We start from the raw sequence: 72089 nt of genomic DNA, 5'->3' as shown, positions 1-72089 counted from the left end.
ATTGATAGGATTAAAGGATCAGAAACTATTAAACATTTTAGATCAGTAGATGGTTATGGTCGTCAGCAGCTGTTTGGGTCTTTTTGGGTTAATTAGTTGAGTTCTCCTCCAGTGAAAGTACCACCCACTTCTATTGGGAGATTGATCTCCTGCATCAAAACCCCAGGTGTTGATTCCTTCACTGTTCCTTTTATAAACACATCAACCATCTCGCTAGATCTCTCGTTAAGTCCATTTCTCAACCCGAAGTTGATTAATCATATCTGGAGTTACACGTCTCGGTTACTAAATGAGACACTGTGCCCTGTCCCGTCTCTGACTTTGCAGCTTAAAATATAACTTTTAGATTGAGATTGTCACCTTCTATACCCCGTGGATCAGTGTAGCTGTAGACATTCAGGAGGTTTCCGGTCATGTTGACACATTAACTGTACAAATACAACTGTTACTGTCATTCATAAAGGTGGTTTAAGAGACACAGTAGAAGTAAGAATGCAATGCATGTAAGAAATGCTGGGTTGAATATAATAGGAATCACCATCTTGTTCATTCAATACTGTATCATGTGTGCTAAAGCTAAGAATGAATCCTCTTAGCCTCTGAATCCTCTTAAGGACAACCCGTGAGTTTCCATTCTCCCTGAATACATTCCAGGAGTCAGTGTGCAGCACTAAGCCACCAGAACAACTACACAAAAAATATTTACATATTCGTACGTCAGCATATTTACACAGAAAAAATTCATGTTAGGTGAAATATAATAAGGATTTCTATTAAAGGGATGCCTGTTTTATCATATACCCCCCCCCCCCCCTTCACACCATCTGCATGTTCAACCACAATGTAAATAATAGATTTTTTTAAATTAATCTTTTTATTACATTTTTCATACATGCATAGCAATATCTGACATTTACAATGTTTCCAGGTGTTGTAGTTGAAAAGTAATAGGAATTTGTTTCATACAATTTGTCTTGAGAACAACAGTTTTTATCTATCTATCTATCTATCTATCTATCTATCTATCTATCTATCTATCTATCTATCTATCTATCTATCTATCTATCTATCTATCTATCTATCTATCTATCTATCTATCTATCTATCTACATACATACATGGGGGGTATCTAGTCACTCTGTGTGACTAGTAAATAATGTGTAAATGATATTTAACTTTAATTTTATATTTATTTAAATATTTATATAAATACCAGATTTCTTATTTTTCTCTTTAGATTTCATTTTTCAGTCATTTGTGGTTTTTCTACCTGTCTTTTTCTCTGCACTTGCTTGTTGTATTTTGCTGCTCTTAACTGTGAAATGTCCTTATCGCATCTCATCCATTTTGGGTGTCACCAAGAAAACAATGATTCCATCCAGTATGCATATTTAATATATATACAGTGAATTTCCATGTGTTTATGCACATATGAAATGAAAACATATGTAAATAGTATGTATAAAAAAAAAAACTAGTGAAAATGTGCCAGTTCCATGTATTGATATATATGTGTAGCCAATAAAAATACATTTATGTTTTCTGTGATTATGTCATGTACTGTATGTTATTCATTAAATCTCTGTGTATCCAGCTAAAGTACAGTCTGCATGTGATGATAATAATAAATCAGATGTGGATTAAATAAATATAAATCTAAAGATCAATAATAAGACGGCGTTTCATGTCTCTGTTATGGAAAGTAAAGCCAAAATAATAGTTACAGGAGGTATCATGCTACTTCTGAGTCACAGATTAAAGAATCTGACAGAAACGTGATAGGCTTCTTTATTAAAGCTGTCAGTCACACATTTAACCCTGACCCACGCTGTAAAAACACCTGTAGTGTTTTAGTCACACCCTCGTTGAAAGTTTCCATCGTGGGGACAGTTTTCTACAACCTGAAAAGAGTCGAGGAGATGTAGAAGTCTAGTTTCATGTCAGATCACTTGAATAATGTGCTGATTTTTTCTCCAGTGATGCAAAAAAGTATAATGTGCACTGACAGGTTTAAACGATAAACACACATATAGTAAAGTCACTGTTGATATGGGTGCTTCTATGAAACTGGGTACATTTTGGTATCTGACTATTTTCCAGCTTTTTAGAACCAAAAATAAAAGAGAAATTTAGACATATTTCCCCCCAGGATGTACATAATAATGACCTCAGATAAATCCCCCAAAAATGATGCTCTTGCTCTGAGCCATCACAAAATTAATGAATTTTTAATAAAATATTGGGGCCAAAAATAGGACCTAAATTGGTACATGAAAAGCTACCTTAGTGTCAGTGCATTAAGTCTGAAAACATATCTGTAATTGGTCTTGTATCAGCCATAAATAAAGACACTGTGTTAAATTTGATGATCCTAGTGTTTTTTCTAATGCAGACATGTGGGTTTTTCACTAATCTCAGTCTCATTCCAGGTTTCGTGTGTAACCCATCTTGTCCACACATGTAACATACAGAACCTGCCCAGTTAAACACAAATAAATCACAAATGATTTTGCAACAGCAGTCATTTTTGTGAAACACTGTCTTGCATAATTACTTCAATTCCCAAAATGTACCTGTGAGAGAATAGAGAGCTATTCAAAAAAATAGTAGTGCATAATTTTTGTGTCCTTTTTACTACATGTGGATTTTTGCATAAAAATAGTGTCAAATATAAAAATGTGTTTTATCTGAAAAATAGTTTTTCTTTTAATTCAATTTCAATTCAACTTTATTTGTATAGCCCAATATCACAACATCTTAAATATTTATTTGTAGAATAGACCCAAACTGCTTCCAAAGTTGCATCATAACATTAGTCTACATCTGGTCGGAATTTTTAGCCCCTCTGTCCTGTTTTTAGGAACCAGTTTCATAGATTCACCCATATGAAAAATATATTTAATGATTGTGTTTCTGATTCTTTTATGATATCTCACAGTGAGGTTGTTTCTTCAGATTTGGCACAAACGTTAACTTGGAGTTAAAGATGAACTGAATTGGTTGGCCAAAGGTCAAGGGTCATTGTGACAAAACAAAACACTTTTTTTTTTTTTTTTTTACCATACCACAAGAAGTCATTGCAGTTATTATGAAAAAATGAAACACACATCTGTAATAGGATAAAATAAATAAGGGATTACATTTTACATTCAAAAGGTCAAAGGTCACATTTCTGATAATGTTGTAATATGTATATGAAAAACGCTTTCAACATCCTTTTTAAAAACAGTGGGCAAATGAAGACATGTTCCTCAAAGGAAATGATTCACTTGAACTTCCATTTCACCAAGATCAGGATTACTTTATTTGTCCTGAAGGAAATTTGTGTTAGACACAGACTGCCACATATACAGACACCCACCATCCCACACACAAATTATGAAATGTATTGTTTTAAACATAAAAAAATTAAAATAAAAATCATCATCATCTTCAGGGTTGCATTTCCTTCCAGAGGTTGGATGCCATAGTCTTCTACTTTTGTTGATCCATTGCCAAAACACAAAATAAACATTAAATAATTGTCAGAATATATTAATTTATTCCTTCAAAGTCTTCAGGTCATATATTACATGAGTCTGGACTGGAGTCTGATTGGTTGATGATGCTAATTTCTATATTTCTCTCCCATAACATGTGTACATTTATCTGATCTATCCAACATAGTCCCCTCAGTTCCATAACTCACTTACTTTTTATTAATTATATTTACTCTTTAGTCCTTTGTTTGTATATAATCCTGTGTTTTATGTTTATGTTGTATTCTTTTACTGATAGTGTTCAGATTTTTTCTACAGTGACCCAGATTGTTTTGAAAGGCACTTGTAACCTGTTAAACTCTGGGCCATATGTTTCCAGTGGGAATCATTTCAACGTAACACAAAACTATGAATTGGCCAAAAGCAGAGGCCTCATTTGTATTAAAACAGTTATCCTCAGAAAACAGCAAAGGTAGGATGATATTCGTACACATGGCTTCATAATGTGACCTTTATTTTTGCTCTTCTTTGTCTCCTTCAGTGAGTTTTATTGGTAAAGAAGTAGCTAATCCTTGAACTGTTGGAGCTGATTAGCATTAGCTTAGCGCTGCCAAGTTTGTCTCATTGGTTTGTAGTTTAATTAAAATATTCATGACTTACGCTGATCCCAGATGGTTAGACTGGTTTAGAAATTTGCCCATTTAAGTTTAAATTGTGTGTTTGTTGAGCATTTAGGTGTTTATGTGGTTATGTGGATGTATAGCATGTGCATATTACTATAAGCGACACAGACAGAATTGTGGTTACTTCCGGTGTTGTGTCAAGGTTGTTATTCCCGCTCGACTTTTTTTTCTCATAATTCTGACTTTTTGTTATAATTATTACTCATTAGCTCATAATTTTGACTTTTTATGTCATAACTATGATATTTTTTCTCATAACTATGACGTTTTATCTCATAATTGTGACTTTTTATCTCATAATTATGACTTATCTCATAATTTTGACTTTTTTATGACATACTTATGACGTTTTATCTCGTAATTTTGACTTTTTGTATCATAATTATGAGGTTTTATTTCATAATTATGCCTTTTTATCTCATAATTATTACTTTCTTATCTCATAATTAGGACTCTTTATCTCATAAATTCAACTTTCTTTGCTCATAATTATGACTTTCTTATCTTATGATTGTGATGTTTTATCTCATCATTATGACTTTTTTCTTACAATTATGACTTTTTGTCTCATAATTATGACTTTTTATTTCATAATTTCGATTTTTTAATCTCGTAATTATAACTTTTTATCTCATAATTATGATTTTTATCTCAGAATTATGATGTTTTATCTCATAATTATGACGTTTTATCTCATTATGACTTTTTTAATCTAATAATTATGACTTTTTGTCAAACAATCATGACTTTTTATCTCACATTTTTTACTTTTTCCTCATAATTATGACTTTTATCTCATAATTTCAACTTTTAAATCTCATAATTATGACTTTTTAGCTCACATTTATGACTTTTTAGCTCATAATTATGACTTAGAAGTCTGTTTCTGTCACTGAAAAAATATCCCCATAATTGTGATATAAAAAGTCATAATTATGACATAAGAAAGTCCTAATTATGATATAAAAATCATAATTATGAGAGAAGAAAGTCATAATTATGAGATAAGAAAGTTATAATTATGAGATAAAAATCATAATAATGAGATTAAAATTCCTAATTATGAGATTAATCGTCATACTTATGAGATAAGAAAGTCATAATAATGAGATAAAAAGTTGAAATTATGCTCCCGTGTCCAGGGGAACCAATTCTGAGTGGGGATACGTATTTTGGCACAATACTTGTTTGTTCCGAGGCTTAATTAAGAGGTTACAATTACTATTTTAGTTAAATTGTTGTTTAACTGGTTGTCATATCTCTTCTAAAATCACCTCAAATATGAAACCAGTCAACATAACAACAGATAATCATCACAACAACAGTCATGTGTGCACTTCTGGTGACTCTTGCATGATTTGCATTCTTCTATTACAACAGTCCTGTTCTTGCCGGACCTGCTGTGTGTGTTTTTCTTGGTGTTCAGCTATTGTTATGCAGGTATGGTGGGCGGGGCTTATGGGCGCCCTTGGGCACACCTCACAGATCCCCATGAGTCCATTACAGACCCTGACTCCCTCTGAGCCCAGTGCTTTGTCAGGTTTAGTTTTGCCTTGTTAGAGCAGTTTTTGCTGATATTTGTGTTAAAATGCAGGGAACAAAAGTAAGAAGTCATCAGAAATATAATCCTGAAACTCAGTACAGAGTAGACACCTGGAAAATCTATTTAAGCATCGAACTTCGTACTTCCACCTCTGTGATCCAGATTCAGGCTTTGACACTTGGCCCATTGTTCGCCTGCTATAAGAAACTTAAATGTATTTCAATATAACTCATTACATATTACCCTCATGTCTAACCGGTTACATAACCTGAATACAACCATCAGCTTATATAATCGTCTGTAACCACTGTAAACAAGTAACTGCTCAGACACCTTTAGGGACAGGCACATGTTTAGTAATGGATACATGCAGACATTGTACTGCAGGTACATTTCAGATAAAGCAGAGTTTATTGTCATAAAACCTACACAATGAGCTTAAAGACGTTAAAAGGAGCGCTCAATGGAGCTGTGGAAACCTGATAACTTATGAGTTTCTACAAGTGACCTGTTTTTGTTGCACATTTTAATATGATCCATGTGGTTCAACTGTAATAATAATAACAATAATAATAATAATAATAATAATAATAATAATAATAATAATAATAATAATAATAATAATAATAGGGGTGAGGTCAAGGGTGTCACAGATGGACCGTCCACTACTTTTTGATTCACAATTTTTAAACCACACAAGTTTATATACAAGTTTACTATTATTTACATAATAGTAAAGGTCTAAATGCCATCTTAAACATACTCAAAGGGCAAAATTTTGTTTCAAATATTTTTAAATGAAAAATATCAAAAACTACTGCGTCACGGGTGGACAAATAATTAATGTCTATTTTTTGCAAGAATTATAAAGTTCTCAAAAGTGAAGTTCCTCTGACATTTTCATCCTCAAATTCATTCAGTGTAAACCTTAAACCCTCTATTTTACAACCTAATAACTGGTTAGAGGAAAAAATATTTGATCAGACCTAAATAGCAAGAGTTTGGACAAATGGCAGCGTCACAGATGGACAACAGAAGTAAATATCAAATTAAATATTTTTTATTTCAATTATCAATATCATATACTTTTTTTTTTTTTTTTTTTTATACAATATTTACATTCATTCATTATCTGAACCCACTTTATCCTCACTAGGGTCACGGGGGTCGCTTGGAGCCTATCCCTGCTCCTTATAGGCGAAGGTGGGGTACACCCTGGACATTTCGCCAGTTCATCTCAGGGCTGAACATGTAGAGACAATCACTCTCACATTCACACCTATGGGCAATTTAGATTAACCACTTAACCTATCAGTGCATGTCTTTGGATTGTGGGAGGAAGCCGGAGTACCCGGAGAGAACCCATGCACACAGGGAGAACTCCACACAGAAGGCCCCACCCCCCATTGACTGGTGTTGGAATCGAACCCAGGACCTTCTTGCTGTGAGGCACGAGTGCTATCCACTGCACCACCGTGTTGCACAATATTTACAACATACAAATAAAAAAATAAAATTAATAAATGCATATATCTATGCAAAATGCATTTGAATGCAATGTTAATATTATTTGTATATTCAATATTTACAACATACAAATAATATTAACATTGTATTCAAATGTATTTTGCATAGATATATGCATTTATTAATTTTAAACTGTGTGTTTAGAAGATGACATTTACAATATAATAGTCAAATATCAATGTATTTGGAATAAATGTAGTTTATTTATTAGAGTTTATAAAATGAACCTAGAATGATGGCACAAAATTTTGTCACTTTACAAACATTCACACTCAGAAAAATCCTCAAATTTTTTTCTCAATTCAAAATACATTTTCCTGAAAATATACCCAAAATATAACTTTGGTGTTGATTATTGTAATTTTTTTTTTTTTTTTTTTTTTTTACCAGATGTTAACCTTCCTTTGACTTCATCCATAGGTAATTATATGACAATGTAAAGAACACCAGCTCATGTGTTCACTTCACTTTTCCTGTAGTCTTACATATATCTGCTAGTTATATATTATTCTGTTGCGTGCTCTTCTTTTTCCAGAAATGAGAAAACTACTGTTATACTCCGAATGCATGCTGGAACATATTTGATAAAACAATAAATTTTGGTGTAAGACATCCTGTTCAGTCAATGAATGTTAGACTTAGTACAAATGTAGCTGTGACTTTACATTTAGATTTGTTTAATGAGGTAGTGTGCCCTGAACTTTTACCAAAAAGGAGTCAGTGAGTGGAAGATAGACTAATCTTTCACAAACCACTGACTTTATTAATCATGGGGCAAAAATGATAAAACTTGTAGAAATGACCATTTTTAACTGAAAAGTCAAGGGTTATGAGTCGAATTCTAACGCCCATGAAATAAATTCCAAGATGCAGCCTAATCAGCATTTGCATTTGTGAGTTAGAAACTCTTATATTTGGTGTTATAGTACAATTTTTTATTTATATTTTAAGTAATATCCACTGAAATTCATTAAAATCTTTAATTATCGACTATTCCTAGTTGATTCACAAATGATTTAACAGTACATATTTCCAAACAAATGCTGTAAAAATATTGCAGTTTACAGCATTTTTTTTTTCTACATGCACACACAAAAAAAAAAATATCAGACCACCCCTTGTTTTCTTCAATTTCTTGTTCATTTTAATGCCTGGTCCAACTAAAGGTACATTTGTTTCGACAAATATAATGATACCAACAAAAATAGCTCATAGTAGTTTAATTTCAGAGCTGATGTCTATCCATTTTCCATGGTTTTCTTGATAATAACCAAAATCACTTCAATATCCAATCACCATCAATATCTATGACATACTGACAAAAACAGTGCTTTTATTCATTCCATGTTTTCTTTTCTGTCTGTTTTAGTCACATGATACATACAGGAGTTAGGAATGGATTGCAGAACCATTGTTTTTAATGACTTTTGATGGTCTAATAATTTTTTGTGCAACTGTAAGTAAAGGTCAAATGTGTGTGTTGTCACTGCCTGAATATCACAGCGGTTGTCTATCTATCTATCTATCTATCTATCTATCTATCTATCTATCTATCTATCTATCTATCTATCTATCTATCTATCTATCTATCTATCTATCTATCTATCTATCTATCTATCTATCTATCTATCTATCTATCGTCCATTTTCTTGCCTATTTTGTTCATTTTTAAATTAATTTTGTCTCATTTTGTTGATGTTTCACTAATTTTGCTGCTTATTTGTTGTCTTTACCCATTTTGATGATTACGTTTGTTTATTTTGGTCACATTTTTTTCTTATTTTTTTCACTTTTATTAATTAATCAAGCATTTTTCACCCATTATCTATCTATCTATAGCAACAAAATGTTAATATTATCAATTTGTTCATTGTGCTACTGATTTGTGTTCATTTTTCTCCATTTTCTTGCCTATTTTATTCATTTTTCCACTATCTATCTATCTATCTATCTATCTATCTATCTATCTATCTATCTATCTATCGATCTATCGATCTATCGATCTATCTGTTAATGCATAGAGTTATTGAATGAACTATTTTTATTTTAAATGCATCTGCAAAGACAGTAACAAACTAAGACAAACTTGCACTTTATATTTTTATATAGCATTGATTTATCGACGTCACTTCATAAGGTTGCGGCCTCTTTAGCAAAGTAAAGTCGCTACAATCAGAATGTTCTCGAACAGGTTACATGACATGAGTTCATTTTAATTCACAGTCAGACTGCTGACTTACATCTGGAAAAGCAAACAACAGTAAAGATTTACTTATGTAAGCGAATGGAACAGAAAATAAATGAATAACAAGCTGAAGTCGAGTTCCACGTCTGCAAAAGGCTGATGATTTATCAAACATTTCACTCACATGTCCTGGGAATGGTAGATTTATTGGCTCAGTGTCTTATCAATGAAAAGCTACGAGACTAGATTTTAGATAAACTGTTTCGTTCCGAGTGCATCCTCTGACTGAGCTTTTACTCATAATAATCTTATGGAACACATGTGGTGTATGTGAGTCAGAGGAAAATGCAGACGTCAATAACTGTAAAGCAGAGGTGTCAAACCCTCTTAAGAGTTACTACTAATAATAATTATTAGCCCAGTATAATATGCCGGATGTGCCGGATCAGTAAATAATAACAGTGAAATTAGTGTCATGAAGTAAAATTATATAATTAAAATGTTTACATCTACAAACTATCCTCTAAAAAAAATGTGAATTACATGAACAACACTTAACAACCTGAAATTTCTTAAGAAAAATAGGTGCAATTTTATTTATTTTATGTCTTACTTTTTCATTTACACATGAGATCACAGTGGATCTTAGACAGACTTAGAGAAAACTTTATTGATCCACAAGGGAAATTACTTGGTCACAGTAGCTTGGCTGCATATAAAAACAAAACAAAACAAGACAAAAACACTAGTAAAAAGAAAGTAAGTGTGAAGAGATTAAAAGCAATAAATGATAGAAATAGAATACATTATTAAAGCAGAAAAAATGCAAGATCTGCTTATGTATAGGAAAATTTACACAAAATAAATACAGGGTGTCCCATAAGTCTCCATACATAGGAAAAATAAACGTTTCTTGACATAAACCATTTTTATTTATATAATATGCTCTATATGACTGCCATTTTGTCGGGAACACATTTCAATGCATGTCCTCCACTGCTGAAGAACTATAAAGAAGAAATATAAAGAAATACATGTTAGAACCATGGAATGTATTATGTCTCCTATGTATGGAGACTTATGGGACACCCTGTACATGAAACATTCAGTAACAGGCAGAATGTTGTTAAAATTTCTCTTGACATTTCAGGTTTTTCATATTTGTTCAGGTTATTTACTTTATTTGTGAAAGGTAATAAACAGAGAGTCACTTTAGCTCTTTGAGAGTTTAATTTAACTCTGTTTCAGATAACATTTAGTCTCACTCAAAATTAGAGTACAATTTACTCTATGGCCTGTGTCAGTTTCAGAGTTAATTCTACTCAATTCAGTGTCAAAATTAACACTGTGGTTTTTTCATACTGTTGAGAGTAATATGATTACACTTTATAGAGCTATTGTTACTCCAAATGTAGTTATTAATATTAATTAATTAATATTGAAACAATGTAGAATTGCAGGAGTTCCCAAAGCAGTGGTTGTGAGATGACCTTCAGAATTTTGTTGGAGTTATTCTTTGGATAATATTGATAGATTGTGTATTTTATTGTAACACTCATAAGGGAGAATATTTGGTTTACGGGTTGCTAACACTCCAGGAAGTGCTTTTACTTTGAATTAGCAAAGTACTCCCTGCTTGTGATACAAGGTCAACTTTCTAGTGACAATCAGGTTCGTCATTGTTCTGCCTACAGGTTTGACTAATGGTGTCACATTAATAAAAAATAAACATAAAAAGGCCAATAAACGTTCTAAAACAGGCACATTAACCTAAATAAACATTAACACAGAACCCCTCTTAAACCCCTGCACATAAAATAGAACACAATGAGCAAAAAATCCAGTACCCACAATGCAATGTGGCAGACTGGCGCTAATCATCACTCTGTAGAGTTGAATTTTACACTGCATCTGTGCAGAACTTTACACTGACTTTTAACTCTACTGTTAGAGCTGGTTTACTCTCCACAGAGCTAAAAATACTCTATCTAGGTTAAAATAGTTTGACTCTGAAATACTGACACTGCATTTTTTACTGGGTAGTTTGTAAATGTACACATTTTCATGTAATTACATTTTTTACACTAAAACTAAGAGAAAAATGTGGAGTTGTCATTATTTGTAGGTTATTATGGTAGTATTTTACTGGTCTGACCCACCTGAGACCAAAGTAGGGCTTTATATTTGCCCAAAACTAAAAAAACATTGATTGTTCGCCTAATATCCTCAGTGTAATTTTTGCATTTTACAAATTCATCAGATGGGTTGGATTGAACCCTTTTGGCGTGCCAGTTTTGGTCCCCGGGCTGTATTGTTTGACACCCCCGCTCTACAGTGAGTAACGTAACCCAAGTTTGCGGGACTTTATTTTCACACAGGAAATGCCTGACAAACACATCCACCCACAGACCACAGAGCGCCACAGTGTGACTGGTTCTGATTCTGATCCTTCTGTCGTTACTAGAAGTTCATTCTCCGCTCGCTCCTCCTGCTCTGGACCATGTGGATGGGTTACAGTCGACGCTCCCTGGGCGATGGAGCTGATGCTGCTGCTGAGCCAGGACGCTGTATAGCAACAGGAATGACAACAAAGCAGCTCCTCTGGGGAAGGAGTAAGTGTCGCTGAACTCTCAGGAGCAGCACTATTTACACTGCTGAGCAGAAGTCTGTCCACCTTGAGCTTTGTTTTTTTCAGGGTTGAAATGATCATACATATTTATTTCCCATTCTCTATTCTTTAGATACACGGAGAAAATACAGGAAATATGTGCACAGCCTTAAAAGACAAACAAAAAACTGCATTAACCCTTTAACCCCTGATGTGTCAGTGGTGAACGTTCTGAATGTATTACTTATTTTAAATATTCATAAAAATTCAACTGTTTGCTCAATAAGAAAAATTTCCAAATGTGTTGATAGAATAGATCTTGTTCTTTCCATGGACATCTGAGCATGCTCAGTGCACCCCCCGCTGCCTGTGGAATGGGGAGCAAAACAAAGAGCAGTGAGTGAGAGTGATTCACTGTAAAAATAGATGGTTTGGGCTTTTGTTTTTTTTTTTTTTTACACTTTTTTCCTTGTGGTATTTTGTTTTCACTGTTTGCAGTGTTTTGCTGATTACAGAAGACAATTAGGGCCACTGGGAAAAAAAAGGTCTAATATATATATATATATATATATATATATATATATATATATATATATATATTATTATTATTATTATCCTGAGAAAAAAGTCTGACTTTTGTCTTTAATCTGAGAATTCTGACTTTAAACTTAGAATTCTGTCTTTTTTTCCTCGGAATTCTGACTTAAAACTCAGAATTCTGCCTTTTTTTCCCTCAGAATTTTGACTTTAAACTGAGAATTCTGACTTTTTCCTCAGAATTCTGACTTTAATCTCATAATAATAATAAAAAAATATGTACTGGACCTTTTTTTTTTTTCCTCCTGATTTCCTGATTCCTGATTTACTTTATTTAGAATAAATAAATTAATAAATAAAATTTTAAAAACTACAAAATAAAAAAAAGCAGCCCAAAACAAAAACTACTTAGCCCAAATTCAAATCCTTGTTGTTCAGTGTGTTCCAGTTCACAGTTCATGTTCAACATCTTAAATCTCTTATTGATTATTTTATTTTGTAAAAACCTGTCATACTTCTATTCCTCTCTTTGTCTTTTTTCTGTTATTCCACCTGTTTTGACCCTAAAACACACAGTAAAACAAAACCACTGAAGAAAAGGAACACAAGCACATACTCACTGCAGCTTTTTTACGATACTTAAACAGATGACAGTTCACAGCAGCGCCTTAACCTGGAAAAATGTCTCAGGGGTTAAAGGGTTAAATGGGTTGCAAAGGTCAAAGTCACTATTATTGTGACCTCTGACCCCATGGCAAGACACAGCACAAACAGAAGCATCTGACGTGTTGAATGAACCCTGGTATAAAATTTCAGAAAAATTAATGCAATAAATCTCATATTGTCTGAACTAAAGGGTTAAAGACATGCTAATTGCAAAGGAGGTCAGTAATTACAACCACTTTTTTTTAAAATAAAACTTTAGTTTTTATTGCTGTACATACTTCACATATATCCAGATTGGACCTAAATACAGAGACTGACAACTGTATATATGTGGTCGTTAGAACTTCACTAATCCAACAAACCTAATGTTGGACCAGGACATTTGGATAGAACTGTATCCACTGGTGCAGTCCAGGGTATGCGGCGGTACACGGTGTATACCTACTTATTTTTCAGTCATTGGGTATACCCACTTCTATATCCCCCCTGATACACACCATTCAGTAGTCTGAGCCAAATTGCCCATTTTTTCCTGTAGGATGGTGAAGCTATGACCCGCCCTACTCTGCCTCTAATTGGCTAGTACTCGGTGCCTTCACTGATTACATTGGTTAACTTTAGGCATGAGGACTGATGGGCCAATCAGAGGCAGAGTTGGGCAGGTCATGCCAGGAAAATATTGCTAACTAGCGCTGGCCATCTCTGGAACCTGATTGGACACCTCAGGTGCTAGTGCCACCCCAGTTGATTGACAGGCATGTCTCTTTGAAAGATGCACGATTATGGGAAATGCAAATGAGAAAGGCAGAATTAATGTCTTTCAAGTGAGTGACACATATTGAGAGAACCTACTTTCATGGAAGACAGAATTGTGAGGTCAGTTTTAAGGTGGTTTCAGAGTGAGTCACTGTTTTAAACTACTGTCTGTATGACTGCACATGTAGAGAAGAGATGTTGTTGCCAATAGGTAAACTGTGTGAGTAGGCTAACGTTATGACAGGCCAACGTTATAAAAGGCTGACATTATCCTATGTTTGCCTCATGTTGAATCCATTTCCATTCATGCAGCTGCTTGTGTGACCAGTAAAACCTACAAACTGCTCCTGATCAAGTCATGATAATTTTGTAATTGTGAGCAAATACTACTGATGGATTTTTGGGTAAACTAAATACAGTAGTCTTACATGTCACTATTTCTAAAACAGGGTATTTTTCTGGACTGCTTATAAAAAAAAAAATAAAAAAAAATAAGGCAAAAATTGAGGGACCACTACACTGACTGTATCTGTCAGATAAACCTGATCATCTCCTACCTTCTTGTGATTAAAAGTGGCTTAGTATCTCCCAAACCTTTCCCAAACTTTACAAGAATGGGTTTCAGACCTATTTTTATTTGGTCCTCAATGGACAAGATGCTGGTCATAAACACTGTTAACCCATAAAAACCCAAACATCCACTGCTGACCAAAAGCATCTACCGATTTAAACTGTTTAATTGCTTCTATTTGTATAAGTTTGGACATATTTTCAGTTTTTACTACAACCGCTGCCGCTGACAAACAATTATGTCGTACTCGGAGCAATGTTCGGCAGAGGTCTTTACCTTATATGTGCAAATGTCATGATGAAACTAGTTATAGGTGTAACAAATTAAGAAGGAATTAAAGCAGGTTGTAGAAATCCACTGGATTTTTGCCAAAATGAAGATAAAGATAGCTTCGCAGCACCTGGAGGGTTCAAATTCAAATTTTTTTAACTATTAAGGTTCAAATACACAAATAAATGAACCAAAGACTAATAAAAGTGGGTTTAGAGAAATATGACCCTTTTAAAACTGAACAAAATGGACAAACTCTCTGTATCATAAGTCATAAACATCATTCAAGTGCAGACACCTTTCTGAAACGGGAAAAGTAAATGAGTCGACTTTGTACACGTTGACATTAGGTTTTGTGTTGGTATCGTTACTTGTCAGTTTTAACTGTGACTGTAATTCTACATTTACTACCCATCTCATTTCAAATGTGGTTTAATTTGGAAAAATATAGGAAAAATATGCATGTTCAGGTAATTCATACATATATATATATATATATATATATATATATATATATATATATATATATATATATATATATAAGAGGACCTTGGAGATTTCCTGTGTACAGAATAGAATAGAATAGAATAGAATAGAATAGAATAGAATAGAATAGAATAGAATAGACCTTTCATGTCAACATAGTGGATATTTTCTTTTTCTTCTTTCTTTTTCTTTCTTTTCTTTAGCTCACCAGATACAGGGAGCAACAACACTAACTCCCTGTTAGTAAAACAAGGCCGTAATCGATATTACATTGTGCATTAAGAGCAGTTCATGTCATTGTTTGTGGCTTAAAATCTCATCAATATTGATGGCACTAGTGATGTATCTAAAAGGTCAGAAAATTCCCAGGGTTATTCTAAAAATAAAATATTTACATAACAGTTTGATGACAAAATAAGTGGAAAGTCAAAGTGGGTGGTTCTGATAAAGTGCAGAGATGTAAATTTTTCCAATGTAGTTCTGATATTACATGTTTATATGACTCAAATCAGTTCCTATTTTAACCCATAAAGACTCAAACAGCCACCAACGACCAAAACCATCCACTGATCTAAAATGTGCAGTAACTTTTGAACCACTGATCCTATCATTACATGTAAACAACTGGTGTAAAATGCAGTTTGTCATCTTTTCATGGTCATCAGATATGACCCATTTGGACATTCAGAGGCTCCGTAGTTACCATGGAAACACTGTCATCTTCTACAACATTGATTCACCAGTAAAAGCCATGGAGTTGGATCAATGACAGTGGATGGAAACAGTTGTTTTTTGTTCAGTTATTGATATATTTTGCAAAAAAGTCACTTTTTCTTCAGTTTTCTCTGTTTTTGATAAAATAATTCTCAACTTTAATCTGAGCTTCTACGAACATCTACATGATCAGTGAATTAAATAGATGAAAATACCTGATGTTCACTGAAAAAATGCAAAATACAGAGGATAACGTCATAATAAATTGGGATAAATCCCTTAGGAAAACTTCAGTATAAAGGAAAAAAAATATTGCCACAAAAGTAATACTGGCTCTTTATGGGTTAAGTATATGATGTGAATACCACAAGACCACTTTTATTTTGTCTTGTTACACTGGAGTAATTTCATGACTTTAATCCAGTGTTTTTCAACCTTGGGGTCAGGACCCCACGTGGGGTCGCCTGGAATTTAAATGGGGTCGCCTGAAATTTCTAGTAATTGATAAAAACAAAACTTACTAATAAAAAATATATGGTGAGATGACAGACAATCACAATACATAACAGACATGACAAACTGTGAGTCTGAAACTGCAGCACTGTGGTTCTGTTTATCTGTCAAATGTTCATTGTGGTCAGTTTCAGATGCTGCAGCTCCTTCAGAATTCATAGTTTCAGTTCTTGTTTGTTCAGTATTAATTGTCCTCCTTGTAAATCACAGCTGGACTGACTGGACAGATCCTGACCAAGGAAAATAAAATTCTCCCTTTGTGCAGTCATCTACACCTGGATTTACTGCCTCTGTCCACAATAATATATATTATATTAGGGATGCACCGATACCGATACTCATATCGGTATCGGCTCAGTGTGTGTACTCGTACTCATAAAAGACATCCGATACAAATGCACCAATACCACTTATGCCCGTATGACATTCCCAGTTCAGTGCAGTAGGTACGTGGTGGTGGAATAATGTGTGTGGAGTGTGAAGAGTGTGGAGATTTTTCAAAATAAATGATGGTGATAAAAGTAACGCTGACTGCAAGTAACGTTAGACACAGACAGATATGGACGCAGTGTTCTGTCCGTCCTCCGCGTACATTCCGTCCGTTTACCAGCTGCTCGCGGATGCGTAAACAGAATGAGAATACCAGGAAGCTTACGAAGCAGTGCGGACCGCCACCAACAGAAGTGAAAACGAAAGTAAGCACTCATTTGTCTTTTCTCTTCCTGCTGAAGCTAAACTTTTAAACCTTACCAGTGAAAACGCTGCAACATTAGTATCACATTAGTGTTACCTCTGTCGTCTCCATGTTTGTTATTACTGACTTTCTTCTTCTTCTTCTCAAAAAACTTTCCTCTTCTTCGTGGTATTTGTCCAGTATGATTAATTCAGAGTGGCGCCCCCTGGTGGATTAATTGCCAAACGCTCATTCCAACACATTAAATGTCAGTAGCAGCACTTTGTTCCAGTCAGACTAATGACAACGGCAATAAAGCACATTTACAAAAGGAACTAAGAACTGGAATAGGATTATTAAGTACTGGTATCGGTACTCGGTATCGGCAAGTACTCAAATGTAAGTACTCGTACTCGGTCTGGAAAAAAGTGGTATCGGTGCATCCCTACATTATATAGACTAAATGTCCTCTAAAATTTACATTTATTTGCAACATAGTATAGCAAACTATTACATGATCAAAAACAAATTAATTAAATAAAAAAAAAGTCTCTGTTTTGAATGTCTGGGGTGTCCAGAAATTTGGAATGTTAAAATGGGGTCACGAGCCAAAAAAGGTTGGGAACCACTGCTTTAACCCTCTGGTATCTGGGTGCGCCTTTTAGGCACACTTTGCACTTCGTGTTAAAAAACTTTATACTATTTTTCACAATTTAAATCAGGTTAGAATTCAAAAGTTGTTCATTTTTGCATGATCTTTAAAATTCTGGCCACCAACTAAAATTTGCACATTGTAAAAAAAAAAAAGAAAATGACCAGACTAGCATCTGTCTCCCCAAGGAGGAGATGGGGTGGGGGGTGTACGACGTGCCTGTACGCACTATTTCTTCCATTTGATCTGTATGATTAGGGCTGACCTGGATTTACAAAAATAAAATCAAATTAGAGCAGAAAAATAAATCAATATATAATATTTAATAGTTTGATATATAGGTGTGCCTTTTTGGCACACTTGGTGACAGATGCTGGTATTTTTGAACATTTGACCTAGCACCAAAAATAATAATGCAAATAAACCACTGTTGCTGTTAATCATTGACATATGCCAGGATGAAAAAATCAAATAATATGTGGTCCACTTTTTATGTAGTATATTGAAAAAAAAATATTTTGTGTGTTTTTTTCATCCAAAAAAATGGTTTGTTTACAATACAAACATGGCATTTAAAGGCTTAAAAAATGTGACAATTATTGAGTATTTGGTATTTTTATTTATGGCTCAAGTTGATGAAATAGAAAATAGTGTAAAAGAATTAAAAATAAACTGTATGAAAATTTTTTGACATTATTCCACAAGTGTGCCAAAAAGGCATACTTGGTGCTTAGTAAGGGCCTTACTGGACGGGATACCGGAGGGTTAATCCATATTATTTATTTGTGCGTATTTTTTCCGGTGGTGGATCAGTGACCAAACCTCCACCCGGACCCGGTTATACTGTACGGATATGCGTGTGTGCTCATTCATTCAGGAATCTAGGCCTATTGTTAAAATCAAACTTGTATCTCTGCGCCCTTGGTAGTAAATTAGTAGGCTTGTGGAGGAGACTGGCACCGCACGGGTACAAACTTCCACACACACGGGACGGAGGAGGAGGAGATGGGGCGGGGGGAGGTTACGACGTGCCTGTGCGCAATGGAGACGGAGGAGGTGGGAGGGAGGAGGGTGGATGTGTGTGGTGCCAGTGGGAGGGGGGAGGGCCGTATCGTCAGCTCAGAGCGTGGAGGGAGGGCCCGCCTTGTGGCTTCCTGGCCCCCTGCACCGGACGGGTGTATTATAGATGCGCATCCAAGCAGCCGGGCGGCGGGGGCCACTGGACGGGTGCAATGTGACGGGGGTCGGGGAGAGACTGGGACGCAGCCTTTAACCACGCGGGAGGGTTGGGTTAACCATTAACAACCATTAACTATTGGGGGGCAGCTGTGCGGAGCCGGTACCGTACATAAGGCGTGCGCACCGGCGTCCACGCCTCAGCCTGAGCGCGTTACCAGGAGGCGGTGGATACACGGAGTTCCTCTGCTGGACTCTGGAACGATCATCACTCCTCTCCGGAAAGCTGACACTGAAAAGGTAACCACCGCCGAGGAGCGTTTTACTCTGACAACCTGTGGGACATTTTTAATTTCATTTAAGAGAAATTAAAAAAGAGCGCATGTAAGAGTCGCGCGTCTGACGGAATGTGGCACTTTGACGATTCACGCAGACAAAAAAAAAAAAAAACAAAAAAAAACGGCTAGATTTGTGTGCGCATGATGGAGATAAGATAAAGAGCGGGATATTACAGTGCGTTTGCGATCATTTTCATGTGTTTCTACTCGTGGAGATAGCGGCAGTGACACGGGCTCCAGCCGGGCAGTTGGAACACTGAGCCCTCTGCCCTGGTTTAAATGAGCAGTAGAATAGAAAAGGAGGGCTCGTCTATTCAGTCCTGACCAGGGGAGCACTAATTTACGCCTTTGCTATGTTGAGTTCGGGTGGTATTGGTCCTGACTACTAAGCAGAGGATTGTTTCAGCGGGGAAAGCCAAAGTCTGTGTGCGGATGTCGCAACATGCGGGCGGAGGAAAGATGCGTCAAGGCAGACAGGGTAAAGAATGAGACCCTGAGGATGGATTTCAAAGTAAAAGCTCGGAGGGATTTGGAACTTTAGAGAAGGTTTTTGTGCACAGTTAGGTTTCCACATAAGTTTTTTTATATTTGATCTTGTAGCAATGAACAGAATATCTGATTTAGATTATCTGACTTTAATCAAGTTTACATTGTAGTGTGTAAATGGAATGAATGAATTGATGTGTATAGAAAAATACTGTATAAATCCATTATTATTATTTACTATTATGTTGCTAGTCTTTGCTTCCTGAATCAGTCCACTTATGACCAACCTCCTAATTTCAGAATGACACAATGAAATAAGGGCAATTTCACCATTACTGGCATTTATGGTCCTATTCAAAGAGTGACGATTCCATATTTGATGCATAAAATCATTTATTATCACATAAATAGTCGCAGAAAAAATTATTAGGCTATCAAAAGTAATCAAAAGCAATGGTTATGCAATCAAGTACTAACTCCTGTGTGTATCATGTGACTAAAACAGACAGAAAAGAAAACATGGAATGTCTAAAAGCACTGTTTGACATTACATTGCCATAGATATTAAAGTGATTTTGGTTATTATTAAGAAAAACATGGAAAATGGATCGATATCAGCTCTTAAATTAAACTCTTATGAGCTATTTTTGTTGTTATCATTATATTTGTCTAAACAGATATACCTTTAGTTGGACCAGACATTAAAATGAACAAGAAATTGAAGAAAACAAGGGGTGGTCTAATAATTTTTTCCACAACTGTATTTTACCACACATACATATACCTACATATTTTGTGTATCTGTAAATATGTGATTTTGTTCCATTTTTTAATAGTTTGCTCAGATATGTTTTCACTTCTGAATATGTTCTGTATATGCTCTACATATTTTCTTTTGTATTTGTTTTATCGAGATGTCAGTCTATTTCTGGTCATGCAAATCGAGGCCAGAGTCTTAAAAACCAGTTTGTCTACTGTAAAAGAGAAAAGGAAAAACATATCTCAAGTTATGATCAGTATTTGCTGTTGCTGTTCTACTTCTGTAAGCTGAGAAGACTAAAGTTAACGTCTACACTGGAACAGAACTGGTGAATATCCCAGTAACAGGCTTCAGTATTTATATTTTGAAGGGGTCTAACAGGACTTGTTGGGATCATGTTGCGCTGGTCTTGACAGTGGTGTGACTCTGCTTCTAGAGGATGTGCAGCACCTCTGTTAATAGTAGAAATAGGACTATTTTTAGCTGCAGGGAGGAAATCTGGCGCTTGATCAAACTGTTTTTATCTCACAGTTGATTCCTCCTTCTTCCCCTCTGCCATAATGTGAGTGGGGAAAAAACTTGTTGCATGGCTTGAGTTGTTTCAGAAGTTTATCCAGAACATTTTAGGACCTTAATGTGCTTTTATAAAACCTGAAGCAAAGCATATAAGTGTGTAGAAGTGAGTGGAAGTTGGAATAATACTTTTATCATTATAATGATAATAATGATGCCATATTAATAGTTTTAAATCACAATATAATCGTTATTTGTCCTTGTCACAGTGACACATGACCTTTTTTTCCTTCAGATATTTTTTTCCTATCTATCCTGGCTGTTGTATATTATATTATCATATCTCTAAAAATACTTTTAAAGCGATAGGTGCCTTCATTGTAAAATTTTAGCAACTGAGATTTAAAGCAGTAGGACCCAAATCTTGTCAAAAGTTATATAATTCCAGGTTATGTAATGCTGTTTATGTATAGGTCATTATCTCAGATTTATACGCTTAGAAAAGGCCTCGGTTTGTTCGGCGTTGCTGTTTGGAAATCTACTTTATGTTACATTATGACTGATAATTAATGATTTTGTTCTTTTCCTAGGTGACGGCCCCATCTGATTGAAGAGGTACTTTTCCGCAGCTTCGTAATTCAATCCTCATACTGCAGGCCTTTAAATATCACTTCTGAAAACCTCCCAGCCACGTGCTGTAAGGTGAGACATTCCCGGGCCGGTACACCGACCAGTCAGTCATGACCGGTGGACTGAGAGCATGACCAGTCTCAGCAGCAATCTGGCCCCTTCAGACCTGATGTCTTTTTCCTTTAAGTGAACTTTAAAGGGCTGTTAACAAGTGACTGGAGCAGCAGGAGGAGGGGGTTTCTGTGGTGAGTCCCCCCCAGCTGATTGTTTTCACTTCTTTGTTTTGTACGAGTATGCTTTCTTCTTTTTTTTGCCGGCCTAACCTGAGCACCTTGCAGTGAATGGAGAACATACTGGTTCTGCTCCCGAAGCACCGACAGGAACACGGGCTCTGCAGACCCACGGCTGCATGTGCCTCACTGCAGGTTTTTTCCTACAGAGCTGTTTTCTCCTTCTTTAATAGTGACCACCACTCCTTGTAAGCCTTTTTAATGGGATAAATCAATTGGACTGATCAGGTTCAAAACCAGATCAGGTGGCCAGTTCTGTTCTAACGTCCCCAAAACTGTCCAAACAGGCCAAGGCAATCTGACCTTTTCTTGTTAAACCAACTGTGTTCCAAAAGGCTTCCGCATGGTACTTTGGTCGAAAGAACAAGACAAACTCCCCGACATCGACATGTCCTCTGGGGCCATTGAGATGAAGAAGGAGGGAGGCCCTCTGACACCGGCCTTCCTCAACTCCAACTGCTCCGTCCACCCGGTGATCCTCACCAACGGCCCCGAAGAGATGGGACCAGAGACCGGGGGTGAGTTCGAGCTGAAAGAAGTCACATCCTTCTCAGAGAGGGCCAGTGAGACCGGGGAGGATGAAGACAGGTCAGAGATCGTGGTGGCCATGGACTGCCGGGCCAATGCCAAAGGTCAGAGGGAGGAGGACGCTCTCCTGGAGAACGCCAGCCAGAGCAACGAGAGTGATGACACCAGCACTGACCAGAGCCCAGAACCACCAGCGCCCCTCAAGGAGACGTCCTTCTCCATCGGCCTGCAGGTGGTCTTCCCTTTCCTGCTGGCCGGGTTCGGGACAGTGGCAGCCGGAATGGTGTTGGACATTGTCCAGGTGAGCGACTCTGAAACTTAATAAGCAGTTTTTGCTCTTTTTTTGCAAACTAAGAGATGATACAAATCTGGAACAGAGCCCAATGCACTTTGAAAGTATTATTAAAAGAGCATGAACCTAAAAACAGAGGAACATGAGAAAGAAGTTATGAGAAGTAGACTGTTTGTACATACTTTGTCTCATATCTATTGAAACCTTCATCCCTTTTAAGGAACACTTACATTAAGTGAAAGTTCCCTGATGTTTTGCTTAGGATTAGAAGAGAATTATAATGTAATAGACTTTATTTGCATGTAATAAACTTTGCATTTTAATGGAATTCATTTGAAAGGCAACCTCTTCTAGTTTCTGTGTTTGCTAAAACACACCTAAATGTAACCCTCCCCTATCCCAAACAGTCAATGGGTCACTGGTGACTTAATGGATATTAAAGGTTTTTAATCAACCCTTGTTGCAGGTTAAAATATTCGAGTTTTATAATTGTGCAAACCATAGACACATATAATCTTAATGTCTTAATAATCTGAACCAAAAATACATTTCATATTAGCACATAAGAACAAGTAATTAACATCGTCATGCAAAGTTATTGCTTCTTTAATGTCACATTACATAAAGAGTGTAGAGTTCTTTGCAGAAACATACAATGGGATTTTATTCTGGAATCTGGCAGATAGAAGTTAAATTTTTATTTTCTCATGATGTAGACAATTTGAACACGAGCAGTTGTATTTCTCAGCAGAGCAGCAGAGCTTCAGGCATCTCATTATCCCTGAGTCACTCTCAGATAGTCAGGCCCTTGAAGCATTTTAATGAACTGGTTTCCTGAACCCTGTTCATCTCAGCATGTGTCTGTCATTGTTTCTGATGGCATGTTTTTGGGGTTGGGCAGAAGGTGTAGCTGTCAGACACAAAAGTGGGATTTACGTACCTTTTGTCTAGTGCCTACCTGTCCACAGGACTGGCACATACCTGTACACAGTTTCATCTGAAATGTGACATACCCTGATGTAACAGGGGGAATTAAATTGTTTAATCTGGTGAAGGCTGTCTCCAGGGAAACGGTCAACTTGGCTTAAAAAAAGAGACTATAACTCATCTAGTAACTGCTCTCTCCACCTCTTCTTACTGTCTGAAGTGTGTATGGCCTTGTGTGGTTTATACTGTGTTTGCGCGGTGTAGAAATGCAGGCTGAGGCCAAGCTGACAGGTCATATATTTCTTTAAAGTCAGCTTGTGATGGAGATAAAGCTGGAGGTGTCAGGCTGCCAGGAGACCAGTCCGGGCACATTGTGTACACTCATACTGATGCCAACATGGTGGACCCTAGTAACTCAGCACAGAGAGACTTAGAAAAGAGGCAGATGAATAAGGGAAAGTGTACTTTCTTTGAGCACCTGGAATTGACGCACAGTATGCTTCAGTAAAGTCAAAGTGAAAACAAAATAAAATGTGGTGTCAGAGCCTCCATTACCGTGTGGTTAGGTATCCTCACTAATCCAGGAATGCAGAGGTTTGAGGTCAAAAAGTTTTCATGCTGCCTCAACTTAGGCACCATGCTGCTCGGGTCTCTCCAATTTCCAAAACACTCAGTACACCATTCCTTTAGAGGTGATGCTGAGAACAATGAGACCTCGAAGGTACAGTGTCTCGTCTTTCCTTTCCACAACACCGAAGGCAAACCTCAAAGAAAAGCTGGCAGTGATTTGTCAAATGAGGCTTGATGGTCAGTCTAAAACGGCCGTTCTAGCAAGTTTGGCTTAGCATCTAGCAGGTTCTCTCACTGCTTAATTCCCCCTTCATGACACAGTGAAACGCTAACTCAGCTAATCCCCCCCGTCCTTGCAGGAAGGTAATTGTCTAACTGTCTCACACTCTCTCACCCTCTCCCTTTCGTTTGGTTAGACTGCACCAGTTCATTTGCTAAAAGTAAGCTAGAAAACTTTAATATGCTCTGGAGCCTTTAGTTAATGTGTCTGCCTGGCCAGAGTTTAGACGTTGTGGCTTGGATGGCTGCATGACTTGGCTTTTTGCATCACTCTCTAAAAGACATTTTTTTTTGTTTTTTTTTCTGAAATGTGACCTCTTTAACATTGGTCACTTGACTATCTACAGCACACACACACACACACACTCACTGAGTGTCTGGCCTTATTCCCACACGAGGTTGGCCCAGAAAGGACGGTCCAGGCTGGTATGGAGGAGTGAATCGTCTGCATAGTTCTGCTCAGCGACTTGGCAGCAGAATGACCTAAAACCGTCAGTCTTCAGCTAACAGGCCAGAAACTTAGGACTCTGAGGGTGATCAGCTTACTTGAACTAAAGGTTAGACATAGTTTGTAAAGGTCATGCAGTGCTTTCACGGGAATATCCGCCATTAACGACTGCGCTTCAGTTACAAGACACAAGGCAGTTTTTCTCCTGATGCTAAAAGTTGGTCATAAGTCTAGCCGTCTGTCCTGTGCTGTGGTGTCTGCAGACGTAAAACCCCAAAATATGGCAAACAAGTGGGTCAGAGATTCAGCCTCAAAAACAAACACTCTAAAAATACAGACACCGGTAAACAGGAAATCGTAGTCAACACAAAGGTTTCACACCAGCCAAGCCCACGCTGCCCACTAGACACCATTTATGTCTGACCACATCCACTTGCTCGGCTTCAACTCAAGCGCCACTGTGAAACCAAAGCGTGGGCTTATTCCCTCAAACTCAGTCATCATTTCAACTGCCGGCTTTCAGTTGTTTTCCCCAGTGCCAAAATGTATTTTCAACACCAGCTTCTACTTTTGATATTTTCTCATCGTTTGTCGTGGTTGAGGAATAGCGTGAAATCTCTTTCTCATGTTTTAAGATCTGCATCGGAGATACAATGACAGAAAAATGGTTTAACAACTCTTTTTTTCTTACACCTCCACAAATACCTGCTGATATATTGCATAATATTTGCTTATGCACACTATGTCCTTGTGAAAATTAGCCTAAGGCACAAATCCTTGCTTTGCTGTGGAACAATATTGGGTCTAAAATTGGAAGATGTGATGTTTTGTCTTTCAAATCTTATTACAGAATATTAACTGGTTGGTTGTTTGGTTTATTGGATGCAGTGTCAGAGTCAGAATGAATCAGACAAAGACTTTCTGATCTGGAACCCTGATGAAATTAGGGAATGACTTTCTTACTTTATCTTTGAAATATGCATAAATGGCAGCCGAGATCAGAGGACATTCTCTTGTCTGTTATACCGTCTAAAATTTGATGTCCCCATTGATCTTTTTTCTGATTCCTCTGATCGTCTTCTCTTTTCCAGACCTTTCCTGAAAGCTAGCCTGCCATTTCTGTAGGCCTCATATGTTATTCCCCAGCCAATCATTAACAACATGTCAGCTCAATTAACATCAATCACCACCTGGCTGAACATCCTATCAACATGGTTAGGATGTGAGTGATAGAGATTGAAAGCTGACAGGTTGAAGGCGTTTGGGTTCCTCTAAACCCTGGCTAATCTTTTACTATGTCTGGAGTCTTGAGGAATTTTTGCAGGGTTGCTGGTTGTTCAAATAATTTACCATCATTCCACTTTTATTTAGAACTGAAATGCCAACAGCGTATTGGGTTTCTTTTAGACACAGCTTTACGCTTGTATGTGAGTGTCAGTAAATGTCACATGTTTGAATCATGTTTGTCTTTTAGTTTTGACTCATTTCACACATGACGAATTACAAATTACAGCCTCCAAGGCGCAGTAGCACATAACATCGCACCAAAACTGTCCCTGTTCCAGCGTCAATGAAATGAACTTACGCCACCTTATGTCATTTGCGTGATGCTGCCAAAAGTTGCATTGACATTGCATGCCATAAGCACTCAGCCTCCCACTCAGTACAGCAAGTACAGTGATCGCAAATAAAATGGGGCCATGTTACTCAACTGGGCAACCTGACCCTTGTGGGGCTTGCATACCAGAACTCCTATAGGTCTGTACACAGAGGTACTGGGGTTGACCAGTAGAGTTCCTAGAACTGAGGAGGTGGCCATGGGAAGGGAGGGCTTATTTGGCTCCGAGCCAGTCCTCCATGGAGACAACAACATATATCACCACAGGGGAGGCAAAGAGGCAGATAGGGGAGTGAGACAGAAGTAGAGAGCGAGGGAGTAAGCTTGAAAACATGCGGCAGTGAAAGAAGAGAGGAGTGCTCACAGAGGTGCTCACAAGGCTGCTTGGTTGGCAGAAGGCAGCGAGCCAAGCCGAGGGGCTGACCGATTCAAAGGAGCTCTACATGGCCTGATGACAGCGAGGGGACAGACAGAAGGGCTTTAACCCATAGCGCCGTCTGAGAGCCACACCTACCGACAGAAAACACGCCGTCCTGCCCTTATCAGTCTTGTACATCTGGATGCACAGTGGGAGCATCACAGTCAAACAGAAACGAGAGCCTGCTAGTTTGAGAAATGCAGGCCAGCAGTGTGTGTAGCCTCAGCGTCCGTCAGCTACTCCTCTGTTGTCCTCCCCTCTCTATTTTCTCCTCTCCTTCTCTTTTCTTTTCTGTGTCAGCCTCTGTGAATATTGATTCAGCTCTGGGCAGACTGGACTGTAAGTGCTGTGGGCCTGTGGGACCGGCTCCAAAGATAAGCACTTTTACTGGAGAAAGATCGATGGCCTCAGTCTCAGCAATAGCCTTGTTTCTGGCCACAGTAGACCGCAAACCTGCTATCACTGCATGAACTCTAATGGAGGCACAGCAGGGAGAGGCTCTTCAACTCCACGACAAACCCAGGGACGTACATAGATCAGCAGTCAGGGAGAAGGTTATCAAGGGTCAACCCTAGTACCACCAAAAAATACATTTCATTTAACTTCAGTGACTATATTCTCAGATTGTGACACGCTGTTTCCTAAGAAAGCAGATCGCAGATACAAGTTGTCCAAGGTTCAAGGTGACTTTATTAATGCCCGTAGGTAGAGTTGTTCTGCAGTCTGGAGAGGGCATCTCAAACACAAAAAACATTAAAACCACAGGACATTGCGCCCCAGCATTCCTGTTCTAGGGAGTTTAGTTCTTAATTTTGTATTGTAAAAATTACATCTTTGATATTGCTGAGAAGACCAACCATCCGTATTTGTATTGTCAGTGGAGTCACGGAAGTATCACTGCGAAATTCAATTGTAATTTTCAGATGAATGGTGAAGTGTTATGTGAATATGTGAACCATGGAAACTACCAATAAAAATAGCATTGAATAATATAAAATAAAACCACATGACATGCACAGGAGACAGATGTAAAACAGCACAGACAAAAGACATGGACAGGTACTCCCAGTAGCTCCCTGATCATGATTAAAACAGACTACAAATAAATATGTAAAAAAAAACAGACTAAAATAAATAAAAGTCATCAGATATCACTAAAAATGCCAATATAAAACCTGTAAAAAGCATGATAAAAACATCATGATTATAATGATATAATACCATTGAATTTATCCCATCAACTCTTGACGACTTTGTAACCGATTACTGTATGTCAGTCCTTTTAGACGTAACACAAACCACGTGAGAGGGTTTAATGTTTGACTTAAAAGGGGTATGTACTGTCATAAAATTGTAATGACTGTAATTATTTTGTTTATTTAACAACAGAAATGTGTGTCTTAGTCGTCAGAGCTAATATTTGTACAGCGATTCAACAAAAGTAACTGGATACACAGACGACCACTGATGCTTAACATGCTACCTGCCTTGCTAGCTGCGGAAAAAAAAAAAAAAATCCATATAAACATGTGACATGCACTCATAAGATGGATAAAGATGTAGGCTGTGTAAACTGACATGAATATCTCTAAGCTAAGTGCTCTGAACAAAAGCTATTTCACCTAAAATGTCACCTGAGACCAAGTGAACAGAAAAGAAACATGAACGACTCTTTGACTTTTTGACTGTGATGCCGGTTGTTAAGGGTTCCCATGTCAAATTACAAAAGCTACATCTACGCCCAGCTCATGCACTCGTCACATTGTCTTTTGATTTTTTTCCCACAGGTGTAGCAGCATAGCTAGCTTGTAGGCAAATACAGGGGGGTGCATCAGCATTTAGCACTGGGCATGGAGCCATACCTTATTTAATATGTGTTGGTCTAATTTAGAGACGTTGACAAGTAGGTCGAATTACACAACAAAAATTTACAGTTTGGAGTCATGTTATGTCATGTTGTGCACTGTACATTCATGTTACATAATGTTTGATGTCTGACCCATTTTTACATCTGACAGCAGTGAAATGCCATAAATTACAGTTACATTTAGCCAACTTTTGCACAGGTTAAATGCAAATTCTCATACGCTGAAGCAGGATTGAATCTGACTGAATGTTTAAGGGTTTTTAGGTTTCAGCTTAAACATCTATTTAAGTCATTGTGTTAATTTATATGTCTGAGGTAAAAAATGGACATTATATTGATTGCTATTGGCTGTTTTTCTCCAAAGACAAACTATCTGAAGCATTATGTTGGAATTGATTGACCACTCATTTGTTAACATCAGAGAGCATAGTCATGCATTTTAATATTTGATTTTGAGGGGAATTTTTAGTTTCTTGAACCAGGTCAAATGTGAGCTGGACAAGACTCTGGAGGTCAGAACAGTATGTCAGGGTTAATACAATAATATAACGAAGGGCATATTAAAGAAATGTGCTTTAGTAATATTATTGTTATCATAGATAATATGTGCATTACACGCTTTTCAATACATAACTACAGGAAGCTTAGGTTTCATTTTAGCAAGAGGTTGATTTTTTTAAGACCAACATAATTATATATACCCTCAACAAAAATATAAACACACCACTTTTGTTTTTGCTCCCATTTGTCATGAGCTGAACTCAAAGATCTAAAACTTTTTCTGTGTACACACAAGGTTTATTTCTCTCAAATATTGTTCACAAATCTGTCTAAATTTGTGTTAGTGAACACTTCTTCTTTGCTGAGATAATCCACCTCACAGGTGTGGCATATCAAGATGCTGATTAGACAGCAGGATTATTGCACAGGTGTGCCTTAGGCTGGCCACAATAAAAGGCCACTCCAAAATGGGCAGTTTTGTCACACAGCACAATACCACAGATGTCACAAGTTTTGAGGGAATATGCAATTGGCATGCTGACTTCAGGAATCTCCACCAGAGCTTCTGCCTGTGAATTGAATGTTCATTTCTCTACCATAAGCCATCTCCAAAGCTGTTTCAGAGAATTCATGAAGAAGACTGTGTGAGGAAAATGGTGGTCACACCAAATACTGACTGGTTTTCTGACCCCCCTGGACCACCCAATACAGTAAAAGTGCACATTTTAGAGTGGCCTTTTATTGTGGCCAGCCTAAGTCACACCTGTGCAATAATCCTGCTGTCTAATCAGCATCTTGATATGCCACACCTGTGAGGTGGATGGATTATCTCAGCAAAGGACAAAGGAGAAGTGCTCACTAACACAGATTTAGACAAATTTATGAACAATATTTGAGAGAAATATGCCTTTTGTGTACATAGAAAAAGTTTTAGATCTTTGAGTTCAGCTCATGAAAAATGGGAGCAAAAACAAAAGTGGTGCGTTTATATTTTTGTTCAGTGTATATTCTAACATACTGTTGGGTTATGATTATTGTTTTATATATATTAAAACATAATTACATAGAATTATGATAGTAAACATTTTGGAGCAGGGAAAACCTGATCACTGGTTAATCATCCAATATCATCCCAAAAGAAAGTCTGGAACTGACTATTTCAGTTTATTAAAAACAAATTGACTCTTGAAATGAATGATAAGTCAAAATAATGAATAGGTAAATGAATCTGAATCATTTAAACCAATCAAATTCAATCAGTTAATAAATTAATGTGAGAATTACTATCAAAATAACTAAAAAGGAGTGATTTTTATTTGTTTAGTTTAGTAATATTTACTCTTGAAATCAGTATTTCCAATAAAAAACCTAATATTAACCATAGATTAAAGACCCTAAAGGCCTAGATTTGTTTTTGTGGCGACTTACAAATGAATTTTCCTCAGTGTTTAACCTTTCCTAAAGATTTATCACCATGCATTTTTCAATGAAATAATGTATTCTCCTATGTTTCATTTAATAAATGTGTAGATTACTATAGAAGCTCAGAGTAAATTCAAAGGTTATTATATCAGAAGAACACAGAAGACTGTAGAAAAGGGGACTTTTTCAGCAAAATGTGTCATTAACTGAAAATAAAAACATGTCTACAACACATCTGATGCTGCTGAAAAACTGAGAAACTACATTTTGCCTGAATGATTTCAATGTAATGACAGAAGAAGTTCTTCGAAAGGGATTAAACATTTTAGATCAGTAGATGCTTTTGGTTTAAAGGGCTCACATTTCTCTAAACCCACTTTATTAGTCTGTGGTTCATTTATTTGTGTATTTGGACCCAAATAGTTCATACAGTTTGAATTTGAACCCTCCAGCTGCTGCAAAACTATCTTTAGATTCATATTGGTTAAAATCGAGTGGATTTCTACAACCTGTTTTAATTCCTCCTTAATTTGTTACATTTTATAACTAGTTATGTCACGACATTTGCACATATAAGGTCCAGACTTTACAAACATTTCTTTGAGTACGACATAATTGTTTGTCAGCAGCAGCGGTTGTAGTCCAGACTGAAAATATGTCCAAACTTTGAGTCGATTTCCTAAAATGTTCAGTTGTTGGTTGAACAGGACAGAGCAGCACAGCCACCAACCTGGAGGGGGCGGGGCCTGAAGTATCTCATGTACATTTAAAGGGCCAGCGCTCCAAACCACCTTTCTGGTGTCATTACTCAGAAATAGGGTTGAAGATGGACCTGTGGAGTTGAATGAATGAAGAATTCAGACCCAAGTAGAGTTTACAGAGACCACAGGGAAATGTTTTAAAATGCATAATTCCATTTATTAAAAAAAACGCAAAATATCACTCCTTTAAGATAAAAATGTATCTGGATTCAACCTGAGAACACCTGGTAATTTTCTTTTTTGACATAAAGTTTTGTTTTTAAAAAAAATATCATCTGTCTGTAAGTAGCTTTGGCTGGACCTCTAATCTGGCAGAGTTAATATGAAAAATAAATAAATCAATCACATCACAGGGAAATGTTTTAAAATGCATAATTCCATTTAAAAAACCAAAATGTCACTCCTTTAAGGATTAACATAGTAGAGCAAACCGGTCAGTCAGTCTTTCTCTAGTTTTATCTGCAATGGATGAGAGTTGTTGGGTAAAGGTGGAACAGTGGAATCACAAGGGGAAATAAAACAATAGAGGACACAAACAGAATGATAAATCATTGCAGTCCCAGTGACCGTGTTCCCCTTAAAGAAGAGCTGATATGATACATTGTGTAAAGGTCTGTAGAGACACACCAGCCGCTCCATCATACAGGTCTGGTTTCACTACTGGATCAATATTAACATACAAGGTCACAGAAACCTGGACCGACTCGGATCCCCTCTAAGAATAAATTCCATGTATGTCGGCAGCACTGCACCATGTTACTGTGAATCTGATCTGAATCTTATGTCTCTCGTTTCAGCATGGAGGCGTGTTCATTACAAATACGTTATTTATATTTCACATGTGTCGTTTCAGCACTGGACGGTGTTTACTGAGGTGACGGAGGTTTTATCCTGGTTCCAGCGCTACTGGGGCTCAAGGGCAACCTGGAGATGACGCTGGCCTCCAGACTCTCCACAGCGGTAAGAAATCTGTGTATGTTTGAGATGTTTTCACCTCAGCAGTTGTGCAATCAAGCAAACCTCATTTGGCAACATCTAAGAGTCTCAGAACAATTAAAACCTGTTCCTGGGGTCAGAGGTCAGATTGACAATGGTGACACAGGTTTAACAAAACTGATAACAACATTCCTTTGTTAACATTTGGGTCTTTCCATTAAACTGGGTTTATTTTGGCTTTTTAGACCCAATAATAAAAGAGAAATTTAGACGCATTCCCCCCCAGGATGTACCTAATGACGACCTCAGATATTTTTCTTTTTTTTTTTAATCTTTTTTATTGGATTTTTTGTACACACATAGCAATATCTGACATGTACAATGTTTCCAGGTGTTCTAGTTGAAAGGTAATAGGCATTTGTCTTATATAATGTATATTGAGAACAGCAGTTTCAATCAAAACCTGAACGGCTTCTATGAACAAACCATAATTAACCATTATCCCTTCCCACCCACCATTAAGAGAAAAAACAAAATAAAACAAAACACAAAAAAACAAACAAAAAAAAAAACACATGACCACTGCTGGATTTACAATAAAATAAATGAAATTAAAATAGGTGACCTCAGATAAATTAAAAAAAAATTTTACTCTTGTTCTGAGCCATCCCCTAATTAATAAGTTTGTAATCAAATATTGGGGCCAAAAATAGGACCCAAATTGGGACGTGAAAAGCTACCTAGGTGTCAGTGCATTTGATCGGAAAACATTGCTTGAAATGGTCTTGTATAGTGCTATTAATAAAGACACTGTGTTAAATGTGTCGATCCTAGTGGTTTTTCTAAACCAGACATGCGGGTTTTTCATGAATTTCAGTCTCATTCAAGGTTGTTGGTATGTAATAACTCCAACAATCATTCATGGGCATGCAGCATGAACGTCAGTTGCAGAGATATTAGTCACAGACAAATAAAAATGCAACGCTAGGGGATTGAAACATGGTTCAGACTGGCTCAACACAATACCTATGAGGCCTGTTGGACATTATTTATGTGAATGTAAGGTTTAAAATTTGAGTAGACACCTTTAAAATGTCTTAGAAAGTCATAAATTCAGCCTCATCAAACCTGCAGATTTGCTGTTTTTGTATTTAGCATGTTTTTTGTGTATTTTAGTGTCATTTTAGTGTGTTTTTGCATATTTTCTTATATATTTTCACATATTTCTGTTTATTTTAGCATATTTTGTACAAATGTTACAATACTTTTTGTACATTTTAGTGCATTTTTTTGTTTTTTAATGTATTTTTTGTGCATGTTGGTATGTAATAAGTCCAACATTCATTAATGGGCTTGCAACGTGAACATCAGTTGCATAGATATTAGTCATAAACAAATAGAAATGTAACGTTAGTGGATTGAAACATGGCTGAGACTGGCTCAACCCTATAACTACTTCACCACTCACTTATCCTCAACCGCCTCCATGTGTCTCCCCCTACTCCCCCCTTCTCCCCCTCTCCCCCAGTCCCTATCTCTATCGCTCTCTCTTTTTCCCCTTCTCTACTCTCTCTCTTTAACCCCAACTGGTCAAGGCAGACGGCCATCCTCCAGGAGTCTGGGTCTGCTCGAGGTTTCTGCCTGTTAAAGGGAAGTTTTTCCTCGCCACTGTCACCAGTCACAAGTGTTTGCTCCTGGAGGATTCTGTTGGGTTTCTGTAGAATTGACTTAGAGTCTGGTTTTGACCAACTCTATATATAAAATGTCAAGAGATAACTTTCTTGTGATCTGGCGCTATATAAATAAAATTTGATTGATTGAGTGATTTAATTGGTTTTCCCCTGTAAGTCGCTTTGGAAAAAAGCGTCTGCCAAATGCGTAAACATAAACATAAACATAAACTATGAGGCCTGTTGGACATTATTTATGTAATGTTACGTCTAAAATTTGACTGGACACCCTGGAAAATGTCTTAAAAATTCATAAATTCAGCCTCCTCAAACTTCCAGAAATGCTGTTTTTGTATTGAGCATATTTTTTGTGTATTTTTGTGTCATTTTAGTGTATTTTTGCATATTTTCTTATATATTTTCACATATTTATGTGCATTTTAGCATATTTTGTATGTATTTTTCCATACTTTTTGTACATTTTAGTGCATTTTTTTTTAATGTACTTTTTGTGCATGTTGGTATATAATAGGTCAAACAATCATTCATGGGCAGCTTGTCTTTAAAGTTAAAATTCAGCCTCATCAAACCTGCAGATATGCTTTTTTTGTATTTAGCATATTTTTGTGTATTTTAGTGTCATTTTTAAAATATATTTTAGCATATTTTCATCTATTTTAGCATATTTTGTACGTATTTACCATACTTTTTGTACATTTTAGTGCTTTTTTTAAAAACATTTTTTAACGTATTTCTTGTGCATGTTGGTATATAATAACTCCCACAATCATTCATGGGCATGCAGCGTGAATGTCAGTTGCAGAAATAGTAGTCATAGACAAATAGAAATGTAACGTTATTATTGCATTAAACACCGCTTTAGTCTGTTAACATTACTATGTTAAATCTTATAGGTCCTTTCATGTAGTGCTAAATTCCCAGCTTAGTGCATTAACTGTACCATGGTTGCTCGTAGCCTGAAGGTCAATGACCTAACGGCGCGGTTAGCCTGAGGTTAGCATCACTTACAGGTATGAAAGCATTAGAGCATTAGTCCAGTATTCATCTTAAGCGCACCAATCCTCAAATTCTTTCCACTGGCCTGAGGGAAACAGGTGACAAAGCTGATTAGCATTGCTTGTAGCGGCCCACCCAGCGTGAAAATTCGAGTTTTAAGTCATTCACACTTGGAAAAAAAATGCCTTTTGGACTTAAAGTGACATTTTCCAAGGATTTTCCAGGCATTAATGTTGGACGTAGGCCATTTATGACATAGTTGTATTACATATCTGTAGGAATTCAATCCATACATGTAATTTTCTAGCACGTTATCGTGTACAAAAGTCAGAAACTATTATTATGTGTTAAATTATTTGGTTAATTCACATTTGCACATGCACAACTGGTAATGTCAGACAGTCTTTAAGTAAGTTTTAACCTGTAAAGACCCAGGGTTACTTTTCCGGCAGTTCCCAAATGAATTTTTCTCTCTATTTAACCTTTCTTAATTGATTTATCACTATTTATTCTAATTTTGTCCTCTGTATTTTGTGTTTATTCAGTAAAAATCAGGTATTTTCCCGTATTTAATTCACTGATCATTTAGATGTTCATAAAAGCTCAGATTAAAAGTTAATTGTCATAATATCAGAAACAGAGAAAAATTAAGAAAACGTGACTTTTTCAGCAAAATATATCTTTAATTGAACATGAACCCAGTGTGTCCATCCACTGTCATTGATCCAGCTCCATGGGTTTTAGTGGTGAATCAATGTTGTAGAAGATGATGTTGTTACCACAACGGTAACTACGGAGTCTCTGAATGTCCAAATGGGTCATATCTGATGACCATGAAAAGATGACAAACTGTATTTTACACCAATTATTTACATGGATTGGTAGAATTAATGGATCAGAAGTTATTAAACGTTTTATATTGGTAGATGATTTTGGTTGCCAGTGGTTGTTTGGGTCTTTATGGGTTAAATTATTATGCTGATCATAGTTTTCGTATATAATCATACTCTTTATATAACTTTAGATATGCTGTTTAAGTCAAACAAGAGCAGAAATGTTGACGGTAACTAATTGTGGGTAAAGATTAAACTTCTCTCACTATTAATTCAGTGAGCAGTTGGAAAGTGAATTCAACAATGTTTGTGTTTCCCTCTTGGTTTCATTCTTTGGTCAATAATTGTTGCTGTTTGGTTACCGTATCAACCGTTGTATTGAAGTCGGGCTTTTTCTAAATCTCTGTTCACAGTTTATTTAGCATCAGTTAAACAGAAATCATGGAGACGCTCAGTTCACATGGAAAATTTGACGTCACATTCACTTAACTGTCTTTTGAATTGAATTATTTTCCATCGCGACTAAAATTCACATGGTCCCAGAAGAGCTCCGGTCAGTCCGCACACTTTTTCATTTCACTGTAGCATCAAACAATTCTCACATCCATCATGTCAAACTAGGCCAGAGTCTGATTCTTGTCCTGAGACATGACTGTTAGCGCTCTGTTGGCTGACCCCAGCAGGACCACGTTTCTTTCCACGCCGCTACTAATTATGAGCAGATTAAGACCACTGTAAGTTTCCTAATGCGCTTATTACTGAAAAAATAATGTAATCCCTAGTACTGGCTGGCTGTGAGAGTTCTCACTTCACATGACCATTTTTCCTTTTTGATTTTTTTTTTTTTTTTTCACATTTTTTGTCTGTTTAGATCAGTGGCTTCAAACCTTTTTTGGCTCGTGACCCCATTTTAACATCACACACTTGTGGCAACCCCAGACGCTTTTTTATTTTGCTAAAATTAATTTGTTTTTGATCATGTAATAGTTTGCTATACTATGTTGCAAATAAACATTAATTTTAGACCACATTTAGGCTATATAATGTATATTATTATTAGGGGTGTAAGAAAATATCGGTTCTGCAATATATCGTGATATTTCATTTCACAATACTGTATCGATATTTAAAAGTACTGTATTGATATTTTTAGGTATTTATTCAAATGCAGATATTGTGGAGGTTCATTTTTGTTTTTTGTTTTTCTTTTTTGTTTAGATTTTATTTATTATTATTTAACACTCTTTTATTAAATAATGTTAGTTCCTTTGTTGGGATTGAACTCAAATACTGTTCTGATGTTAGTTGTGAACTAATAGAATATGAACATTTGAACAGGATCTTAAACTGTAATGTCTGTAAAACAGAATATCAGTTTGAACAGAGGAACACTTTGTGATATAACATTGGATCCTTCTGGGATCAAATAAAAATGTGTTTAGTATTTGTGCAGATTTCTGGTGTAATTAAATTCTTCAAGGAAATAATCATTAAAAAAATAATAATAATAATAAAGAAAAAATTGCCTTTTCCACAGTATCATGATATATCGTGATATATTGTATCGTGATCCTAGTATTGTGATTTGTATCGTATCGCCAGATTCTTGCCAATACACAGCCCTAGTTATTATGGACAGAGGCAGTAAATCTAGGTGTAGATTACTGCACAAAGTTAGAATTGGATTTTCCTTGGTCAGGGTATGTACAGTCAGTCCAGCTGTGATTTACAAGGAGAACAATTAATACTGAACAAACAAGAACTGAAACTATGAATTATGAAAGAGCTGCAGCATCTGAAACTGACCACAATGAATATTTTTTTTGTTTATTTATTTATTTCGAACATTATTTCGAGCATTAAAACCAAACAACAAAAGGATTTTATAAGCGATAGTCAAACATTCAAAAAGGAGCGGGATGAAGTTTAATTTGTAACCTCCCGCCCCCTTACCCCATCCTTTCACCTACCCTAAATTCCTGTCAGATCCTATAATTAACTCAAAAATCCTACACATCTCAGACTAAATTCTGACTAAGCACAAAACACAAAATTGCTATACTTATCAAGAATAGACTCTGTCCATTTTGCAGCAGCATTTCACATTAAAGTAAACTCTGTCCTTTTTGTAGCAGTAATAGTGCACGCATCAAAAACAAAAATAAACTCTGTCCATTTCATAACAATAATACACACATTAAAAAATAATGAACAGTGAAATCAACGAACATTTGACAGATAAACAGTTCCACAGTGCTTCAGTTTCAGCTTCACAGTTTGTCATGTCTTTATGTATTGGGATTGTCTCTGTCAACTCACCGTATATTTTTTTAGTAGTAAGTTTTTTTTAATTTATTCATTTATTTTTTGTCAATTACTAGAAATTTCAGGTAACCCCATTTGAATTCCAGGCGACCCCACATCACTTATGGGTTAAGTGCTTGCAATTATAACTCTTTGATGTGATTTATTTTTAATATTAACTCTGCCAGGTTAGATGTCAAGCTAACCCTAAAAAGTGCTTGAAAAGTACTTGAATTTGACCTTGAAAAATGTGTGTGAACCCTGAAAAAGCAACTTTACCCTCATTTTATGTGTGTTAGACCTTTCACGTTTTGCACATAAGTATCTTCAGGTTTCAGTCTTTTTTTTTTTTTTTTTTTAAATAAAACTCTACAATAAATAGATGCATGTGGTTCTCAGTGTGTTTCAGCTTCTCGTCTGTCTTATATCACCCATGATTCTTTTACAACATCCATCCTGGTTCATCTCCGTAATGATCCAAACGCCACTAATCCTACCGCCCACATGCCAACACACACACACACACACACACACACACATGCACACACACTCACACACACAGACACCCAAATCTGGGGACTTGGCATCGTCATCGCACATCATCACATAACACCAGGCGATGTTTCTGTGAATTTCTGCGCGTCATCTCTAAACTGACTGAGCAGGTTTGTCCGCGATGTGTTATTTTTTCAAAGCCGCTCAGACATTACGGTATAAAATCATCCTTTTGTGAACTGTTTGGTGATTCTCTGGGTCCATTATCAGTCTTACAAAGCCCTCATTTCTTTGCACAGATGTTTGACTTCACCTTATCTGTCTGTTATTAAGCGTCTTATCAGTATTCGTGGCAGTCTGGCCCTTAACCGTTGTCACTGTGTCCTGGTTGTGACTGTCACAGCAGGAGGAAGTGTAGGCGCTCGATTGTGAAGGTTAAGGAGGTGCTTTTATTTGAGCTACAATGACGTACAGCCCTGCACACATGATCATCATATCAGGTCGATTTGGGAGTTTTGGGCCGACTCGATGCCAGGTTTATCCGTCCAGAGGGCACGGAGCCAGATTATGACATGTTTGAGCAGAATACACACACACACAATCACACATACTGAAAAAACAGCGGACTATTAAGACGGTAATGCTTCAAATCTGAAATGTTCTTCACCAGTAGACGTGTACCTTTAGAGGATAATTATAATTACATAACAAGTGGTGCCAGGCACAACAAACCCTGCCCTTCGCACATATTTCGCCCATTATAAGTAAATGGGTAGATTTTAAAAATTCATAATAAAATTTGAACTTTGACCTACTTTTCCCCAAAATGTAATGAGATCCATTCTAGGTCACTGGCAATATATGAAGTTAATTTGGTATGAATTCCACCAATAGTTTTGCTGCTACAGACATGTGAAATTTCACCCATTATAAGTACATGGGAGAAAAAAAAAAATCATAAAAAATTGTAACTTTGACCTACTTTTCCCAAAATGTAATCACATCTTTTCTGGGTCACTGGCAATCTATAAACCAAATTTGGTTTGAATTTAACCTATAGTTTTGCTGCTACAGACATTTGAAATTTCACCCATTATAAGTAAATGGGGGAAAAAATGATTTAAAAAATTCATAGAAAATTTGAACTTTGACCTACTTTTCCCAAAATGTAATCAGATCTATTCTAGGTCACTGGCAATCTATAAAGTCAATTTGGTGTGAATTCAGTCAATAGTGTTGCTGCTACAGATATTTGACATTTTGCCCATTGTAAGTAAATGGGAGAAAAAAAAAAAAAAATCATAAAAAATTGTAACTTTGACCTACTTGTCCCAAAATGTAATGACATCTATTCTGCATCACTGGCAATCTAGAACCCAAATTCAGTATGAATTCAACCAATGGTTTTGCTGCTAGAGACGTTTGAAATTTCACCCATTATAAGTAAATGGGGAAAAAAAAAAGATTTTAAAAATTCATAAAAAGAATTGTAACTTTAACCTACTTTTCCCAAAATGTAATCAGAAGTATTCTGGGTCACTGGCAATATATAAACCAAATTTGGTATGAATTCAACCAATAGTTTTGCTGCTACAGACATTTGACATTTTGCCCATTGTAAGTAAATGGGAGGGGAAAAAAAATCATAAAAAATTGTAACTTTGACCTACTTTTCCCAAAATGTAATGACATCTATTCTGCATCACTGGCAATCTATAACCCAAATTTAGTATGAATTCAACCAACAGTTTTGCTGCTACAGACATTTGAAATTTCACCCATTAGAAGTAAATGGGGAAAAAAAAAGATTTTTGAAATTCATAAAAAAAAATTGTAACTTTGACCTACTTTTCCCAAAATGTAATCAGATGTATTCTGGGTCACTGGTAATATATAAACCAAATTTGGGATGAATTCAACCAATAGTTTTGCTGCTAAAGTGTTAACAAACAAACCAAATCAAAAACAATAGCCCTTGCCTCCTCTTCAGGGGGCGGGGTAATAATAAACTTATACTATACAGACTATTATGTCCTCCTGAGACCCAGGAAAGTAAAAGTTTTGGTGTTTTTACAATAAGTATTTGCCTTGATTTGAAACCCCATAGGGCATACTGTTTTTTTTTTATCAAGGCCTTTTTATTTTTAATTTTCAAATGTACAAGAGACATCCAACTTGAACATGAAACTGTTGTATCCAGTTCCTATCCACCTAATTTTGTGGTCCATCTTTAATTTTTTCCTCCATGAATTTAATCTCAGGACAAATATGACACTTTGACATCTACCGTGTCTGATTTTGATTGACATGTCTGTTGTAGTTATTAGGATCCACTAACAAGACTGTAACATGATTTGTTATGTAACCCTGTAGGGAGTTTACTGTTGTACCACATCAGTAAGCTGGTGCTTAGCATTAGCTGACCTCTGACCCCTCAATCTCTCATAGTTCTGCCCATTTTGCCCAAATATAGTCACTTCTGGCTCCAAAAAGACAAGATTGAAACTGCTGAATCACAATCTAATGCCTTGAAAACGACAGCTGACAAACCAGTGGGTGACGACGTGTCCAGTCTATGAGCTTTTATCAACTCATATACACATTTTTTTGGTATGAGGTATAATTTCCAACATTATCCTGCAGGTTAGCTTGTTTTTTTCAGTTTTTCCTCAAGTAAAGGAGCTTAGATCAAACTTCTAGCCAAACATTTCTGGGAAAAGTATTAATTAAACAGCATCATTTTTTAACCCTTGTGTGGTGTTCAGATTTTTGTTATTCAGCCATTGTTCGTGGGTATGTTAGACCTGCTGCGTCTGTTGGTTTTTAATTCAACATAATCAAACAATTTAACGTTAAAATACTCAACAGATGTTTACTTCATCCCAATTACAAGCAACATAAAAATCATATATATTTAATATTTGCCTTTTGCCTTTGTTAGATCACAATATGAGTTGAAGTGCTGCTCATTTTTAGTTGTTTTTTTTTTTTTTATAAAATGTAATATAATCAAGATATGACAGGGAAAAATTAATTAAAAAATAACTACTCATCATTTTTCTTTTAATAAAAAATGAAAACGAGTTCCACAGACCAAAACACCATACAAGGGTTAAATATTAACATCCTAGGGTTAAAATGCAACTAAATTCTGTGTCTGCTTGTCTTTGTTTTCACTTTGATTGTAAAGAAATAACATTCTTGATTCACATACTTATGTTTTTTATTTTACTATAAGATATGAGCTATTGTGCAAACATAATATACTACCTCAGTATATTACATAAACCAGTCCTGTGGTGTCATTATAATTCAAATTTTACAGACTGTTTTTATGTTTGTTTGTTTACTGTTTGTAAAGTTATCAATAAACTTAAATAGATAATCTTCGCATATGCTGCAAGGAAAAATATTTTCATGTCTTGGATCAATGACAAACCTCCCACTAAAACAACTTGGCATAAAATTCTTCTGGAATGCGTTCCTATGGAATATTTGACCTGTTTACTTCACTCCTCAAAGGGACAGTTTATGAAAATTTGGACTCCATACTTTCGTTTCACTAACTCATCAGTCACTTCTGTGCTTTCAGACGTTATCAGTGACTGAGAATCTTTGGTGCCTGTTCACAGTTAGATCACTATTGATCTCACCTGGCACGGCTTGATTGTCTGATCTTTGTTTTATCCTCACTATAAGTCCATACTGTGGACTATTTGCTTTATCTTGGTTTAGCCTACTCTTTTTTTTTCTTACTCTGCTTATCTTCCAACAGCTTCGTATTTTATTTTCATATAGACCAGGTGTTGTGCTGAGCCATTTGTTGTTGTAAAAATGTAATAAAATCTAATAAAAATAATTGGGGGAAAAAAATTTTGAATAAATAGAAGTTTAAAAAAAAAGAACTAATTTCTGTAAAACTCCATTATATTTTAAAGCCATAAAGATGTGGATATTCTCATACAACTCGTATGTATTTCGATGTGTCCAGATGTTTCTCTTCCCTCTGCATATGTAAATGTGAGGGGACACAGAGGAAGAGGAGATCCTCTGTTTGTGTCCTCTCACTGTGGATGAGCATCAGGATCATAGCTCCGGATAAACAGTGGCCTAGTGTAGCCACAGCCACTCCACTCTCCAGACCCTAAGTGTGTGTGTGTGTGTGCGTGCATTAAAGAGGGAAGATGAGATAAGTGGTGTCGGCCGCAGGGTGGGGGATCACAGATCAGAAGGCCTTTGTCCACGGAGAACTGACATCGTATTGTTCTGATGGGACAACAAACAACACACAGACACACACACACACACGCCTATACATAATCTGTTGACCTAATGTGTTCTTGTCTCTTTTCAGGCTAATATTGGCCAGATGGACACGGCTAAGGACATGTGGAAGATGATAATGGGGAACTTGGCCCTCATTCAGGTAAAACAATCACAAGAGGAAACGTCTACATGCACTTAACAAACTAGGCTACAGGGAGAAATCAGGTTAAAGCAACACAATCGGATCAGTCTTTACACCGATTCAGTTGTGAGGAGTAGGATTTATGTCTACTTTTGAGATGGGACAGTCCTTAGAACAAGAAGGTCAAACTCATTTTAGTTCAGGGGACACAAACAGCACAATTTGATCTCAACTGGGCCGTATCAGCAAAATAATAAAAGTTAAAAAAAAAAGTAAAATTATGTCGTGGAATTGTTTACATCTACTAAGTATCCTTTTAAAAAAAAAGGTGAATAACATGAACAACCACAAACAAGCTGAAATTTCTACATTCTTTTTTCTATTATGCTTCAGCTTTTCATTTAAGCATGTGAATTACAATTTACAGATTACAGTGGAACTACAAAAGCACAAAATATTTAATAAAAAGTGTAATATTGTCAAAATTGCACTCAATATTTGTTCAGGTTTCTTAAATTTGTAGCTTGTAAATGTGAATATTTTCATTTAATTGAACTTTTTTTACGCAACCTTTTTAGAACAACCGCCCCTTAATGTCATCATGAGCCCCCCCGACTCCCGAAATTCTGTTTGTGAGCGGGGTGGTGGTGGAATGGACATTATATCGCTCCGTAGGTAAAGCCCCCCTTACCTCATCATTATCCTCCTTGTCACCCACCATCCAAATTGCCGGGGGGGGGGGGGGGGGGGCAGTAAGTAACTATCGAGATGGAAGACCTTGGGGGGGTGCACTACATTTGCCATTGCTGGTTGTTGATAAGCGCCAGCAAAAGCAGCGCTGGAAACAAACTTTCCTCTGATATGGATATTTATACACTGTGAGGAATAACACCGACTAACATTTGTGCCTCAAACGCCCCCCCAACGTTGACCCAATGTCCCCTGGGGGACAGTACCGCTCCCACTGAGAAACACGGACATAAAAGAAGGAGAAAAATTTGGATTTTTCATTATTTATAGGTTATTATGGTCAAATTTTACTGGTCTAATACACCTAAAATCATATTGATCTGTATGTAGAACCTGAACTAAAATGATTTTAACATCCTTGATTGTTAATATCTTCAATGTAACTTTTGCATTTCACCAATCGGGCCCTTTGGCGCACGGGCCATATGTTTGACACCCATGCTATAGGCAAAAATCAGGTTAAAGCTACAAATCTGATGGTCTTTATCGATTCAGTTCTGAGGTTAGTCCTAAACAGTGGGTGATGAGTCAGATTTATGTGTACTTTTCAGTGATGAGTCACAGTCCATATGATGATCGGCGTCTTTTGGTTTCGCTGTTATATCAGAGCCTGGATCTTATTGCACTGATCGAAGGTTTATGCGATCAAATAATCAGGTTTCTCCAGCAGAAATGTCATTAGGCAGTTTTCTTTTACAGCAAACCAGGTTTTCTCATTTACATGGCCGTTCAGTTACTGTGTAAACCTGGGGGCGGTCATGTTTTATACGTCATTGCAGTGAATCTACAGTAAACACAGCATCTGAACATTAGCTCTGATGAGAATCCACCGAAACGCTTCAGCTCCATCCACAAAGCCTTGGTTATGCCCCTATAATCTGGTGTCTTTTTATAAAGTCAGGGTTAGGATGGGCCACCTCTGCTGATGGTTTGTCATTTTAAGTGGGTTTGGGATTATGTAATATTTGGTGAGTCCATAGTTCCTGGAACACTTTCAGCCGGCGCTGGCTGGATATTTAGGGTCAGCCTGCACTCACGCCAGGTCACAACGGTAGCTCCTTTTACAGGGTTGTGTTTGAGCTTCTGCTTGTTTTAATCCTGTGTGCAGATGAATTCTCTGTTTGGGGAAAAAATAAAGGCATCATGGTTGTTCATGTACAAAATGTAGTCATGTCAATACAGTAAAAACCCACAGGAGATTCACATCATTGTTTTTGCATCAGAAATATTAATAGATAGAATATTAAACACATGGATTAAAATGAACAAATACAGATGTCAAAGTCATTTTAGTCACATACAGCCCAATATGACCTGAAGTGGGCCAGACCAGTAAAATAATAGCATAATAACCAATAAATGAGGATAACTCCAAACTTTTGTCTTTGTTTCAGTGCAAAAAAAGTTAAATTAAATCATGAAAATGTTTAAATTATATATAAAAAAGTGTGAATAACCTGAACATCCATGAACAACTTGAAATAGCTTCAGAAAAATAAGTGCAATTAAACAATATTAAGGTACAAAACATTTAGTAATAGGTAATCATTTGGAGTTTGAATTTGTCATTATTTATAGGTTCTTTTACTATTATTAGGTTCCATGTATTTACTTGTAACAGAAGAAGACTAAAACAAAAATGCATGTATTAAACTTACATCAGGGGTGTCAGAATTCATATACAGCCCAATATGATCTCAACCGGTAAAACAGTAACACACTAACTTATAAAAAGTAACTCAAAATAATTCTTTTTTTTGGTATAAAAATAGTAAAAGTGCAGTTTAACAATATTCTGCCTCAGCTTCTCATTCACAACTTTCAGACACGGTGGATCTACAAATGCATAAAACATGTAGTAACAGGCTGAATATTATTAAAATCCCACTAAGTTTTATAATGAAATTTCAGGTTTTGTGGTTGTTTAGATTATTCACATTTTATCGAGAAGGATAATTTGTAAATGTAAAACATTTTCATCACATAATTTTCCTTTTTTTAACTCTAAAATAAAGACATAAATATGTAGTTATTATTTTTCATAGGTTGTTATGCAATTATTTTTCTGCTTCGACCCATTAGAAATCAAATTAAACCAAATTCAACTGGGGTGACTTGCTTTTTGGTTATATTTACTCATTGAACACAACTAAGGACACTAAATGTTTGTTTGGAATGTTGAGTATAGCTGCTCAGAAAGCTATTACTAAAAAATGGTTAAACATAAATGCTCCAACCCTGGAAGACTGGCATCAAATTGTTTACATGATTTTTGTGATGGAGCGACATCACATTTTACAACAGAGTCCAAAATGATAGATTTGATCAAATATGGGAGAAATGGATGACATGTATCTTACTAAGACAACCGGACTTTGCCTAAATCTTTTTTTTATTTTTTATTTTTTTATTTATATATTCTCTTTTATTGTATTTCCCTGTACATTGTTATTGTAATTTATTTGATTATGTACACCCCTCTTTAAATATTCTTGTTATTTCACTGTTTTTCTGTACTAAACCTTCTTGAAAAATAAAATTATAAAAAAAAGAAATCAATTTGAGCTAAAATAAGTTTGACCGTTAATATCTTCAGATTCACAAATTTATCCCGCGGGCCAGATTTGACCCTTTGTAGGGTCGGTTTTGGTCCACGGGCCGTATGTTTGACACCTGTGCTTCAAAGACTACTCCTCAATAAGCAGCCCTGTGTCCCTGTGTTGTGTTCAGGTCCAGGCCACAGTGGTGGGTTTTCTGGCTTCCATAGCTGCTGTGATATTTGGCTGGATCCCAGAGGGCCACTTCAGGCTGGGCCATGCGGTGCTGCTGTGTGCGTCCAGCGTGGCCACCGCCTTCATCGCCTCTCTGCTGCTAGGTACGCCAACCACGCAGGATGTGACACACACACACTGTACTGACAGAGTAAACAGTTACCCATCAGCCTCTGGGATCAAGTCCACTGGACAGATTAGAAAACAGGAGCTACGTTTACTAGCAACCGCACGCTAGCTCAGCCAACATACATAACTGATATAGAAGGGACTAGAGTAGTTTAGAATAGACTAGAGGAGTAGAGAAGAGTTTAGAAGAGAAAAGAAGAGTTTAGAATAGACTAGAATAGAAGAGAAGAGTATAGAATAGATTAGAATAGAAGAGTTTAGAATACACTAGAATAGAAGAGAAGAGTTTAGAAAAGACCAGAATAGAAGAGTATAGAACAGACTAGAAGAGAAGAGTTTAGAATAGACTAGAAGAAAAGAGATTATAATACAATAGACTAAAACAGATGAGAAGAGATAAGAATAGACTAGAAGAGAAGAGATTAAAATAGACTAGAAGAGAATAGAAGAGATTAGAATAGACACGATAGAAGAGATTAGAATAGACTAGAAGAGAATAGTTTAGAATAGATAAGATAGAAGAGAAGAGATTAGACTAGAATAGAATTGAAGAGATAAGAATAGAAGAGATTAGAAGAGAAGAGAATAGAATAGAATAGAATAGAATAGAATAGAATAGAATAGAATAGAATAGAATAGAATAGAACAGGAACAAAAAAAATCCATTTAGCAGTAAACACATGCAGAAACAACTGTATAGGATACAAATACTACTAAAATACTACTAATTACTACTAAAATATACAAAAAACTAACTTTATACTACAGAAAAGAAATATGTACAACATATAAGTATATATACAGGTAATAAAGAATATACACAAGGTAAAATTTAAAACAATTTAGTGCATGAGTGTTGCTGTCAGAGGTGAGTTAAAGACTTTAGTCTTTTTAATCATTAAGACAGCTGGAATTATAGTCACAGTCAAAACAGGTGAACACAAACAGGACATTTTGGATCATTTATGATATAAATAGATGTACTGATTAAAAGGTTTGGCTGATTAATTCCTACTTTTAACATGTTTTACAAAACTACGTGTAAAGAGCAACAGTCCTGCATCTTCCCCTGTGCCTCATGGAGGTCAGTAGTGAGAGACGGATAATTGTTTGATCCTGTTTGAATAAGATAAGACTTTATTGATCCCACCGTGGGGAAACTTCCCAGTTGGTGGCAGCAAGTTATAAAAAATACAGTGCAGGGAGAATATACAGTGAAAAGAAATCTGCCATTTATCCAAATATTTATATAAATTTAGGCTTAAATCATATATAAATATTTACAATATAGGTACAAGTTGTGTCTCCATTTAGAAATATGATGGTTGTTAATGAAAAAGACAAATTTATGAGCCAAAAGTCACAGTTTGTGGTAAAGATAGTAAAGTCTCATCCCCAACATTAAAACAGCTTTTACTTTGGTACATTTTAACTTCGTTCTTTGAGAGTGAGGTGAAAACAGATCATAAAGACAGAATTTTACGGTGATTTTCTGCTGTTTAGTCTTTAAATTTACGCATTTTCACAGTCTGGTACTTAAGCTGTTTTACAACAAACTATGACTTTCTCGACTCGTAAAATTACAAAGACAAAAGATATCTGGGTTATTTTGGTCGGTGTCGGCCTTTGCTGATGCTTTCAGGATGCTGCAAAATAGTGTCAGGATTGAAGCTGATTTGGTGGAACATGTGCACAAAAGGAAGTGTATTATTGTATTAAATTTATGAAATTTTACTTGTAAACCAAGTACTTCAAAAGACACATATTTGTCAAAACTTGCCATTCTGAGAGTTTAATTGCAGCTCAGAGGTTGTTGTTGTTCCACGTAGAGAGAGACAGAGATGGCAGAAGGAAGAAGGATGATGAAATACTCGGAAATATTCGGGAAAATAAACAAAACAGAAATATTCACCTTTATTTTGACAGAGTACGACCAGTACACCAGATGAGTTCTCACCTATCCCAGCTCTAAAGTTAATCAAAAGTCTCCCCAGATGTTTTAGAACAGATGGGTGGTTACACATTTAGTTTGATCAAATGTGTTTATTTAGGTTTTGCTTACTTTAAGTCAGATGTCTAGTTCATCAGTTATCTGGTTTGTAATAGTCAAAGGCAGTTCATTTCTTAGATACATAATGCATTTTTATTGACACTGTTTTATAGGAGGGGAGGTATGATGTCATTCAGCACTGGAAAAAATCTAAATCTTCACTTGTTTCATTGCCAGATTTTTTGTTTTGCTTGAATTAAGCAAAAAAATCTGAAATAAGCAAAAAATCTGCCAATGGAACAAGTGAAAATTATCTTGGTAAGATTTCTTGAAATCAGATTTTCTAGATCTATTGTATATAAATCAGTTCTTATATCTCACTGAAAAGTTCCTCTGTAGGTGATTATGTCTTATTTTAAGTGTGATGAGATATTTGGACTAGAAATGAGAAAAATACACTTGGTAAGATTTCAATTTTTCCAGTGAGTTCAATCAGCTATTTCAGGCTTTTTCCTGTTCCAAGTTATTATATCTGAATATAATAATACAAATACTGATCAGCAAAACACTGGCATTCCCTGGATTCATATTTGTTAATATCAAAAATACAGATTCGACCACACACTAGACAAAAAAAAAAAAAAAAAACAATATGAAACTCACAATACTATATGTCATTATAAAGGGATCAGTGATTTATTAAGACAAGTCATTATTTTCATCTGTACAATATGTTTTTATAGAATGGTGTTCAACTTACCAGTGGCGTTGAATGCCAAGGATTCTTATCCAGTAAAAAAATCGTTTTCATTTTTACTACTTATGAACTGGTAAATTTGTATTCTTCATGCTTGAAATAGGCAAACGTTCTATTTCTATTTCTATAATCTATTTCCATGAAGCTAAATTTGACAACTGATGCGTGTCATGACTTTCTGATGCAGTTGGGATGCCGACCATGAACCACAGTGTGTCAGACTGGAATCCAACCACATTCCAGCCTGTGTAGGACACCACCACTTCCTCTTTTTCACTTCCTGCCCATGACAATGTTTTGCAATGACTAAGTGTATTTGTAGCAGTGAACGTGGTCCCAGTGTCCTGAAGGTCGATGCTGATAATATCATTCCTGATCCTCAGGTCTCATCATGATCGGCGTCATCGTTGCGTCCAGGAAAGTTGGCATCAACCCGGACAACGTGGCCACACCGATCGCTGCGAGCCTTGGAGACCTGATCACCCTGTCCCTGCTGGCTGGCATCTCCACAGGACTGTACAAGGAGCTGGGTAAGACGCCTCAGTTTACCCTCTGGTGTCCCACTTAGAGGCTCTGACCCCCAAGAGGGTGTAATCTGCACAGCGCCATAGTAATGTCAAAATGTTTTTTTTTTGGTTTTTTTTGGGGGTTTTTTTTTTATCAAGATCTTTTTATTGACGTTTTCTCAATATAATACAAGTGCATTACTGAATGGTCCTTACAGAAATCTTAAGTAAGCATGGGTGTAAATCAAACGCAGCTAGCACCATAAAAAAAAACAAAAACAGAACAAAACAAAGCAAAACAGAGCAAACAACAAACTGTACTTAAAATAATCCCTCCTCAATCATTGCCAGTGCAGTAGAAATAATAAAGGATCACTATTAGAACAGAAACCTGCACTAGGAGTAAGTACAGAGTAAGCAAAAATGTTTTTTATACAGTTGGTTTTGAATTTTTTTTTTTTAACACACATCTTTATTACATTTTAACACATTACATATCTTTTCTGACATGAACTGGTAACACTGTGTGAGTCTCCCCTGAGCATAAACCCCCAGAACCACAAGCCCCCCCGCCCTCCCGAAACAGCAATGAAAGTAAATAACAGAATTACAATTGGCAGACAATATAACAAATAGTGACATGAATACTTGTCAACATCCATTTGGTTTTGAACTTTTCAACATTTTTTTGTATTTCATCAACTTGAGCTGGAAACAAAAATACCAAATACTCACTAGCTGTCCTATTTTTTTTAACCCACTTTAGTTCACTTAAATAAATACTCTGAAATTCAAAATCTCAACTGTAGTGTGTTATTGGACAACATAAGACTTTATTACTTATGTGAAATTTTTCAGAAATATTTTATTGTCATGTAAAAAATCAAGGTCAGTGAAGTTACCATATTTGGTTCCTTTCCTATAGCCTATGTGGCCAAAAAAAAACCAACAAAAAAATACATATATTGTTTATTTATTTAGTTAGTTTACTTTATTTTGAATATGCAACGAAACAAAGTAATCCCACTTACTTTTTACAAATGAAACAGATAAGAAAACAAAACAAACAAACAAAACCTGTTCCTTTGAAAGGAACATTACTTTAGAACATAAGAACAACATACAGTCATGGAAAAAATTATTAGACCGTCAAAAGTCATCAAAAACAATGGTTATGCAATGAAGTACTTACTTCACATCTATCAGATTGGATCAAATACAGACACAAATGCATATTTGTGGACATTAGAACTTCACTAAACTAACATAATGTTGGTCTTTTCTGTGCAGTACTGGATATACAGTCACGGAAAAAATTATTAGACCATCAAAAGTCATCGAAAACAAAGGTTATGCAATCCAGTCCTAACTCCTGTGTGTGTCATGTGACTAAAACAGACAGAAAAGAAGACATGGAATGTCTAAAAGCACTGTTTTTGTCAGTACAGTGACATAGATATTGATGGAAGAACTGAAGTGATTTTGGTTTTTATCAAGAAAACATGTTAAATGGGTAGATATCTGCTCTGAAATTAAACAGTTTTGAGCTAAAATGTGTGAATGCCCATTTTTTACTCAATTCAGAGAAACTTTCCATTGTTGTTTACAGTGGGCTGGTTTTAGTGGCCTCTGACCTGACTCAAATTGTGAAAAACAATATGACGTTTTATAATCTGAAGTATAAAGTGTGCATAATATGCTCACCTGGATACCAGAAGGTTAATGTTGATTTGTTGGGACACGTTATTGGAAAATGCTTTATTTAGTCGTCACGCAGTAACAGGCTGTTCGGACAGTGGCTCCAGCTGCATGTGCATATGAGCCTAACATGTGACACTGTGGTAAATAAAGATATCACCCAACAACACCTGACCTCACTGCGTTTTAGGAATGAATTCCACAGCTATTTGACTTTGTCGTCAGCGCCACCGCCTCCTCCACACCCATCTGTATTAAACTGTTTCCTCCTCTTAGCACAGACAGATTCACAGAAAAGCAATGAAACCATCCTGACCCAAATCCCATAAGTCCTCCCTCTGTCTGGAAGGCCACAAACTTTACTCACTCCAAATACCGCAGAGACGGACTATATTCAGCTCATTGGGCTTGTTTTGGTTGAAACACGTTAAAACACAGCTGGTGTCTGGGTCTTGTGTACAAACCGTATGTGGTCTGTCTACTTATATATATGTTGGGTGGTTGTACTCGCCTCCAACAGACACTATAACAGCAACACTGCCCCCTACAGACAACATGGAGGATTATCAGTCAGTACATGAGGTCATAAGAGTTCAGCTCACAGACTTAAAATGAACTTAATCCATAAAGACCCACTGCTACTTTTGTGGCAGATCCCAAATTAATTTTTCACTCTATTTAACCTTTTGTATGTAATTATTCTCCATTTATTATGATATTATCCTCAGCATTTTGCATTTTTCACTGTAAATCAGAGGTCTCAAACATGCCAAATCCGGCCCCCCAAAGGGTCCAGTCTGGCCCGTTGAATGAATTTGTGAAATGCAAAAATTACACTGAAGATATTAATCATTTTAGTTCAGGTTCCACATACAGACCAATTTAATCTCAAGTGGTCAGATCAGTAAAATACTATCAGAACTAGAAAAGCACTCGGAAAGCGCAGACCTCCACCAAAGTAGACACCCCCCCCCCCCCCCCCCCCCCCCCCGACCACCACCAAATCATTTCATTAATCATTTCATTAATCATTAATCATTTAATCATTTGTTCCTTGTGCCGTTATCAACATTTACTGAAAATTTAATCAAAATCCTTCCATAACTTTTTGAGTTATCTTGCTAACAGACAAACCCCAATGAAAACATAACCTCCTTATCAGAGGTAATAACCTATAAATACACACAACTCCAATTTTTTTTCTCTTTGTAAATATAAACATTTTCATGTCATTTTACTGTATTTACACTAAAACAAACTATCATTTCACAAAAACACAAATAACCTGAACAAATATGAATATTTTGAATTGTCTGAAGTGCAAGTTTACCCATTTTCTGCCTGTTATTGGATGTTTTGTGTATTTGTAGATCCACTGTGATCTGTACTTTGTAATGTACACGTGTAAATGATAAACTGAGACAGAATATTGTTAAAATTGTACTTAGTTCTCTTAAGAAATTTCAGTTTGTTCATGTTGTTCACATTGTTTTAAAGGATAGCTGGTAGATGTAAACGTTTTCATTGCATAATTTAACTTTTTCCACTCTAAAACATAGAAGAACATTTGGAGTTGACATTATTTATATATGATTATGTTATTGTTTCGCTGGTCTGGCCCACTTCAGATCAAATTTGGCTGAATGTGGATAAGATAAGATCATAACCAATGAAAAGTGCGTTACAGTAAAAACAAGAATATTGAATTATTATTATTATTATGAATTATCCCCAATATTCATTCTTTTCTTTCTTTTTCAGAGTTCAACAACTACGCCAACCCACTGGTGTGTGCTGCGTTCGTGGCCATGTGTCCCCTGTGGGTCCTTATCGCCAGGAAGATCCCATCCACGAGGGAGGTCCTCTACTCTGGATGGGAGCCCGTCATCATTGCCATGGCCATCAGCAGGTAGGACACAGCAGGAGAACTCTGCTTATGCAAACTTTACCCAGTTATGGTACATTAAACCTGGTAGCATCTGCACACCCACAGCGACTGGTTTTAGGTAAATATTAGACACATGAACTATGAGCGGATGTAACTCAGGGGTGTCAGAACCGAACCGCCAGAGGGTCCAGTCTGACCCATGGGAGGGATTTGTGAGTTGCACTGAAGGTATTAACTCTCAAGAGGGTTGGACCGGTAAAATAATAGCATAAATGATGACAAACTCCAAAGGTTTGTCTTAGTTTCAGTGTAAAAAGTAAAATTCTGTAACATTATATGATGAAATATTTAATATTTACAAACTATGCTTTCACAATAAAATGTGAATATTCTAAACAATCATGAACAACCTGAAATTTCTTCAGAAGAATGAGTGGAATTTTATTAATATCATTAAAATTGCGCTTTTACTTTTTTGCACTAAAACACGAAAAAATTAGTTATTATTTACATTAGATTAGATTAAATTAGATTAGATTAGATAGAACTTTATTGATCCCGTGGGTAGAGCCTCAGGAAATTAATGTTCCAGTAACAGCACAACACCAAATATATACACATATAAGAAATATTACAAGACAAAAAGGAAAGAAACAGACACAACAAACCCCACCCCTTGTGTATATTGTATCTTATTTTGTCATCGATCCAGCTGATGTCATCACGTCTATGCATGTGCTGATGTCACATCAGTGGCCTCTATATATGTGCCAAGTCTGAAGTAAACTGAAACAAAATTTATGTTTTTATAGACGTTTGAAATTTTGCCCATTATAAGTAAATGGGAGAGGAAAAAAATTTGAAAAATTCATAAAAATTTCAACTTAGATCTACTGTTCCCAAAATGCAATCAGAGCTATTCTTGGTTACTGGTAATCTATAAACCCAATTTGGTATGAATTCAACCAATAGTTTTGCTGCTAGAGCTGTGTTTTGTTTATGAAATTCATATGAGGTCGCCTGAAATTTCTAGTAATTGTTAAAAAAAAAAAAAAAAGTAAAATGATTCACTATATATTTTATTATAATTAAAACACCACACATTTTTCGTAATAAAAATCAAGTTCAAATAAAATGCAGGATGTAATATCTGAGAGGACCAAACAGAGAATGGGAAAATTTCTTTACCCGCCTGGCCCCACTAAGACATCTCCAAGAGAAAAATGTCTCCGTTTTGAATGTCTGGGAACGCCAGAAATTTGTGATGTTAAAATGTGGTCATGAGCCAAAAAAGGTTGGGAACCGCTGTGCTAGAGTGTCAACAAAGAAACAGAACAAACCGAACTGAATGGGGTAACAATAACTAAAAAAATATATGTAGTGAAAAATGGGCAATTGCATATTAGAAAGTACTAGTGGAAATAAATAATAAAATAGGGATAATTTCTAAGTTAATTTATAATATATTATGTTATAATTTTACTGCTCTGACCTGCTTGAGATTACAATGAAACCCCTGATGTAAGTTTAATTCATTTTTGTCTCAGTAGGTTTACAGAAGCTTGGATGCTGCTTAATACAGATAATTATTCAATTTAATTATTTTCATTTTCTCAGTGGAATAGTTTTTGCCTAGAATATTATAAGTGTATTTCCAAGCCCAACCTAAATTCAGTCTGTTTTATTGCTGCTCTAACGGTTAAATCTTCTGTTCTTCCAGTGTCGGTGGACTGATCCTCGACAAGACTGTTACCAACCCAAACTTCGCTGGTATGGCTGTTTTCACCCCCGTCATCAATGGTAAGCCACAACACCACTGAGTGCATTTAGAGGAAACATTATTAATGTGAGTGTGAAACGCTGGAGATTACAGCAGCTGAAAATAACACATAACAAAGGATTAATGTCAGTGTGAAAAGTAAAAATAGAAAAATTTGTTCTCACGTGATAGATATTCATGTCATCGCATCCATCTGTTACTAAAAGCAAAGGATGACAAATGTGTTCCAGAATTAGATGATGTGTAAAGTGATCATTTAGAGCTGATAGAGGGAGGTGGAATTAAGGGCTCATTAGGTGGAAAATAACAAGCAGCTCTTTATAATGACATATTCCTGAGTGTAACACCGTCTATTTATTTATTCACTGTTTTTTTTTTTTAAATAATGTACAATATCCCTGTATTATACATTAACTCACACTGCTGTAAATGCACCAGAGTTAATCTAATGGTTATTTTTATCTGCAGTCCCTGGACAGATATTAACCCTTAAAGACCCAAACATCCATCGCTGACCAAAACCATCTACTGATCTAAACTGTTTAATACATGTTGAGCCACTAATCCTATCAATACATGTAAATAATTGGTGTAAAACAACAAAAAAATTAAAGACTAGAGAGACCAGGGTGTTTTGATAGAGCAAGGGTCAATCAGTGTAAAATATTTAATAATTGCTGAACCCCTAATTCTATCAATACTTGTAAATAATTGGTGTAAAATACAGTTCTTCATCTTTTCATGGTCATCAGATATGACCCATTTGGACGTTCAGAGGCTCCGTAGTTACCATGGAAACACCGTCATCTTCTACAACATTGATTCACAAGTAAAACCCACAGACTCGGATTAATGACTGGTTGGAAATGCTTGGTTTACGTTCAGTTAATGATAGATTTTTCCTGGAAAAGTCCCTTTTTCTTCAGTTTTCTCTATTTTTGACATAATAACCCTCAACTTTAATCTGACTTTATGAACATCTCCATGATCAGCGAATTAACTACAGGAAGAAAACAGATTTTTACTGATAAAATACAACAATACAGAGGATAATAACATAAATAAATGGTGATAAATCACTTAAGAAATGTTTGATATAGAGAAAATTCCATTTGAGAATTGACACAAAAGTAGTGCTGAGTGTTTATTGATTTATTTTTGATTGATTTTGCACAGTGCCGGTAGGTCACTGGGGCATTTTCGGAAATTTGTTGCGATGTGCATTGTGGGAAGCAGAACTCCACGCAGCTGCAGTACCAAGAGGCAATGAAGCCGTTTCTGTGTTTGTTGCTGCTGCAGCCATAATGCGGCTGTGTGGAGCTCTGCTTCCCACAGTGTACGTTGCGACAAATTTCTGAAAATGCGAGCCTTCCCTCTATGTATATGTATACAAGCAAGGAATGAATGAACATGTGAATATGAAGTTGGAGATTGTTACTTAAACACAAGCTGTAATTAAAAATAAAGTTGACCTCTGAAGAGTGGTGGTGGTGGTAGGTTTAGGAAAAGCAAAAAAAAAAAAAAAAAATTCCGAAACTGCCCGACTGACCTACCAGCTCTGTTGTAAACAAATTGGTTGTTTATGGTGGAGTACACTTCAAAATTGTTCACCGTGAGAAAAGAGATTCAGGTGAGTAATCACAAAAAGACGTGATACTTGGGCTATGACTGGGGTTTTACAGATTTAATGAAAAATAGGTGACAAAAATCATACGCAGCTTTAAACTTAACTTGTAGAAACCTGCAGGAACCCTTTATAAGTACAGTCTCAGAAAAAATTATTAGACCACCCCTTGTTTTCTGCAATTTCTTGTTCATTTTAATGCCTGGTACAACTAAAAGTGCATTTGTTTGGACAAATATAATGATAACAGCAAAAATAGCTCATAGTTGTTTAATTTCAGAGCTGATACCTATCCATTTAACGTGTTTTCTTGATAATAACCAAAATTAATCAATATATATGGCATTGTATTGACAAAAACAGTGCTTTTAGGTATTCCATGTTTTTTTTCTGTCGGTTTTAGTCACATGATACACACAGGAGTTAGAACTGGATTGCAGAACCATTGTTTTTGATTACTTTTGATGGTCTAATAATTTTTTCCGCAGCTGTATATTTTAGTTTAGTTTAGTTTATTTCAGACACAAACATAATACAAAACATATGAAAGAAAAAAAAAAAAAAAAACAATACAAAAATTAAAAATCCAATAATAGAAATATATGTTTGTGTTCTGGACTCACGGTGTCGTATTCTGTTTGTGTTTCCGTGTTTGTGCGTTCCACAGGTGTGGGCGGTAACCTGGTCGCCGTTCAGGCCAGTCGGATCTCCACCTATTTGCACATGAACGGTCTGCCCATGGGGGATCCCAACCCCACCCCCAGGAAGTGCCCCACACCCTGCTCATCCTTCTTCGGTTCCAGTAAGTGTCTGGGCGGCTGCGGAACATTCCACTGTTTTATCCTCATTGTTTTATCCCATAAAACTAGAGTTTTCCAGGGTTGTTTTTTATTGTGTTTCATAAAACCCATCCTGCAATTAGAGGTTTAAATTTAGAAGAGACCACAAAGTACACATTAAACATTTACTGTGTTTATACAGAAAATATTTCTTCAACATGATCAGAGATTCCAATTTCTAAATAAAGCGATCCAACAAGTATTTATTTTAAAATAATGTGCATTTTCTGAGGTAAATGTGTTTTACTCCACTTAGCATTTTATTCTAAGATTTTATGCATAGTTTTTTACTTTCCATCATCATCATTTGTTTAATTCTCATGTTTTTTTTTTTTTTTTTTTTCTGTTGCAATTTGAGATTTAATATATGAAACATGCTTTATAAATTACATGTATTTGTATTCATTTATTATACTTTTTTTTTTTACATAAATCAGCCAATCTGTTGGAAGTACATTAATCGCTTTTCCATTGACCCTCAAATTGTGTGAATATAACTTGAGCATAAAAATTTACTTTATAGAAAATTCTATATTTGACTGAAAAAGTCACTTTTTCCTCCATTTTCTCTGTTTTTGATATAATAACGTTCAACTTCAATTTGAGCTTTTATGGACATGTCATGATCTGTTAATTAAATATAGGAAAATACCAAATTTTCACTTAAGAATGCAACATTTTGAGCATAATATTCAAATAAATGGTGATAAATAACTTAAGAAAAGTTAAAAAAAATAGAGGAAAAATCATTTGGGAACTGCCACAAAAGTAGCTCTGGGTCTTTATGGGTTAAAGAACAGACACAATAGACCTTGACCATCACTGACTCTATTCAACTTCATTCCTTTTTTTTTTTAAACCTTCTGTTTACTGGGTTTTTTTCACATATAAAAACAAAGAACATAGTTCCGTTGTTCGATCCGAAAGTCAAACAAATAGACAAACAACATACAGAACAAACCCCCCTCCCCTGGCACACATCCCCTCCAGCTTACAGGAAAAACAAAAATAAATAAACAGTAAACAAATACAAAATAAAAGTACAAAATTCCCACTTTAAATTTTACCAAAAAAAAAAACTCCAAACAAAATAAATAAATAAATAATAAGTAGTGATAAATCCAAACTGCTAGGCACACCAATATTGTATAATACAATACTCAGTCAAGAGAAACATGACAGATTGTACTATTAACATAGTTCAGAAAAGGAGTCCATGTCTTTTCAAATGTGTTAAAGGCTCCAGTTTTCCAGTTTGTGAAAATAGAGCACCTCCTTGATCCATTTTGAGAAGGCTGGTGGAGATGAGGATTTCCACTTTAACAATATAAGCCTCCTGGCCAATAAAGATGTAAATGCAATCAAGTCATTATTAACGGAGGAAAATTTAAGTGGAGCAGGCACAACACCAAATAGAACTGTAAAAACATTAGGAACAATTTTCTTTCCTGTTTCCGTAACTTCTTTCCTAAACTAGAAGCACTCGGAGAGCGCAGACCTCCACCAAGGCTGATCAGTGGGCCCCCCCGTGGGCCCCCCCGTGGGCCCCCCCACCCCCGATCACCCCCAAAAGTTAATCATTTCTTCCTTATCCCATTTCCAACAAACCCTGAAAATTTCATCAAAATCTGTCTATAACTTTTTGAGTTATGTTGCACACTAACGGACAGACAAACAGACAAACAAACCCTGGCAAAAACATAACCTCCTTGGCGGAGGTAACAAGTGAGATCACATTCTATATGTGTGAGGAGTGCAGTCTGAGGTGGTAAATCTGGACCCTTTCCTCTGTTCCAGCTGTGAACTCTCGCTCTGCTCGTGTGCTCTTCCTCCTCGTGGCCCCGGGTCACCTGGTCTTCCTCTACACCATCAACTCTCTGAGGGGAGGCCACACCACCCTGACCCCCATCTTCATCACCTTCTACCTGGCTGCTGCACTACTGCAGGTACACACTCAGAAACACCTCAGATTATGTAACCACTGGGAATCTAAACCAAGTTAAGGAGGAATGATCACCAGGTTCTGAAGCTCATGTGTGAATGTCGTGAATTGAACCTACAGAAAAATAACAACTGCAGAGTCATATACTAGGGAGTATAATCATTTTAAGGGACTGGGTTTAAATAGACTGGACTTCTACCATGAACAGAGTAGAACTTTAGCAGCACTTTATGCTACTTCTAAAAATATAATTTACTGACTTCATAGAGCCAAAGTCTTGCTTCTCCCAGTCTGATCCACGGGACTTTTTTTTTTTATTTAACTTTTATTTAAACAGTAAACAGAGACATTTTGAGATTAAAATCTGCTTTGCCTAAATATTGTTAAAATTGCACTTATTTCTCTTAAGACATTTCAGGTTATTTAAAATGTATCTAATATTCTTTTTTTTTTTTTTTGTGAAAAGATAGTTTGTAAATGTAAACATTTTCATGTCATATAAAAAATCTGGAGCCCAATATGATCTCAAGTGGGCTGGACCAGTGAAATAATAACAGTGGAAAAGTAAAATTACATTATGAAAATATTTACATCTACAAAGCATACTTCCAAAAATGTGAATAACAAACAACCACGAACAACCTGAAATTTCTTCAGAAAAATTAGTGCAATTTTAACATATCATACCTCAGTTTATCATTTATACATGTACATTACACGTTACAGTGGATCTACAAAGGTACAAAACATTTAGTAACAGGCAGAAATTGCATTTGATTCTTTTAAGACATTTCAGGTTGCTCATATTTGTTCAGGTTATTCACATTCTGTGAAAGGATAGTTTGTAAATGTAAACATTTTCATTTAATTTAACATTTTTACACTAATACAAAGACAAAAAATTGGAGTTGTCATTATTTATTTATGGGCCAGATTGGACCCTTTGGCGGGCCGTATGTTTGACACCCCTGTTTTGAAAGTTAAACTCCTCTTAAACTCATGTAGTTGCAGCAACGGGAAACTTTATAGTGTTTATAGTGTCATTAAAATTCTTGCTTCTTCGACTCCATAATAGCAGTTGAGGGGTTGGAACACAATCATCAGTAGATTTCCACCTTCCGTTTTGAACCATCTGCATGTGTTCACCCTCTGCGCTCCGTCTGAATCTGTCTCCAGGTGATGATCCTCCTCTACCTGGCCGACTGGATGGTTCACTGGATGTGGGGTCGAGGCATGGACCCCGACAACTTCTCCATCCCGTACCTGACGGCCCTGGGCGACCTGCTGGGGACCGGCTTCCTCGCCCTCTGCTTCCACATGCGCTGGTTCATCGGGGACAGAGACAGTAATTTGGGCAATTGAATGCATGCACCAACACGTGCGCACACACAAAAAAAAAACAAAAGAAAGAAAAATTTGAATCGGCTTGTACGAACAGCGACAAACATCACCCTTATGCCTGAACTTTATGTGACTCTGTGAACAGTACAAGGGCTATTCTTCTGTGGGGCTCTGACTGACGGACATGACAGGCCAGTAGTGTTTGATCCTCATCGTATCAGGACGACACTGATGCGCCGCAGCCCGCTACTCGCCGCAGCGACCGTGGAACAAACCCCCCTCGTATGACGGATCCAGCCCCACAGACTTCTACTACTCCTCTACTTTACGTAATAAGAGTCCTACTACTTTTGTTGTTGTTATACTATTGAAATTATTATTTTTGGTAAATAATGCTTTTAATATGAATCCATATCTCGGTTAAGGGCAAAGTCTTCATTATTTTCAATGGGGACGTTCCCGTTTATAAATGATTTAATTTTAACACTTGAAACAAAAACGGAGAAAAAAAAACAAAACAAAAGAGAGCAAAAATTTTATCCAGACAGGCCTAGAATGCTTAATCACCAAGTGCTATATGATGTAAACAGAAGCGAATGGATGTTTATGTACAAATGAAAATTATTCTTGACGTAGTGCATAGGGCTAGCTGTTGTCTCTCTTTTACTTTGGTCTCGCCGCGTGTACGAAACAGGAGTTGGCGTTTACTACAGGGGACTGGACCACAAACATAACAGCTCAAATCCCTTCTGGCGTAGCTCCAATCATTGCTTAATTCCAGTCAGAACAGAAAGTGGAGGTCGTCATTCCTGTACCTCCTGTACTCCCTCACAATCCTGGCTTTTGAGAATTGTCAATATCAGATTAGAACGAACACTTACATCAGCCACTAAAAGGATTAATTGACCTCTTACATTAAGACTTGCCTAATAATCGCCTGTTCTCAACTATTTATTAGCGAGGATTGCTTGTAATTAACACAATAGCCTTTTGTAATCCCTCCAAAAAAACACACACAAAAAAAAAAAACCTTCGCTTCACGGAGGTTTGGCGTCCTTCCTACCAAATTCTGAGGTTATGCAAGAATCCGAAGTCCAGTTGTATTTTGTCTTGGCTTTTCGTTGTGAGCAAACACACAGAAACTGCGGAAAAATAGTAAGTGGAACATGTTGAAAAGTATCGGCGAGGAACAAAGACGCACACTTTACTGTTTGTTGAGCTCACTATAGGTTTATTGGAGGATGCCATGGGTGATGGTGGTGGTGGGTGGAGGGTTGTCGAAGTCTGGTTTCGTCCCAGACTGTTCTAGGTGAGAATAGTACCAGTCCCATCCTGCCTGAAACCATCGGCCACATTAGTACTAGTTGCTGTGTTTCCCATGCCAGGCTTACTGTAAGTGACAAGAGGCTCAACATGCTTCCACACACCGGAACAAACCTGCAGAGCTCAGCCCGATGATCGGAGTCGGTCCAAAGTGTGGACGTGTGTTGCGTTAGCGTAGCCAGGATGTACTCATTAGTGTTCAGCAGGTGGTACAGTCTGACACCAGGGGAAAGCTACTGATTACCCAGGTTGGTTTTTGGGCAATGATTGTTTACCAGTTGTAGTCTGTTGTCTGATGGAGAAAGTCAGACGTCTACATCCAGCTTCTACGGATAAAAATTGCAAATTGGTTTCCATTTCAGACTATTGAAACGTCAGAGTAGTTGTTAAACGTGACTAAAAGGTTCAGTCACACCAGAAGTTAGAAATAACACTGACAGCTGCTGAATTTGGGCTCAAAACGTCCTTAGACTTCCATTAAAGGGGTCATATTTATCTAAACCCACTTTTATTAGTCTTTAGTTCATTTATTTGTGTATTTGGGGACAATAATAGTTCGGAAAATTTGAATTTGAACCCTCCAGGTGCTGCATAGCTATCTTTATAATAATTTTAACAAAAATCAAGTGGATTTCTACAACCTGTTTGAATTCCTTCTTAATTTGTTGCATCTATAACTAGTTACGTCACAAAATTTGCACATATCAGGTCCAGCCTTCAGACGAACATTTCTCCAAGTTCGACATATTTGTTTGTCAGCAGCAGCAGTTGTAGTAAAAACTGAAAATATGTCCAAACTTGGAGCTCATTACCTAAAATGTTCAGTTGTTGGTTGTATTAATGAACTCAAGTGGCTGAACGGGACAGAAAACACGGTTCAGTTAATGATATATTTTACTGAAAAGTACCTTTTTCGTAAGTTTTCTCTGCTTTTTATATAATACTTCTCAACTGTTATCTCATCATGATGATTAAAATACATGATCAGTAAATTAAATATAGAAAAAGACCTGATTTTCACTGAAAAAAAGGAAAATACAGAGGATAATATGATGATAAATGGAGATAAATCACTTAAAGGGCTCATATTTGTCTAAACCCACTTTTATTAGTCTGTGGTTCATTTATTTGTGTATTTGGACCCTAATAGTTCAGACAGTTTGAATTTGAACCCTCCAGATGCTGCAAAACTATCTTTATATTCATTTTAGCAAAAATCGAGTGGATTTCTACAACCTGTTTTAATTCCTGCTTAATTTGTTACTTATATAACTAGTTACGTTATGAAATTTGCACATATAAGGTCCAGACTTCAGATGAACATTTCTCCGAGTTCAACATAATTGTTTGTCAGCAGCAGCGGTTGTAGTAAAAACTGAAAATATGTCCAAACTTTGAGCCCATTACCTAAAATGTTCAGTTGTTGGTTGAACAGGACAGAGCAGCACAGCCAATAACCTGGAGGGGGCGGGGCCTGAAGTGTCTCCTGTGCATTTAAAGGGCCAGCGCTCCAAACCACCTTTCTGGTGTCATTACTCAGAAATAGGGTTGAAGATGGACCTGTGGAGTTGAATGAATGAAGAATTCAGACCCAAGCAGAGCATTTACAGTTTATGGAGACCACAGAGAAATGAGGGAAAATGAAGAATTCCATTTTAAAAATAGCAAAATATCACTACTTTAAAACTGTCTCCAGAAATAATAACTCAGTAGATTTCATGTAGTCACTCAGTTCCATTATTTAGACCTTCTAATAGTCAAATGGTGATCCTTTTATTAGATCACTCTTACATTAATAATCATTTAAGGCCAATAGAACAGCTAATTCACCTGCCTCTGTTTACTGAATAAATCAGATTTGACAGATAATTCGACTATTGATATGGTTAAGAAGTTCAATTAAAAAGATGCACATGTTGAGCCAAGTTTACTCTTTCACCATATCAGTAAATTAGCATTAGGTAGTTCCGTCAACTTTTATACAATCTATGAGTATTTCCAAATTTACGTTTAAACCATCTGCAAAACATCTGTACATTGATAACATATCAGAATAATATAAAATGGAGAAAGCTATAGTGTCCTTTAATTCTGTATATATTTTGCTCTGAAAGGGGTTTAAACTGGATTCAGAAAGGTTTTAGAGTGAATATCAGTTTGTGGAACAGGTCGGTGGTTGACTTGCGAACTCTGTTAGCATGAATGTAATGTAAAGGATCAGGTCTGTTGGAATAGGCCTGTTATTGGCTGATTGTTTTGGTCGGTCCTCCCTCTGTGCTGACGAGATGTGGTTTGTGCAATAAGGCAGACCTGCTTGTGTCTTTCTAGCATTTTAATTTGCGGAGATTTAACCGTTTTGATGTCAGGTTTGACAGAAGTTCCACCATAAAAAGCCTCCCCCAGGGTTCTATGCAAAGGCTTAGTGTTTCCCAGACAATGTGACTGGTTTAAAGAAAAACAAAGAAAGGATTTCCTTGAAGTTTTCCAGATGTAATCCAGAGCTAAGACCAGGTTTTCCTTTATTTCTAGAGACCAAAATTGAAAGTGAAAAAAACAAATGGTTAAGAATAAATGTATTGTACGGAAGTTGTCTTTAAAAATAAGATGAGAGACTGGATATTTAATCGAACAGCAAAACGACTGATCAAATAGTGACACACACACACACACACACAAACTACCTGCCACCAGATTTTAAGAATCAGCTGGTACGAACCGTAGTCTTCCTCCGGCTGCTCACAGGAAACTGGAAGGTTGAAAGAGGAAGTAAAAGAGAAACAGCCATTTTGGCAGACTGTACCGAGTACAGACGTTGGCCTAGAGGCAAAGTCTTAGAAGAAACACGCATGTGACGCCTGACTTTAGGAGCGTTTGTCAGAGCTCTGTGCTGTTTTGAAGGGGCCAGCAGAATGCATGTGCAGGGCACATAGTGTGAATGTGCAAAACTTGATTATTTTACCTGTTTAAAAAAAAAAAAAAAAATCAGATTTAAAAAAAAAAAAAACTTGTTAATTATGTTAATTGTGATTTTTTTTTTCTATTCCTTTCCTTCTTTCTCTAATCTTTTTAACGTTTAATGATCATTGTTTTGTGTTGAATGAATTTCATCAAGCGAACAACCACTGTAACGAAGAAGTACACTTCTCCACGCTGGTCAAATGCACAAAGTACTGTAATGTTTTGACACAGACACCAGAGGGCGCTGCTGGTGCTGCAGGGATCCTCTCAACTGTATAACTCCTCTGTGCACCTGTACATCCTCTGGATCGAAAAAAAAAACAAAAAAAAACCACCCGAATTCACCCGGAGTGACATCTGATTTCTTTTCTACAGCGTTTTGACTGGTGTCCTGTTGTAAAATCTTTCCATCTGTTCACTCAGTCTGTTATCGTCCACTCTCTTACTGACCAGGTGCCAGCGTTCTGCCTCTTATGTCAATGGAAAGTTGTGAATACTTCTATAAGGGGGCAAGAAATGCTTTGTCTATTTATTTTTAGAAGCACACAAAGCAAATTGTACATACTATATTTATTCTATATATAAGGTTGTTTATTTTGTCATTTCTTTTTGGGTCCTTTTCTTTATTTTTTTGTCCATTTTCTTTGTCTCTTTTACAATTTTTTTTTTTCCCCTTTTATTTCGAGAAAAAAGGCCAGTAGAGCTTGTTGGCACTCGCTGCAGTAGATAACCGGTGAGGCTAATGACTAGCACAGTGCCTAATACCAGTTATATGCACCACACAAACACACATAAACACACACATACACACATAAACACACACACCCTGCCTCAAACAGGGGGACTTACACAACATGTAATGGCCTTAACCTGTCAGAACCAAGCTCGCCTCAGAGTAACCAATCAGGAGCTAGGTTCGCCACGGAGTAGAATCTCTTAAATTAGCGTTGATTACTAAAAGGTGTACAGTGAGTTGATTATGATGCGTATTGTAATGATGACTTTATAAGCAGCAGTGGAGAGGAGGGCTGGTAGCATCAGTTCGAAACCAGGACTCGGACCAGGATCCAGGAATCAACACCAGTTCAAGTTAAGAGAAAAAAAAACAAAAAACAAACACAATTGTAACGTACACAAATGTGCGATTCCAGCTTCGAAAACCCAGCTACTTCCTCGTTAACCTCAGCGCTTCAGAACCCCAAGTCCCTAAACTGACGGGGAAGTGATCCTCAGCCCGCCACGTGGAACCCTCGATGATTCAGGCTCTGATAACCTTTGACCTTTCAGCTCTACTGCTGCTGAGAATCTGTAAAAAACATGTCCAGTCTCACCGGGGCTGAAGTCTTTGTGTTCTGTGTTCTTGTTTTAAGCCCTCCCTCTGTGATGCTGGAGGAAGGCTTTCTCCCTGCAGGACTTTGTAAATTGCTGGAAATAAAGGTCTATATTATTTCATATCATTCCTCCGTGTCGCTGTCTTCTCTGTTCTCTGGAATGTCGGATAGTAGGAAGAAAGAGTTTGTGAATGTTCTCCCTTTTAACTCTAACACCAATACCACTTTTTACCAGACTGAGTACAAGTACTTACATTTGAGTACTTGCCAATACCGAGTACTGATACTAGTACTTAATAATCCCATTCCAGTTGTTAGTTCCTTTTGTAAATGTGCTTTATTGTCGTTGTCATTAGTCTGACTGGAACAAAGTGCTGCTACTGACATTTAATGTGTTGGAATGAGCGTTTGTCAATTAATCCACGCTCTGAATTAACCGTCCTGGATAAATGCCACGGAAAAAAATAAAGTGTTTTGAGAGGAAGAAGAAGAAAGTAGGTAATCATAGAATAGAATCTTTATTTTGTCACACGTGTAAACCAAAATTTGTCTTCTACCTGTAACCCATCACTAGATCATGCATCACACACACTGTATGCTCGGAGCAGTGGGCTGGTCATGTGAGGTGCCTGGGGAACAAACGGGGTGTTAAGTGCCTTGCTCAAGGGTACACCACTCAACAACTCTCTGCAAGGCCAGGGAATGGAACCGGCAACCCTTCGGTCACAAGCCGACTCTTCAACCGACTCCCCAGCCATCTAGGCCACGGCTTCCCCCAATCAATCAAACAATCAAACAAACAAACAAACAAACAAACAAACAAACAAACAAACAAACAAACAAACAAACAAACAAACAAACAAACAAACAAACAAACAAACAAACAAGACAAGACAAGGCAGATTTATTTGTATAGCACAATTCATACACAGGGCAATTCACAGTGCTTTACAAAAATGGAAAAGAGACAGATTAAAAACACAAAATTAAAACATAATCAATAAAACATAAATAATAATTTGTTAAAATAAAGTAAAAACACACAATTACAGTTTAAAAATAATCAATAAAACAATCAGTTAAAATAAAGTAAAAACGCAAAATTATGATTAAAACAATCAATAAAACAAATAATCAGTTAAAGTAAAAATGCAAAATTATGATTAAAACAATCAATAAAACAATAATCAGTTAAAGTAAAAACGCAAAATTATGATTAAAACATAATCAATAAAACAAATAATAATCATTTAAAATAAAGTAAAAATGCAAAATTATGATTAAAACATAATCAATAAAACATAAATAATAATCAGTTAAAATAAAGAGAGGAGAGTGCAGATAGAACCCTTTCAGTTGTTCTATGCACAGTTGAACAGAACTGTTTTCAGCCTGGACTGAAACACTGTCACAGTTCAGGTCTGTCTCACGTCATCAGGAAGACTGTTCCAGAGTTTAGCTTCATAGAACTGAAACACAGCTTCACCTGTTTAGTCCTGACTGGCACCAGCAAAAGACCAGTCCATGAGGTTCTCAGACCAGTCCGTGAGGTTCTCAGACCAGTCTGTGAGGTTCTCAGACCAGTCCGTGAGGTTCTCAGACCAGTCTGTGAGGTTCTCAGACCAGTCCGTGAGGTTCTCAGACCAGTCCGTGAGGTTCTCAGACCAGTCCGTGAGGTTCTCAGACCAGTCTGTGAGGTTCTCAGACCAGTCCATGAGGTTCTCAGGTCCCAGATGGTTCATATGGGACCAACATGTCCCAGATGTACTTTGGTGCTAGACCATGGACAGACTCATAAACGAGCAGAGCTGTTTTAAAGTCTGTTCTCTGAGCCACAGGAGCCAGTGCACAGATCTGAGCACAGGACTGAAGCGGTCGTACTTCCTGGTTCTAGTCTGGACTGGAGCAGCGGCGTTCTGGATGGACCTCTGCTGTCTGACAGCTGGTTTAGAGAGGCCGTTACAGTAGTCTAACCTGGTCCAGATAAATGCATGGTTAAGTCTCTCTAAGTCTGGTTTAGACTGTAAACCTTTGGTTCTGCCAATGTTTTTGAGATGGTAAAAGGCTGATGCAGGCCCTAATTCATCTACCAATCTACCAGTCACAAGTGTTTGGTCCTGGAGGATTCTGCTGGGTCTCTGTAAACTTGACTTGATTCTGATTTGAATTGATAAAGCACTTTGTGACTCTGTCTGTGAAAAGTGCTCTATAAATAAATTTTACTTACTTACCAATTAAACAAACAAACAAACAAACATGGATACAACAGAGGAGGGAACACCACTGTGACACTAATGTTGATATTGATGAGGGGAGTTGTCCTAAATCTGTTCGTAGTTTTTCTCTAACTCACACAGATCCTCTACCTCCACGGTTCCGCTGGTATTCTCCGTCTGGGTACTCATCCTCCAGCACCTGGAAAACAGCTGGAATGTACGCAGAGGACGGACAGAACGTTCCGTCCGTATGCGTCTGTGTCTGGAACGTTACTTACGGTCACCGTTACTTTTATCACCGCCATTTATTCAGTTCATTCTCCACACTGCTGACATTATTCCACCGCCGTGTACCTGCTGAACGTAACTGTGAACGTCACGCTGCCGTAAGTGGTATCGCTGCGGTTGTATTGGAGTACTTTTACAAGTACGAGTACAAGTCCACATGCTGAGTATAGGACCCAATACCCAATACTGGTATTAGTATCGATGCACCCCTACATCCTGCACATATGCAGTTCAGACGGCTGTAACTCTTTCACTGTTTGTGCAATTGGAAAAATTCCAACAGGTTCTGAAACCTGAGACAAGGTGTTTATAGGTTTTATACTTTTATTTTTTTCTTTTGTTCAGACAAAGTATAGTTTTTAGATGTTACCAGCAGCACGTCAGATGATGGTTCTGAGGAAGACTGGAGTCACATTTGAAACTGTCCAGCAGGTAACATCTAAAAACTATACCTTGTCTGAACAAAAGAAAAAAAGAAAGTATAATTACATTAACAGAAGACAAAATGAATGTCATTAGCATTTAAAAGTTTTATTGGGTCATTACAGTAATTTCTCTGTCGTCTGTACTGGAAGCTAGAAGCAGAATTATAACATGCAGTAAATTGTAAATAACTGTTAGATTTTGAAATTAAAAAAAAAAAAAAAAAAAAAAGTGCTGTGGAAGAATGGGCAAACGGACTCACTCACAACATATTTTCTAACCTTTTATTGTCCAAATAAGAAAAAAGTCCAGGCGGACCCTTTCAGGCTCAGGGTTTAAAGCAGGGGTCTCCAGTCCTGGTCTTCTAGGGCTGGTATCCTGCAGGTTTTAGATGTTTCCCTCTTCCAACACACCTGACAGTTGTTATCAGGCTTCTGCAGAGCTTGTAGATAAATTAGGGCCTGTAGATTCATTCACTGGGACTGGAGTTAACAACACACCAACGCCTTCTTCAGGGTGTTACAAAGAAAGAGGAAGACACTAATTTACGTTGATGGACTGCAGGTGCAGCAGCCAAAGAGACAACAGCAACAAGTTTTACAGGCATGAAATGGAAGTAAGACGCCACGTTCTCATAATTAAAGGACAGAGTATGTAGAGAAAAAATAATCCTAATAATAAAAAGTGAAAAATAAATAAATAAAAAATGCTTAATGATAGAATAATTTTTTTTTTTTTAATTAAAGTGTAAAATAAAATTTTAAAAAATTTAATTAAAACTGCAGTTCTAGATTTGAGGAAATAATTTTGATCTCATAAATAACATGATAAATAAATTAGTGTTGTCCTTTTTCTTTGTAACACCCTGAAGAAGGTGTTGGTGTGTTTTTAACTCCAGCACCAATGAATTAACCCACAGGCCCTCATGAAATACAGGCTGTTTACAATTTCTAATGTTTCCAACCCAGTGAGTGCCTGGATTTTTGCTTTTTTTTTTTTTTTTTTTTTTTTACCTCCGCCAAGGAGGTTCTGTTTTTGTCGGCGTTGGTTTGTCTGTCTGTCTGTCTGTGTGCAAGATAACTCCAAAAGTTATGGATGGATTTGGATGAAATTTTCAGGAAATGTTGATACTGGCACAAGGAACAAATAATTCCATTTTGGTGGTGATCACAGGGGGGCACTGATCTGCCTTGGAGGAGGTCTGCGCTCTGCGAGTGCTTCTAGTTTTCCAAATGGAATTAGGTATTCTGCTACAACTCAGATTACATGAAAAATAGTATGTTTCAACTGCAAAAGCACTCAGAAAGCGCAGACCTCCTCCAAGGCAGATCAGTCTCCCCCCCCAATCACCACCAAAATGGAATCATTTGTTCCTTGTGCCAGTATCAACATTTCCTGAAAATTTCAACAAAATTCTTCAATAACTTTTTGAGTTACCTTGCTAACAGACAACCAACCAAAACAACCCCCCCCCCCCCCACACACACACACACACACACACACACCGATCACCACCAAAACTGAATCATTTGTTCCTTGTGCCAGTATTAACATTTCCTGAAAATGTCATGAAAATCCAGCCATAACTTTTTGAGTTACACTATACTGCCAAAAGTCTAGTCTCCTCCATCCCAATAATCAGACTCAGCTGTTCCAGTCCCTTCCATGTCCACAGGTGTATTAAATCCAGCCCTAGGCATGCAGACTGCTTTTACAAACATTTGGGACAGAATGGCTCGCTCTCAGGAGCTCAGTGAATTCCAGCGTGGAACTGTGATAGGATGCCACCTGTGACACAAATCCAGTGGTGAAATTTCCTGGCTCCTAAATATTCCACAGTCAGCTGTCAGCTGGATTAGAAGAAAGTGGAAGTGTTTGGGAACGACAGCAACTCAGCCACGAAGTGGTAGGCCACGGAAACTGACGGAGCGGGGTCAGCAGATGCTGAGGCGCAGAGTGTGAAGAGGTGGACGACTGTCTGCAGAGTCAATGGTACAGACCTCCAAACTTCATGTGGCCTTCAGATTAGCTCCAGAACAGTGCGCACAGAGCTTCATGGAATGGGTTTCCATGGCCGAGAAGCTGCATCCAAGCCATACATCAGCAAGTGCAATGCACAGCGGTGGATGCAGTGGTGTAAAGCACGCCGCCACTGGACTGTAGAGCAGGGGAGGAGCCTTCTCTG

General features: G+C 36.7%; 1 protein-coding gene and 1 long non-coding RNA gene across 2 annotated transcripts; one reads left to right on the top strand and one right to left on the bottom strand.

Annotated features, from left to right (window-relative positions):
• The first annotated feature begins 19024 nt into the window (after positions 1-19024).
• Positions 19025-62374, top strand: LOC115419185 (solute carrier family 41 member 1-like). The gene is given in 12 exon segments (XM_030133830.1): positions 19025-19339; positions 21727-22885; positions 32541-32568; positions 32571-32647; positions 43297-43368; positions 46831-46975; positions 50131-50277; positions 53713-53860; positions 55560-55639; positions 57911-58045; positions 59880-60028; positions 61201-62374. Coding segments are annotated over 11 exon segments (1653 nt in total). The 5' UTR covers positions 19025-19339; positions 21727-22399; the 3' UTR covers positions 61387-62374.
• Positions 46999-66725, bottom strand: LOC115419187 (uncharacterized). The gene is made up of 3 exons (XR_003935413.1): positions 66492-66725; positions 57407-57411; positions 46999-47009 (listed from the first exon to the last, which is right to left on the bottom strand). It is a non-coding gene; the product is annotated as an uncharacterized LOC115419187 (long non-coding RNA).
• Between the last annotated feature and the right edge of the window lie 5364 nt (positions 66726-72089).

This window comes from Sphaeramia orbicularis, chromosome 5 (genome assembly GCF_902148855.1).
Source record: "Sphaeramia orbicularis chromosome 5, fSphaOr1.1, whole genome shotgun sequence".
Taxonomy (NCBI): Eukaryota; Metazoa; Chordata; class Actinopteri; order Kurtiformes; family Apogonidae; genus Sphaeramia; species Sphaeramia orbicularis.
This window is presented reverse-complemented; position numbering and strand designations above follow the sequence as displayed.